General features: G+C 40.0%; 1 protein-coding gene across 1 annotated transcript; it reads left to right on the forward strand.

Annotated features, from left to right (window-relative positions):
• The first annotated feature begins 784 nt into the window (after positions 1 to 784).
• On the forward strand, positions 785 to 48,886 carry LOC134603260 (tropomodulin-3-like). Its single transcript, XM_063449055.1, has 10 exons — positions 785 to 872; positions 24,144 to 24,346; positions 27,068 to 27,224; positions 39,975 to 40,097; positions 40,518 to 40,589; positions 42,264 to 42,394; positions 45,102 to 45,209; positions 46,811 to 46,954; positions 47,071 to 47,215; positions 48,661 to 48,886. Exons 2-10 carry the CDS (start codon positions 24,221 to 24,223, stop codon positions 48,687 to 48,689), a joined length of 1,035 nt encoding a protein of 344 aa, XP_063305125.1. The 5' UTR covers positions 785 to 872; positions 24,144 to 24,220; the 3' UTR covers positions 48,690 to 48,886.
• The last annotated feature ends 21,317 nt before the right edge of the window (positions 48,887 to 70,203 follow it).

Here is a 70,203-nt window from a genome sequence, read left to right on the forward strand (position 1 = left end):
TGTAGACAGTGGTTCCCAAACCAGTCCTCACGCCCCCAAGTTGTGTCCAAGGTATTTTTTTTCGTTTTGAACACTTTAGATACAACTGGGTAATCCCTAAATCCTGGGTTGGAAGGGGGATGGGAGTGTTAGGACTGGTTTTTGGAACCACTGATGTAGTCCTTACAGGTCCATGCTTTCACATAATAGCATTTGCAATACAGCACGGGACGTTCATGGTCCTATATATGATATAAACCAAAACAATAAAAAATCAAACAAAAACTTTTCATTTTATTTTCGAGCCAACTATAATTTTTGCTACTGTGAAACATCCCATAAAATTACAAATTCTCTTTAAAATACTTTGGCATTATTCTGTTTTTTGTGTGCAAATAATGCTGTTTTTTTTTTTTTTTTATACTGCAAAAATAAATCTTTATTTTATACTATCTTTTATACAATCATAACATTTCTGCAAAGCAGCAAAGTACACAAATTATGCTTTTACACAAGTAAATAGATTAAATTACATTCCAATTGTTATTTTTTTTTTATATATACAGTGCATAATTTTATTTTTATTTTCAAACTTTGCTGTGAGGTGACACACATAGGTTTGGCGAACAGGGCTGTTCCAAATGATGACTCAGTCATGTAAAGTGCTGATATGACCTCAGCCCACACCTATTCTGCCCCTATCTTACTGTGTCCTATAGAGTGCCTTGCAGTGTAAACACTACATCTACCGGAATCCTTTGCGCGCTGATCTCAGGGAGTGGCTGTGCATGCGTGTTGTAGACAGGCGCTGGGTGCTCAGTGGCTGTGTCTGTCGGCTGAGCTGGGTGCTGGCGGCTTCCTGCCAGCTTTCTCTGGGATAGTTACAGAGAGAGGTAAGTGGTGGCTTTATTCTCTGTGTGAGCTGGGGGTCCTGCAACTTACCTATTAGCCTGCCACCTGCACTCAGTCACTCTGCACATTGCACTTGGTGGGACTTTAAAAACTAGTAACTTGTTACAGACTGCATGACTTTCCAGGAAGTGTGCAGGGAAGGAGGCAGAGGGCAGCTGGTACACGCCTAGCCAGGCTCTATCCTGTGTACCTGGGGGGAATATAGAGCCTGCAGGCTGGGGTGTATCGGGCTGGTCTTTTGGTAAGGTATGATGAGCATACTGCCCCTTTACAGTCACTTATAGTGACCATCATACTGCCCCTTTACAGTCACTTATAGTGACCATCATATTGCCCCTTTACAGTCACTTATAGTGACCATCATACTGCCCCTTTACAGTCACTTATAGTGACCATCATACTGCCCCTTTACAGTCACTTATAGTGACCATCATACTGCCCCTTTACAGTCACTTATAGTGACCATCATACTGCCCCTTTACAGTCACTTATAGTGACCATCATACTGCCCCTTTACAGTCACTTATAGTGACCATCATACTGCCCCTTTACAGTCACTTATAGTGATCGTCATACTGCCCCTTTACAGTCCCTTTATAGTGATCGTCATACTGCCCCTTTACAGTCCCTTTATAGTGATCGTCATACTGCCCCTTTACAGTCAATTATAGTGATCGTCACACTGCCCCTTTACAGTCAATTATAGTGATCATTATACTGCCCCTTTGGTCACTTATAGTCTATTTAAGTTACTTTTAACTCAGTGCAGCTAGCATACTGATCATCATACTGTACCTTTACAGTCACTTTTTTTGTGTAGTGATCATCATACTGCCCCTTCAGTCACTTTTAACCCATGCATTTAGCCTAGTAATCATCATACTGCCCCTTAGTCACTCTTAAATCTTTATTTGACTTGGTAATCATATTGCTCCTTTAATTGAAGTCACTTATAAACCATGCATCTGGCAAAGTTGTTATAATTCCTTCTGTATGTGTTACTACTAAGCATCTAATTTAGAAGGTTATGCATCAGCTTTTAGATTATAAGCACTTTTCAACAGGTTCCTCATCCACCAATGGTTCCTGTAACACTTTGTAATTGTTTAATTTTTTTCTTAAATGTCCCTTTGTAATATTGTAAAGCTCTGCGGAATATGTTGGTGCTACATAAAGGATAATAATTACTGTAGCTATGGTGCTGTAGTTTCCATTTAAAGAGCAGGGAGGTGTAGGCACTGCTCATTGAGGTGTGTGCACTGTGTTTACAGGGCAAGCTGAACTTTCAGACTACATGATTCACAACAAAGTGATGCATCCACTGATGTCTTTCAGTGCCTTAACCTGTGCTTCTAATTGTCCTGTCCCTGTAGTGACATATGTCACACAAAACTCCTATAGACTGTAAGCTTGTTTGAGCAGGGTCCTCTTCAACCTATCGTTCCTGTAAGTTTTCTTGTAATTGTCCTATTTATAGTTAACTCCCCCCTCTCATAATATTGTAAAGCGCTACGGAATCTGTTGGCGCTATATAAATGGCGATAATAAATAATAACACTGAAACATACTGTCTTTATTAACCTTATTTTATAGTAACGTAGCTACGTAATTAACTCCTAAGAGCAGAAAATTCAGCCTTGGTTCTTAACACTTATAAAAAAGTGGGGCAAAAGTAAAGCAGTCACCTTGGAAACCAAAGGAATGTTCCCTTTGGTTATTCACTAAACTGGAAATTGGGCAAGAATCGACAAGGGAGTTTCACGTTTTAGCACTAAACATGAGAGTCGCAAAACTAAGTTGTTTTTTTTTTTTTCTTGTTTGAATACCACGGCCTACAATTTGCAATTCCCTTGTAACTTCTCACAATAAAACCAATTTCTGTGAAATGCGTCACTTGCCTAACCGTTTAATGTGGGAAACATTCCTGCAGCTTTTATTCACTTTGCTCCTGGACCCAATTAATATTTTGCAATTGAGGCTCCAACACCATGGTGATGTTATTCCTTTAAGATCACTCCAGAGTTTTAATGTTTTGGTTTCCTGTCTGGTGTATTAGAATATATTTGAACTGGCCTAAACTGTAACTCCCTCTTGTATCTTGCAATGTTACATGTCTGTAGAACTATGATAGCAATAGTTTGCAAGCCAGAAGGGGGGTATTCATTTATTTATTTTTTTACATTTTTGTTTTTGACACTTGTGTGCAATATGCTGCAATAATAAATATAAATAAGTGCAGTGTTTGAACTAAACTATAGTTCCATGGCTCGATGGAAACCTTTCATCTCCAGTTATTAAAATAATATGCTGTTTTAGATAGTAAAAAAGTGAATCATAGATGGAACTACCTTTTAATGACAAATAGCTTATACTGTATTTTGCTTTGCAATAGCTGTTAAACAAGCAGTCAGGAACTGTACTTTTATAATTTACTACTTATTAGCCCAAGCTGTATTATTAGTGATTTAATAGAATTTTAGAGGGGGATACATACATTTATTATATTTACTGTCACAGGCATGAATGTGCAGTATGGTCATCCTTGGAACTTAACCAACTGCATTACTGAGCCTGCTTTATGACCTTGTGATTAAATGGGCACTCCAGGGGCCATAACAACTTCATCTAAATGACATTGTTATGGTGCCAGGAGGTCTCTGGGCGCACTCTTACCTCAAGGGGTTAAACCATTCTAGAACAGTTGAACGACAAAGTGAGCCTCAAGCGCTGACCTTAACTCCCCCCAGACAGTATCCGGATTTTGAAATATGTTTCAGGAAACACAGAGTGCCACCGCCAGGGGCGCTGCTAAAATTTACATTTTTCAAGCCAGTTTTATGAATGGGGAGTCACTGGCTGAAGTTAGTATGGTGCCGAAACTGCCCCTTTCATTAAAATTTGCAGTGAGTGCATCAGTTCATATCTCTGTTTTGCCTCATCCTTTTTATTCTACAGAGGTGCTGATAGTTTTATTCCAGTCAGTATAGTTCAGTATTAAGTTGATATGTTACCATATTAATGATAAATACCATGTACCCTGTACACAACTGATTATCACTGTTGCACATATCTGGTCATATTTTCACTGCATATTAACCTTCTTCACTTGTTACCATGACTCCAGTTGACTGAGTTTGCTTGGCAAGTACCTTGTAATTTGACTAGAGAGGCATTTATCCAATTGCTAATACTTATATAATATTGTACATAATGTGTCAAGTGTCTGGCCAATAAGCAAATTCCTGTTCTATTTATTTTCCTTTGAAGTACTCCTTTAACCAGTTGCATGCAACCAGATGTGTCTCTGTGTGTGTGTATATGTAATACAATTTGAAGCAGTGCTATTCTTGGTTAAGATTGAGCATAATTTACCGGTGCATTGATTGTGATTTTTTTTTATTTTTTTTTGTTTACATTTTTTATTTATATTCACTATTTAGTTAATAAACTCCAATGTTGTTAATCATGTTGCCTAAATCCTTTGGGGACTGTGGCAATTGTCCAAATTCTGAACTAAAGCAAAACCTAGAATATGCGCTATATGTTTGTCCATCCGTAACTTAAAGGACCACTCTAGGCACCCAGACCACTTCAGCTTAATGAAGTGGTCTGGGTGCCAGGTCCAGCTAGGGTTAACCCATTTTTTAAATAAACATAGCAGTTTCAGAGAAACTGCTATGTTTATAAATTGGTTAAGCCTTCCCCCTAATCCTCTAGTGGCTGTCTCATTGACAGTCGCTAGAGGCGCTTGAGGGATTCTCACTGTGAAAATCACAGTGAGAGCACGCAAGCGTCCATAGGAAAGCATTGTAAATGCTTTCCTATGCGACCGGCTGCGCGCGCAGCTCTTGCCGGGCGTGCGCATTCAGCCGACGGGGCGGAGAGGAGGAGGAGAGCTCCCCGCCCAGCGCTGGAAAAAGGTAAGTTTTACCCCTTTTCCCCTTTCCAGAGCCGGGCGGAAGGGGGACCCTGAGGGTGGGGGCACCCTCGGGGCACTATAGTGCAAGGAAAAAGAGTATGTTTTCCTGACACTATAGTGGTCCTTTAAGGGTTTCCCTTTAACCTCTTAAGGACGATGGGCATTCTATGCCGTTCTTGAGGGGATTGTCCTAAATGCCGGCTGGCAGCATAGAACATCCCTGTTTTATTACTTACTGGGTCCCTGCTGATCCTCCGCCGACGGTCGCGACTTGAAGTGAGAAGTGAGTAAATCTCTATAATGTACATTAAATACATCATGTATATGTGTGCTATATGGTGTATTCAGTGTATATGGGAGCAATTTAAGGTAAGTGAAATTTTTCATTACAGGTTCACTTTAATTGGCCCCCATACATATTAGCCCTAACCCTAAGAAAATCCTCTGCTAATATCCGTACTGGTAGCAGGTAGGTTTCCTAGTTAAAACAGTAGAGATTGGTATGTTTTCACCATCTACTGGCAGTTTTCCTCATTATAGTGATATCCCTGTAATGCTAAAAATTAGCAATGCCAATTACACTGTGATTGGTATTGGGCAGAGCTGGCAAAGTCCAGCAATGTTGATAAAGGGATAGATCGTATCTATGCACCAAAACCACTATGTTAATATGTAGTTGATTTTTTATTTTTTGCTTAGATTGTGTTAAGTGTTAACCGTGGCAACGAGATACATTTATACAGGCTACTGGCACCTACATATTGATTAATTGATTGAATCGCAAGTCAGAAAAAAGCTGATCAAACATGTTACCTCATATTCTTTCTTCCCCCCCCCCCCACATTTTCTTGGTTTTCATATATATATATATATATATATATATATATATATATATATATATATTTTTTTTTTTTTTATTATTTTTTTTTTAATTTTTTTTTCCAGCAGATTATATCCAGTTTAGCATCAGAATAGTATGACAAATACACAATTAAAAGGATTAAGGATTATGAGCAAAATTGCACCACTTAGAGCATTCTTAAAATAGGTGAGAATGTTGGATCTCTGGAATGCCAGCAGATAGCCACTCCTCACCAGAGATGACATTCCTTCAAGGTGATACGATCTGGAATGATGAGACTACATGTAACTCACCATTTACCATTTATCAGTTTGGAGAACAGGTTTGAGAGAATAGTGAATTCTCCTGTTTTTATGTTGCTAAAAAGGTGAGTATTGGGAGATTTAGTCCTGTTTAAATATAGTTCGTAAGGCAAATTATGTCCTGACAGAACAATGAGTTGTTGATTTCTTGTGAGATACGTTTCACAGGGTTCAGGTGACAAATGCTTCCACAGGCCAATGATACACTGTTAGGGTTATTCACTGATTGCCATATTTTAGTGATCTGAAATCTAAATTGACAAAAACTAGACAATTTATGACAATCTGATGACATGTATACTTTTTCATAGTAACTGCAAAATAATAATGATTTAACATTTGCCAAGGTACAGTTGGATATTTTATCAGATGAGCTATTATTTACTGTTTGGTGCGTTGATGACTAAATGATAAGGATCTCTAAAATACTTGCCCAGGATGTACGTTACCCTTTTTAGGTATTTTTTCCCCCGCCTCATGTCAAGTGGTCTCCTGTATGTAGTATGTACTTTGCCATTCTAGATCAATAGTTCCATAATCCGTCACTGAGCAATCAAATGATTCTAGATTTTGAGTTTGCCTGGCATAATGACATACTCTGCTTCATGATCCATTGGGGATGCTTCAGACCTGGCATGGTAATCACTGTTCTAGATGGTGATAGTAGGTGCAGCTAGATATTGGTTGTGTAGTGTCCAGCGTCTGGTATGTATCTGTACACAGATCAGTAAACGTACAACCCTGTTCTAGATCATTATCCTTATGTTAATTTTAGCATTGTGAGTGGGCTGTGACTAGGGGCAGAATTGTTTCCAAAAAATTATAGGTGACTTACTAATAACACTTTATGCAACTAGATTGTAATTTAGAACAAGAACAATGTATCTTATTTATACAGACTGATTTCTAAACACAGTTATTGCACATTTAAGACTCATTACTGTGAGTATTATTTCTGTGGAGCTCTGTTACACACTTTGATACACCAACAAAATGAAGCTCCAAGAAAAGAGTTACATTCAAGAGAAATGAAGGACCAATGGATTTGAGTTCAAAATTGGGACTTACCCTCCTGAATGTCTTTAATTTAGGAGGGGCAGTCTTGAGTTTTCCCAATGTTTTTGGCTCATGTTGCAGCAAAAATGATTCCTGGGACCCGGGGCAGAACTGTGTATGCGCTCCAGTTTGTGTCTCTAACTATATGTGTCTCTGTGTGTGCCTGTTTTATTGTGTGTGTTTTCTTTTTGAGTGTATCTGTGTTTCTATGTACATCTGTACGCGTACTTGCTAGGGTAGCTGTCATGCCTATTTTTTTTTTTATCTTATTCTCTTTTGTAATAGAAATTCTTATCTATACATCTTGCTAGCAGATTTGCTAAAACAAAATGTATAGCTTGGGAGTAAAACTATTTAAAAAGGTCTTTCTCCCAACTGTCTGTAAATTCTTCGGCACAGACTCTATGAGGAATAATTCACTGACAAGTGAGAGCAGTAAATACCTCCCACGGGCAGTGGGAGTCTTTCTGCACTGCACCTATACTTTGATAACTCCCTAGCTGACACTGCTAGTGCTGGCTCAGCAATATAGGAACAACGTGACGTGATTCAAACGTTGGCATACTGGCAAATGAACCCATAGCACACCAAGAAGTATTGCACCAACAGTTTTTATTCACACAATGCATTAATAGACACATATAAGTAGTAAAGTGCAAACATACAGAGTATTTACCTTAAAACTAATCACACATATCTTAGGCAAACAAAGTGCTCAATGCATAACCCAGTGTAGCAACAGGTATACTGACCCAAGCTGGAGACCACAACACTCCAACGTTTCGGCACTGTGCCTTCTTCAATGGAGATCCGTGAAACTGCAGAAATCGCCAACCTTTAGTGGCTGTTGGGCTGGCAACCACTAGAGGCAGTCTTAACCTTTGAAACTACAATGGTTTAGATTGCAGAGCCAAGGAGACAGGGACACTGCTCCCAGACCACTTCAATGAGATAACATGGTCTGGATGCCTGTAGTGTCCGTTGATCCAGAGTAACATTTAACCTGTGCATTCCCTAGATGTTTGGCTAGTGCAATGTATAGATGAAATGTTATCTCATACTTACTGGTGCTGCAGTGGGAAGCGTTTACAAATATGTCAAGTCTGTAAAAAAAAATATATAGACACATACTTCAGGGGGTTTCAGGGCCTATTGTACAGCGCTACAGAATTTGACACTATATAAATTATTATTAATAATTCAACAAAGTGCTGGTAAATGCCTTAATGATTCTGGTCCAAATTGATCGTGATATCACATTGTTCTTGCGGACTTTTCTGTGATCCTATATTTCAGATGAAAAATGGCAGTATATTTCCATAATAGAAATGTATTTCCTGTTGGTTGCTAGGTATGATATATCTTACACACAATACTATGTTAAACAAAATCTGCACACCAGTCAAGCTATAAGACCGGCTTTTCCCACAGAAATCACAAATTTTGCAGTGATGTTACTACTGCAAAGGATTCTGGGTGGGCATATGCAAATTAGTTAAACAAAGAATCACACATTTTTGCCACATTCCATATTAAACATGGATTTCTTTGAGTCTGTGTTTGCTGTATACAACAGCTTTGAAACACAACTTAGTAAAAAAAATGCAAAGCCAGTGAACCACTCATGGACAGCTATTTCATTGTTAATGCAAATCATCAGCATGAGGTTGGTTACTGGCTTGCAAAAGTAATAAAATAAATATATATATATATCACTGTACACTTGGATTAAATGAACTTTTACTTACATCATAAAATGTTTAATTATGCAACAACTTCATTTGTGCAGAAACGAATTAAACACAATAAAATTACTATTTTATTCTGTCCTCAGTCACATCGTAGTGAAGATATAACTGTTCACAATTTACTTTAGCTAAATTTGCTTAGAACTCTTGAAATTATCATGGCATGTAATAGGGCCCATTTCACTTGTAGGTCTGAACCTACTTGGTACATTTGAAGCTATGAAGATGGGAATCTCTGGAAAGAATTTCCCAGCATGTATTTACTACAGATCTTAATTTCCAAGTGACCTCATCCTGCAGTTCTGGAATGCTTTCGCTTCCCTTGTAAATCATATGTTGAGGCCTGATAAGGGTCGTCTTCCTTATGGTTTTCTGGTCATTGTGTACTGTTGATTAAAACGTGCGACAATGTGTCTGGCAACATTTGATTGGCTGCTTTTTATATTGGCCAGTGAATGCCAAGAGTTTTATGTCAGGGGTTCTCTGGAAGCAGAATACTAAGTTAATACAAATCTAAGGTAATCTTTTAATTATTATGTAGTAACAATATGCAAATTATGGTTATGAAACAAATTAGACAAGGGCAAAAGAGTGACAACTACCTTGCTCACTTGGGAATATAATTGCATGAAAGGTAAAAGTGTAAAATACTTCAAGGGAAGGTAGGCTAAATGAATTGTATATGGATGCATTAGACTAGGAAGATAACATAGACCAGGGGTTTTCAAGCCTTTTCGTAGCGCTGCGGCACTTTTTTATGTATGCCGGCTGTATGTGTTGTGTATGAGGTGTCTATGGTGTTATGTGAGTGTATATATGGGTTGTATGTAGTGTTTTGTTTGCATGGTTTGTGGCAGTGTGTGTGTTGAGGGGTTGGCTTGTAGGAGCTTGTGTGTAAATGTGGACTGTTTGTGATGCTGTGAGGCAGAGGCTGTTTATAGAGTTGTGTATGTGTGGTGTTATTTCTGTGTGTGTGCGTGCATATGTTCGCGCATGCTGACTGATGTGTGAAGTATAGTTTGTGTATGTGAGTTGCTAGCAGTATTGCTACCTTTAGCCAGAGAGTCCTCATTAGTCTCTGGTAGTCCAGGGCTGCAACTCGTAGTCTGCACCTTCCATTAGTACAGACCCCTTAGATCTGTTCTAACGCTTTAGAAGTGATTTGGAGCAATGCCATGGTAACCCACAACACTGCTCTAACTCCATGAAAAGTGCCTGGATATGATGTCTGGGGGTGAACACCGCAGGCTCCGTTGCACAACAGAGAATATCAAACTCTGACAATGTGCAAACGCTTAGAGAAATATCAATGATTTTGCCATTCGACTAGTCAGACTGACCAAACAAGGGCAATCAGGATCCGAAATGCTGGCAAGTACCCTTTGCACGAGAGATACAGCAACACCATTTAATCTTTTCGGCCTTCTTGCTCTTTTATTACCTCTTGCTTTTAAAAGCACAGGTGATGTCTGCTTTGATGTAAAAAAAAAAAAAAAAAGCCAAAAATGCCCAGATTTATAGTGTATATGTGTTTAGTTTGTCAATCTTTGCTGTAGCCGTGTTGTGAAGAGATTTGAGATTAATTGATGTAGGAAGTTGCCATATGGAGTGCTTCATTTATATAATGCATTAGGCAAAACACGTGTTTGCGTTTCTTCCAATGCAAATCAGCACCATGAGTCAGGCTTGCTTGGAATAGTTGCAGTGCTTTCTGAGAGAAAGTGATCCATCATGGATATGAAAATTCCCTTAATATATCTCCCAGAGCTGAACGTCTCACTGAGCATTATAGGAATTGAAGTTTACAGCAGGTTGGGGTGGTAGATGCTGCCTATTTCTGGAATGGCATGGTTTAACAAATAAGCAAGAAAGCTACAAAATCGATCATAATGTCTGTAAGGAACTTAAAGGAACAAAATAGGGTTAGGAAAACAAATGTGTCTTCCTTCGCTATAGTGCTCTGGTAGCCGTGTAGGTTATTGGGCCCCTACCTGTAGGTCCCAAAAAAAAGCCCTTCCTTACTTTACTTATTTACCATGTGCAGCGCCGGTCTCCAAGGCTGTCCTCACCTCCTTGTCTGAGATCATATAATTCGATAATTTCTGCCAAGCCAATGCTTTTTCTAAAGGAAAGCATTAGGAGGCTAGTGTTCATGCATGGCAAAACACCGCACTGCTCTAATTATTCTTAAAAGAAGTTAATAGCCCCTTCTGTCACTTACCTGGGTCCAGCGCCGATGTCCATCAGCCAGCAGGGGAGACGCCATGGGTGGCAATAGCCGCGCTTGCATTAGGATTTCCCCGTAGGAATGCATTATTGAATGCTTTCCTATGGGGATTCCGGTGACGCTTCAAGTCCTCATGCATAGCGTGAGGACGTCCAGCGTCATTTAGGCGACCAAAAGTCTCCTTCGAGCCCGGAAGTCCCTCTAGTGGGACTGTCTGGCAGACAGCCCCTAGAGAAGGAGTCAACCCTAGCAGGAAGTTATTGCAGATCATAAAAACTCAGGATTAAGGGTGATGGGACTTTGCACCCAGACCACTTCAGTGAGCTGAAGTAGTCTGGGTGCCTACAGTGTCTCTTCAAGGCACTTCATTGAGATCAAATGGTTTAGGTGCCTACAGTGTCCCATGAAATTCAACTTTTCTTGTACTGCTGCTTTTGGATATGAAGCAATAAATGGATGTTACACTCACAAAGTGATTTTTGTATGGTTACAACTAGACACATGCATGACCTCTTTTTTATTTTGTAACTAAAATGCTAACAGGAAACTGGTGGAACATCTGAAGTTCATCAGTGTATTTTTTTCAGTGTGTTCTGTTTGTTACATATTGCTTGTGTCTCCTGGTTGCAGTAACCATAGACTCCCTACCCCTCCTCTCACCTTGGGAAATGTTTCCACTTTTCTGTCATATACTACTATTTAAATGCATACATCCTATCATACAAAAAATGTAAAATGTTGCTTCTCTGTAAGTAACAAACTTGAATTGCTGGCTTGAAAACCTCAGCATTAAAGGGTTACTCCAACCACCATAACTACTTGAGTGATTTGAAGTGGTCATGGTGGTATGAGTATGTGTAGTGTTTCTGCTTGAATTTACTTAAAGAACAAAAACCTCTGCCTTCCAGTTAGGAATGCGCACATACTCTCTGAGCCAGCAAAATTATCCATTCATAGGCTGTGCGATGCCCCATTGATGTTGGAGGGGCTGCGGTCCGCACGTATCGCGGTCGCAGGGGACCGCGGAAGTCAGCGCTGGAATCTTCACCCAGGGCTTGATTCAAGATAAATAAAACAGTTTATTTTCATGTCCCCCCCTCTCAAAAGAGTTATAGTAACCCTGTAATACAAGTAATAGTGGTATAAACATCTGTGCTAAAGCAATAGAATTACTGTGTAAGCAAAAACATACTATATATCCCAGCAGTAAAAACAAATAAAAATAATAATTTAGGTGCTCTAAGAGAAAAAAAAATATGACATAAATAAAACTCTGGGAATATAGTTGGATCCAAACCATTTTTTTCCCATATATATATTTGTATCTATTTTTGTACCGACACAGTGGCATTGGCGGCAATGTGGTGCTCGTGGAATCTGTGGCCTCGTCCATTCATACTGTACTTATTCTAACAAGCCTCAGTGATTGCAAAAATAACAGGAAAAAAAAGTGCCTTTCTCTCTCTTTTTTTTTTTTTTTCTTGTTATTTTTGCAGTAGTGGTTTGGGATGACATCACTTTCCCATGAGATGGGGAGTTTGTGGCATGATAATATGTCTGACTGCTGCACATGCAGTTTAAAGGAACACTCCAGTGTATTTTAAAAATATGTTTATTTACCGAGTGGGAATGTCGGTGAATCTCCTGGGCGGGGACCCCCTTTTGCCTCTTACTATGTGTCCAAAATCCCCACCCAAAAAGTTAACTTTCTTTATACTCCGCATATCAATGCTGCTCAAGCAAATGTTTACTCATTTGCGAGCAGCTGAAGGGGAGGAAGCCGGACCGGCATTTGGCAGACTCCACTTAGTTGTTAAATGGTTTAACATTTAAAGGTAGGAAGGCACTGGTGAACTCCGGGCACCATAACTACTTTATTAGAATTAAGTGATTTATGGCCCCTAGTTTGCTCATTTAACCCCTGGAGACTGCAGGGAAGTGGCTTGCTTTTATGTGTTGCACTAGTGCAGACCCAGTTCTGTACAACAAGTTACTATTTTCTCTAAGATAAAGCACTATTAAATAGCTTTTTGATCGCTGCCACTTTGCACCATTATTACTACAATATAGGCAGATTTTGTAGGAGGACAGATGACTATCCATTATTAGTACAAAGACCTATTAAGGAAGTGCTAGCATTTGTGACTTTAATTATACTGCAACTGGTTTAAATGAATTGTTATTAACAGTTTAATAGCACACGAACAACAAACCCCTCTGAGCACCATAATCGCTACAACTTATTGCAGTGGTTCTGGTGCAAAATAAACTGTTTGCTTTGTGCTTATAGTATCCCTGTACATCTGTTTGGCAAATATGTTAAGTTTGTGTCATGTTGTGTTTTTATCTATTTTTTTTTTTTTTTATAATAAAAGTTGAATAAAGTAGTCTTATAAAGTATCTGGTCCAGAGCACGTCATATTTTCTAGTACCCTGAATGCTAATCATCTCAACTCTGTATAGATTCTAATTGGCTGCTGATGTCACATGCTCTCTGCAGCTTTTATCCACAGCGTTCACAGAGGGTTTGAAAATTGTCACACTATCCCTGGATAATCCAGCAGCAGTGAGAACATTTGATCTCCAAGTGGTGATTAAAACTAAATGTATGCCCTCACATCTAGGGTTACCTGCACAGTTGCATCTACACACCACTTCCTACTGCTGAAATTCCCCATCATCCTCTTGTTCCCAAATGATGGTGCTCACGCAGATGAATGCATTGATTTATAAATAGATGTGATCATTGTAATAAAAAGTATCATGATATCTAGATACTGTCTTATTCAGACTATTAATATTACTTTCATTGGCCTTGGAAAGGTTGTAAGGCAGTGTTCTGCTTGATGGGAAGATTCCGTGTTATGCTGGAGCTCTATCCACTGATCTCTCTCTCCACCTAGTTATAATAATAATAATTGCTGTGGGGTACTTCCTCATTCTCCTCGGCTATAGCCAACAGTCTAAATCCTTCTTTTCCTGGAATGACACAACTGCAGTTTCTGTTGAACAGCTGGAAATCTTTGATCTGAGTGATCCTGGAATGTGGATTAGATTTAGTACCCCTCCGAGAGCATGTTCCTCTACTGGCCTACTAGGCTATATAGATAGTTATAGGTTTATTTTGATACATGCAGTCCTATTGCATTTCCTTCGATGGTCCTACTAATCATGTTTTTGCCTCTTCCACATAATGCAGTAGTTATTTGTTGAGCTGGTGTTTACATTATTTAATTTCGTATCAGGTGACCTATAACGTGGGAGGAATAAGGAGGGGCTTATCCTTGTTTCGCTTATTTTAATGTCTTCTTAATCAGTAGAGCATTGCAGACTTTTCCATTTTAAATAATGAAAAAGATTTGCATTAGCAAAAAAAAAAAAAAAACACTCCATAGATACATTTATTTCATTTGAATGTTCCTTTTCTATTTTAGCTATAGGATTCCTCCATTGTGTCATAAATTTACTTCTGACACTGCGGCAAAACCATCTTTGTGTCCCAGCATTGGGACACAGGGCACAAGTGCAGCAATCATTGTGGTACAACATTCTTATAAACAAGCATTGTAACTAGTGCTTCTCTGTGAAAAGGCCTTATATCTGGTAGGCCTTACTTGAACAAGCTCACACATCTAGTTTATATTTTTTCTTAAAATTAGCACTTCATGTTATAAAGTAAAAAAGAAAAAGGGAGCATGCACTTAAAGGGACACTATAGTAACCAGGACTATAGCTTATTGTATTTTTTCTAGTGAGTAGAATCATTCCCTTCAGGCTTTTTGCAATAAACACTATCTTTTCAGAGACATTACAGTCTAGGGATACCTCCACTTGCCACCCCTCATATGGCTGCTAGAGGTGCTTCCTACGGCAGTGCTGCACAGTGTAACTGACATTCAGTGTCTCCACCCTCTGCATGGAGACACTGAGCTTTCCTCATAGAGATGTATTGATGCAATGCATCTCTATGAGGAGATACTGATTGGCCAGGCCTGTGTTTGGATTGTGTTGGCTCTGCACCTGATCTGCTTCCTTGACCCCTTGTCGGCCAATCCTAGGGAAAGCATTGTGATAGGCTCAGAGAATCACTAGTGATGTCAGCCAAGCAGGCAGATCAGGGGCAGAGCCAGCAGCTGCAGACTTGAACAAAAGTAAGATTTTACTATATTTAGGGGGAAGGCGAGGCCATTGGCGCTAGATGGTGCAATACATGTTTGTGTTCCTGACCCTATAGTTCATTTAACCCTTAAAGCACTTTAGGGGTTTTGCGTGTTAATTTAAAGTGCCCACAGTGTAATGTTGAGTGATACTATTGGTACTGATACTGTTGATACTGTTTGGTTAAAGGAATACTCCACACACCATAACCACTAGAGTCTGTTACAGTGGTACGGATTGCCCTGTACTATTTTAGAATAATTTGACTTCTTAGGTGGGGAGCTTCCAGTGGACCCAGGGTAAGAAGTTATATTGTGGGTTGTGTGCTAAACCCTGCAACTAGAATGAAACATTCTAAGAGTTGCTTTATTTTCACACTCGCCATGTGCTCCTTAGTGACCAGGTTCATCCACAGAGCATGTTTCTTTGAATGAGCCTGGTCAGTCAGTAGGTCAGATTGAATATACAAGAAAATGTATATGGAAAAAAAAAATAGTGGAGGATGTGCTGCTCCTTTTGAAGCAAATGTGGACTTGAGTTGTGTGTTTTTCTGGTTTCACTCTCCAGTCGTGATTAAAGGAGCAGTCAAGTCAAAACATTTTAAATAGGAACTGACAACCTGTCACTTCAGATGGCAATGTGAAGATAATGGCTAGAAACGAAATATTGTCCAGATTCCATCTTTTATTATTTAGTCATTTTTTGTTGTTTATAATCACATTCTGTATCTATTTCATTACTCGTACCTGTATCTGAATTATTGGAACTGTTTTAGGCTTTTAATAACAGAACACTCCCTGTTCGAACAATAACAATGTGCATGGCAGCCCAGCGTGTGTAGACAGGCAGCGTTGCTCAGTTTACCAGCCACTCCATTGTCAACATCCGGAGAGATTCATTCCGTGAGCAAGCATGTGCAGTGCCGCAACTGCTTTATTTAATAAATGTTGTAGAACACATTTTTTTTAGGGCAATATGGATTTATGGTATTTGTTTATTTCTGTGTACAGTCATAATGCAATATTACATAGAATGTGACGGCAGATAAAAACCATTCGGCCTATCTAGTCTGCCCAATTTTCTAAATACTTGCATTAGTACATGGCCTTATCTTATATCTAGGCTAGCCTTATGACTATCCCACACATGCTTAAACTCCTTTACTGTATTAACCTCTACCACTACTCTCTCAGTAAACTAATACTTCCTGATATTATTTTTAAACCTTTGTCCCTCTAATTTAAGACTATGTCCTCTTGTTGTGGTAGTTTTTCTTCTTTTAAATATAGTCTCCTCCTTTACTGTGTGGATTCCCTTTATGTATTGAAATGTTTCTATCATATCCCCCCTGTCTCGTCTTTCCTCCAAGCTATACATGTTAAGATCCTTTTACCTTTCCTGGTAAGTTTTATCCTGCAATCCATGAACCAGTTTAGTAGCCCTTCTCTGAACTCTCTCTAAAGTATCAATATCCTTCTGAAGATACAGTCTCCAGTACTGCGTACTCCAAGTGAGGTCTCACCAGTGTTCTGTACAATGGCATGAGCACTTCCCTCTTTCTACTGCTAATACCTCTCCCTGTACAACCAAGTATTCTGCTAGCATTTCCTGCTGCTCTATTACATTGTCTGCCTACCTTTAAGTCATCAGAAATAATCACCCCTAAATCCCTTTCCTCAGATGTTGAGGTCAGTACTGTATCAAATATCCTGTAATCTGCCCTTGGGTTTTTATGCCCAAGATGCATTATCTTGCACTTATCCACATTGAATTTCAGTTGCCACAGCTCTGACCATTTTCTAGTTTACCTAAATCATTTGCCATTTTGCTTATCCCTCCTGAAACATCAACCCTGTTGCAAATCTTAGTATCATCCACAAAAAGACATCTTACCACCAAGACCTTCTCCAATATCACTAATACAAATAATAAAGAGAATGTGTCCAAGTAAAGACCCCTGAGGTACCCCACTGATCACTAGACCTTGCTTCGAATGTACTCCATTGACTACAACAGTATGTTGCCATTCACTCATGCACTGCCTAAGCCATTCAACAATATTATAATCCAAACTTAAAGGAACACTATAGGGTCAGGAACACAAAAATGTATTCCTGACCCTATAGTGTTAAAACCACCATCTAGCCCCCCCTGGGCCTCTCATGCCTCCATAAATATAGCAAAACCTTACTTGTATTCAAGCCTGAAGCTGCATTCTGTTTGCCTCCGAAAAACAAGCTGTCTACCGACATTATTATTATTATTATTATTATTATTAATATTATTATGATATTTATATAGCGCCATCAAATTCCGCAGCGCTTTACAATGGGTGGACGAACAGACATGTAGTTGTAACCAGACAAGTTGGACACACAGGAACAGAGGGGTTGAGGGCCCTGCTCAATGAGCTTACATGCTAGAGGGAGTGGGGTAAAATTACACAAAAAGGTAAGGATAGTATTAGACTAGTGACAGTTGCAGAAGAGTAATCAGTCAGGAGCTATTAACAGTTTAATTGATACGCTTTTATGAAGAAGTGGGTTTTTAACAATTTTTTTGAAGGAGTGGAGACTTGGGTGAGCATCCAACGGAGGAGGGAAGCAAGTTCCACAGGAATGGTGCAGCCCTCGAGAAATCTTGAAGGTGAGCATCAGAGGTGGGGGTACGGACAGAAGATAGACGTAAGTCTACAGCAGATCGTAAGGACCTATGGAACATACTTGTGTATAAGGGAGGATAGATAGGTGGGAGCAGCATTTTGTAGAGATTTGAAAGCAAGAACCAGAATTTTAAATTGAGCTCTATATTTTATAGGAAGCCAATGTAGGGACTGACAGAAGGGTGAGGCGCGGGAGGTGCGGGCGGACAGGAAGATGAGCCTCGCTGCCGCATTTATTATGGACTGTAACGGCGCAAGTTGGGAGCAAGGAAGACCACTGAGAAGTAGTACAGTAGTCATGGCGAGAAAGGACAGTGGAATGGACTGACATAATCAGAAGTGGTGGCCTGATCCAATCACAATGCTTCCCCATAGGATTGGCTGAGACTGACAAAAAGGCAGATCAGGGGCAGAGCCAGCACAATTCAAACACAGCCCTGGCCAATCAGCATCTCCTCATATAGATGAATTGAATCAATGAATTTCTATGAGGAAAGTTCGGTGTCTGCATGCAGAGGGAGGAGACACTGAATGTTTGGATGCAGTTTAGGCAGCTATGACCCAGGAAGGATATCTAACAGCTATCTGAGGAGTGGCCAGTGAAGTTATCACTAGGCTGTAATGTAAACACTGCATTTTCTTTGAAAAGTCCGTGTTTACAGCAAAAAGCCTGAAGGTAATGATTCTACTCACCAGAACAAATTCAATAAGCTGTAGTTGTTCTGGTGACTATAGTGTCCCTTTAAAGATTGTAGAATGTAACTTTCTATGTTATATTATTTCCTTTCTCTAATTTTTCTGTTGGTCTCTTGCTGTATAATGCTTGAAACTTGTGTTGCATGTTTGAAATGCATGTAGCCTAATATTCTGATATAAACACAACAAGCACCATAACCTCTACAGACCCTCTTCCTCCTGTTCTTAGTAGTCAAAAAGATTTTAGAAACGTGTGACTTCTTACTTGGTGTCTGTTGGCTGTGCCTCCCTGCCTACACTACTTACATTTTTATGGGAGTTTATACCTCATCCATATTTAATATTGCAATGTATATAAATGAAAGAGCTCTAAATTTTGATCTGTGCTAAGTCACCTGCGAAAATATCTGTTTGGTGGAAAGAACCTGGAACGTATCGAGGGAACATGGACCTACAAATGTAAAAGCTGTCAGTTTGCAGTTCCCAAGAAACAACTGTGCCTGCGATGTTTGCAGCAACCTGGGGAAACGATTCCTAAATCAAGGCTGTTAATAATTTGTCCTAGAGGGCCATTATTCAGTGTGTGAGTTACAGGATTGCTCTTAACATTAACAGCCAGTTCTCTCTGGATATCTTAAAGTATTACCCTTAAACTCTGAAACCCTTGGCTTCTTGTTAAAGTCCTTTTTGGACTCCAAATAGAGCAGGAGCTCTGAAGCTTTTCCCCTTGGCTGGTGTACGCTCATTGGCTGCAAAAAAATGTTTTTTTTTACTAGATATTATTGTGAGGCTTGTAAATGTTTCCAGTGTTACAAAATCTAGGAAATACTCCCTATTTCAGAAAATCTAATTATCTTATAATAGGCATAACTGTTATGGTTTGTTGTACATTTAAAATTACAACAAAAGATTGCCTTAAAAAAAAAGTTAGTTAGTTTAGAATTAAAGGGACACTCCAGGCCCCCAGACCTAGCGTCGCTGGAATCCCCATAGGAAAGCATTGAATAATGCTTTCCTATGGGAATGTCTAATGCTCGTGTGGCCATTGCTGCGCATGTGCATTAGGTCTCCCCTGATGATGGGGGAGTAGCGTGGGCGGAGCCTGACCCAGCTCCAAGGGACATCGGCGCTGGATTCAGGTAAGTCACTGACAGGGTTTTAACCCCTTCAGCAACTTTGGATGGGGGGTGGGAGGGAGAGGGGCACTGAGAGGTCCTGCAATGCCAGGAAAACTGATATGTTTTCCTGGCACTGGAGAGTCCCTTTAAAGGTGTAGACTTGCTCAAAGTCAGGCTGGCAGATTTATTTTATTAGAAACCAAATTAAAGGGATACTACAGGCTTTCCCTCCCTCATTCCCTACCTTGGTAATGCATTGTGTAGTTGCTGATGCTTTAAAAAGCAAAACAAAAACCTGAACCTAAGCAGCAATGTAGTGTGAAGTATTAACGTGAAACTTGACTATTTATAACTTTTTGTTTCTCCAAGATGTTTGCTTTATGTAGTCCCTTGTCTGATTCTCAGAAACCGCAATAATTACCACTGTAGAGTTAAGGGACATGGGACATTGCACTCAGACCACTTCAATGAGCTGAAGTGGTCTGGGTGCTACAGTGTCCCTTTAAGGAACAATAGGCTTGAAGTGATCTTCATTTTTACTTTTGAATACTTCATTATAATAGGATAAATTATGCAAAATTAAAAAGTTAAACATTAACAAAAGAGTTGTCCTGCAGCTGCATACACCGGAAAGCTGTAAGCAAGCAGCAGACCTCACCTCCCAGACAGAGAAGAAGTTCCACTAGTCAGAAGCCTTTCTTTTGTCTGTGAAGTCAGATCTATTCACATAAAACTAGTCCAATGGTATTTTTGTAATACACACCCAAGCAGCAGTGCTGTTTACTCTATCATTTGAATGGAATTAATAAATAATGTGATAGATGTTACAACAACTGTATAACGGTTTAATGGACCCATTCTGACAGTTTAAAATGTCCCTGTCAGTTAATGGTTTTAGTGTATATTCGTAAGCAATTTGGCTTTCATGATATTTACACTGCATCGATTTCATTTGTTTGCTCTAATATCAAAGAAGAAACATTAAAGGGACACTACAGTCACAAGAACAACTACAGCCTAATGTATTTGTTCTGGTGAGTATAGTCAGTTCTTGCAGGCTTTTTAATGCAAACTTTGCCTTTTCCGAGAAAAGGCAGTGTTTACATTACTGCCTAGGAACGCCCAGAGTGGCCGTCAATCAGACAGCCACTAGTCTGTTCAAATACTGCTTCATACAGGCAGGAGGTTTGTAAATAATAAACAAAAGGTGGAACACCTGTATCAATACTTTGTATACATTTTCATGGCATAATTTACTTCCTTTGCAGCAAAACAGTATAAAATTATTAATTTATTACTAGACTAAACTGGGTCATGGATTGCAGGATAAAACTTAGAAGGAAAGATTTAAAGGATCACTAAAGTGTCAGGAAAACAAACTTGTTTTCCTGACACTAAATAATCCTTAGGCTCCCCCCCCCCCCCTCCCCCTCACCCTCAGGGCCCTCCTCCCGCTGGGCTAAAGGGGTTAAAACCCCTTCAGCCACTTACCTTTATCCAGAACCGGGCTCCCTCAGCGCTGGTGACCTCTCCTCCCCCTCCGACGTCAGCTCCCGAGTGTAGCTGAATGTGCATGCCCGGCCAGAGCCACGCACGCATTAAAAACGCCCATAGGAAAGCATTTCTCAATGGCAATGGGAGGGAACAATGGTAGGTGTAAGGATCTGTAAATATTACAGTAAGATATATTAAGTATAGAAAGTATTAAATAACCACAGAAGAGGAGAGCAGTACTCTGATTTGTGTCCTGTTGGAGCAGCATTTAGCTCTTACAGATTGGTTGATTGTTACTGTAGTTTTTTTTTCTTTACTGTTGTTTGGAGTCTGTAAGGGAAGACAAGCAAAATACACAGCCTCCTATCATTTTGTAAAATTCTAATGCCTGCCTATACAAATACACATCTCAGGACGGGGGAAATCACTTTGGCCTTACAAGTCAAAGTACGGTATATTCCTATATTAAGACACCATCCTGTATTTTGAAGGCAGTAAACTTAATTTAATCTGCAGGAGTACATGTTTACATGATCTCATATATGCAGTTTGGTTTAAGTACTTTGTTTGTAATAATCCATGCTTTGGTAAGGATATACTTTGTTTACCCTTGTAACACTATGAGAAAGAAGAAATGTTCTGTTTGAAGTATTTCACATGCTTGGCCAACAGTTAAGTTGCTTAGAGTCCTCAAATGGAACATCCTGGTTCTCAGCACTTGTTAGCTGTGCGGTATTTAACAAAGGATAGCTACAAGTTCTTCAAGTACATTACAGAGAGGCCCAGATATGCAGCACTTAAACCTGACTGCTACTGTAATGTTTCTCTTTATTACTCTTGGTATGCTATTGTGTGTTAGGTTGGAGATCACATTGTTCAGGTATTTTCGATGTCCCTTTCAGGTGTGAAGTGAGCAGTATTTGAATTGTATTGAAACAGCGGCGTGCATGTAACAATTATTCAGCTGCTCGAAAGCAAATGCTGATTAGTATCCAAGTACTAGACAGATGACAAACCGATAAAGTATTTATAAAGTAAATCCGGTATTGCTAAACTGCAACTCCCACGATCCTCACGTAGTTTGAACACAAGCAGATGATGGTTTAAGGGGACACTAAGGTCGCCCAGACCACTTCATCTCAGGCCGTGCTCCAATGTCCTAGTCTGTGTTGGATTGTTATTGTATATGTCCCTTGTATAGTTACATTTAAAGCAGCGTTGTTTAGTGTATCTCACTCTTTAAACGGTAAGATGGTCACTTGTTTATTAATGGTAAAATAAGTAATATACAGTAAATAGGTGTGTTGCAGACTGTCTATATACACCGGCATTATATTATTCTTTAAAAAATATCAAATAAACCTTTGAATAAAAAGGCACTGATTGAGTGTATACAAAAAATCTGCTATCACTATTTTTGGGTGCTTCTCAAAACACACCCAACCTTGTGAAAACAAAATGTGTGGCAAATAGTGATATTTCTGTATTTTGGTTAACTGGAAGCATAATGAAGAAAGGCTGTGCACTGCCAGTAAAGGTGCAGAAACATTTGTGTTAAGAGCTGACACTAATAGGCTCTATTTATGTGAGTGGAAATTAGTTGTTGTTTTTTTGTTATAACAAACGTCTCTTCATTGAGGAAGGGCGTATTGTACCCATTATATTCTACTTACTTATTAGCACTCAGTATTCCCTTGTAGTTTGTGGTATTTGACTATTTGCTACACATTTTGTATTCACTATATTATTCTTTGTTTTGTCTTCCTGCAGAGTCACGGTACACTAATTTGGTTGGTTTTAAACCACAAAGGGTGTTCCCCAGATATTGCATGTTACAAGATCTGTTCATCTCTAGTTTTATCTACTTCCTACTGATAATCTGCTTTATAGCTCTTGTAATTGTAATTGTAAAAATTCCTGCTCAGAATTTAAACACAGAAATGTATAGGGTGATAGGGAAGCTGTGATTAATTATATGTAATGACTTGTTCTGTCTCAACTGAAATTATTATATTGAAAAATGGAGTTTAAGTAAATAGCCTAAAATCATACTGCAAACTTTATTTTATTTTTTGAAAGTTATTTGCAACACTTATTTTAGTGCAACCGTTTAAAGGAGCACTCCACCATTAAAAATAATAACGCTAAGCGATCCCTACTGACAAAACCGACCAAAAATAAAAAATAACCAAATTTTCTCCCAAGCTCCATTCTGTCCCCAGGACATAATCAATATTGATGATCTCTGGCCCAACACAATGCTTTTCATAAACAAGCATTACAGAGCTACAGTACATGTAAAACGATGGTTGTAATAGAATGCATTGAATCCAATATTTCTCTATGAATTGTAGTTCAAAATAATAGTGATCACTTCTCAAAGCCTGTGGGCAGGAATCCCTTTCTGGCTGTCTGACTGCAGAGAGGGTGCAACTAAAGTCTTTTTTTATAAAAGTACTGTTTTCTCTTGAAATTGGCGTTTTCATAAGCTAAAGGGTTAATCTCTACTTGGGGTGTTTCATTGAGGTGTGGCTGTCATTTTGTTTTTCGGATTTTTTTGTGTTTTTTATTCTTGTGATTTTTATTCTCATTTTATTTTTAGGATTTTTTTGTGTGTTTTTTATTCTTGTGATTTTTATTCTTTCTTTTTAATACAGATAAATGAAGAAGCTTAGGGTTTTCCTTAATTATTTTCAGTACTTCTGCATGCTTCTTATTTTTATGTAAACATATAGTAGAATCATATAAAAGCACAATTTTTATTGTGATATTGGGATTTATTGATTAGACAATCTAACATATAAAAAAGTGAATTACCATAATTATAGGGAACTTCTACAAATCGGCCAAGTTTGAGATTTTTTTTCTAACTTTCCTTTGTTTTGAAATTCCGAGCGATAACTCTGTTTATTGATAAATCTGTCAGAAATTTGTACAACTGTAGGTTTTAAGTTTTTAAAGAAATATTGCTTCATGAAATCCCCTAAAAACATTGATTTGTTTTTCATAGGTGAATAGTTAAACAGAAGAAAGGAATCAGAACTGTGATTATCATTGGGGGGGGACCCTGCAAATCTGCTTGAAACCATGACAACGCCGCAGCGGAAGGATTTGGATAAATACAGAGATCTAGATGAGGATGAACTTCTTGGAAACCTTTCTGAAGCTGATCTAAAACAACTGGAAAATGTCCTCGATGAACTGGACCCAGACGTGAGTTAATGGAGTTTAGACGGCCACTTTTTCTTACTTGTAATTGTGTAATTACAGCATTAGGGAACCCAACTCTGCTCCTGCTGAAAAGTGTACTGTGGAAACATTTCCATGATGCAAGGCCTATTATTGCACATTTGTTGTTAATTTAAACACATTTGGAAACTGAAATACCCAGATTTCAAGTTCAACTTCTGACCTTGAACTTCACTCTTTTTAATAGTACTTACCGGTATATTTCTTGTCTTTTCACAAAGTTTTGTATGATATCCAGATACCGCATCCTATTTATATAGCCTGCAAGGACTGACATTATATATTAATGTATTTGTTCTGGTGAGTATAGTCAGTCCTTGCAGGCCTTTTGCTCTAAACACTGCATTTCCAGAGAAAAGGCAGTGTTTGCATAACTGTCTAGAAACACATCCAGATGTCCAGCATCTCCACGCTCTACATGGCAGCGCTGAACTTTCCACATAGAGATGTATTGATTTTATGCCTTACTATGAGGAGATGCTGATTGGCCAGCGCAATCTGCTTATTATCACCTTATTTTCAGCGCCGCAGTGTTCCGCTGGAGCTGGCCTCATCCCCAATTCGCCACCTTGACACCTTGAGATAATCAGAATTCACTAGCTTACCTAATCCAATGCTTTCCTGTGGGAAAGCATTGTGATTGGCTGAGATCATCAATTCTGATGATGTCAGCCAAGGAGGCAAATTGGGACAGGGCCAGCTCCAGCGGAACACCTCGGCGCTAAAACAAAAGGTGAGTTTTTACCCTATTTAAGGAGGGCAAGGGTACTAAATAGTATTTTTATCACTATTGGGTCAAGAATACATGTTTGTGTTCCTGACCATATAGTGTCCCTTTAAGGTTCCCTCCAGGTGCACTGTTTAGCTGTCAGGAGGAGACCTTCAGACAGAAGAATCTATTTCTGGTATATGGGGTCCCTTCTTATCCCAACAAATTCTGTCCAGCAGGAGTTTGAGAGATAAGTAGCTTGTCCCTCCTCAATTAACATGAATGGAACAGTCCTGTAAACTGATATCAGCCAGTCCACAGGTTCTATCTAAATACACATATCCTGGTTAAAAAAAGCCCTAGTCACTAAAGTGTAAAAGACAACTTTTGCCTTTCTTTAAATACGGCTATTTCAACTCTAAGCCTGTGTTATTAACAATGTGAGTGCTGCAGGCGCACAATGTTTCTTTTTTCTTTCTATTTAAAAGACATCCTGGAATCTGTTTGGCTTGTGTTCTACACTTCCTGTGCTGCATTTTTACACATCCCTAGGGCTCTTGTTTGAGGTTCTGTAATATGAGAAAGAAAAGTAAAATGAGGATACAATATCAGTTTGTAGCTACCACTGACATGCTGTGTAAAGTGAATTTTTGCACCAATCGTTAAATAATGTTATCTTACTGAGTTTCGAATACACCTTGTGCTGGAGTTGCATGTTTTTCAGCTCTTCGTAATTCCTTAACGAGTGGTGTTTTTGATACTTTTAAAATGTACCGTGGTGGCATCTCATTGATCTGCAAACTAAATACCAGGGAATAAAGTTTTGAAAATCAAACTGTATTTAACTTTGTCATGAAATTATTATTATTAAAAAAAAATTGCGAAAGTTCGCGATAAACACAACCTGACAGCTGTTTATTTTTAAGCCACCTTTCTAGCATTTAAATCCATAGGTATGAGCACTATTCTTACAAGGAAGGGAAGTGGTTTTCTTACAAAATCTGTACAAGGGATGTTTTTTCTCCCAACCTACAGATTTAATCTTGATATCTCCCTGCCATGACTATAAGGAAAAAAAAAACAACTTTTAACAGCAAACTGCATATTGTGCGTGGCTGGAGTGTTGTGTTTATTCTATCATTACATCTGGAGTCTTATCAGCTGCCCTAAGGGATGAATGGCATGCATATCAAGAGATATGAATTTGGTTTTGAAGGATGGAAAAATGCGTTTATTTCTTTTTGTTTGTCCTTGCAAGTATATTTACAGCATGTTGCTCTTCTATGATAAGTTAAAGGGATACAACAGTACAGAAAAAGTAAACAGAAAAACCTTGCCTCGATCCAGGAGCAGGGCCAGGTTCTCACAGTAGCCTGATCCTCATTTAAGAAATTTACCCCCCCCCCCCTTCCTTGTTGGAGGAAGGACATCATGGCCATTGGCTGTCTGTCCTCAGCATGGTGTGCGTACTGATAACAGACACCAGCTATGCATAGAATTAACATTGGCAAGCCCAGAATGCTTGTTCCAGGCTGGGTAATGATGTTCTAATTACAGTAATATAGGTGAAGTTACACCTCTGGCAAGAAAGCTTTTTTAAAATTTTTAAAAACATTGTTTTATATGTGATTAATTTTATACTGAAACGCTGCACATATAGAGTCGAAGCACCATGACTACTGCCAATAAGTGAAGTGGTCATGGTGATTGGAGTAACCCTTTAAAGAAATAGAATTAATACATTTAACTACACACTGTGACTTTTAATAGGGCTCAAAATTCCCACTCGCCCTTGACAAATGGAAATTTAACCTTGGTGAGCACACTGGGGCTTGCAGTGTCCAGTAACTTATAAAGCCTGGCTAGTAGCATAGTATGCAAGATTGTATGCTCTGCTATAAACATTACAGACTGCAACATTTATACAAACTATGTTAATAACACTATTATTTTTTTTTCCTCCTCCCTTTGTACAGAATGCATTGTTGCCAGCAGGATTTCGACAGAAAGATCAGACGGGAAAGAAAGAAACGGGTCCTTTTGACAGGGAACGCCTATTGGAATATTTAGAGAAAGATGCGCTGTCTCAGAAGGATAGAGACGATTATGTACCATTTACTGGAGAGAGAAAAGGTAGTTTTACCCATACTGTAAATATACATAAAACACACACACGTATACTATTTTATATTGTGTTACTATTCTACAAGGGATAATATCTTCAGGAGTTTTCTTGTCTTCAAATATTTCCTGGGGGCCATTGTTGAAAAGGTGTCGTGTAATTCAAGCATGCTATGTTCTCTATCTCTGCTTTCATCTATTTTTGTTCAGATTCAGTGTAAGATTACAAAATGTATAACCCGAGCGGTTAACTAAAGCTAGAATTGAAATTGTTTGTGGCAAGACAATGTAAGGTGGGGGTACTGAAAAAAAAAATCTGTGTTCCAGACAGGTGAAAAGTATTGTGTATCTTATTTGAATTCCTTGGTGGAATTTAAAAGTAAACCACGACTTCTCTGGATATTACACAGTTGAATAAAACAAATTACCTGTAACTTACGTTAAAGGATCACTTTAGGGTTAGGAACACAAACATGTATTCCTGACCTTATAGTGTTAACACCACCATCTAGCCCCCCTGGGCCCCTCGTGCCTCCATAAATATAGTAAAATTCTTACTGTATTCAAGCCTAAAGCTGTAACTGCATGCTGTTAGACTCAGAAAAACAAGCAGTCTGCTGACATCATCAGAAGTGGTAGCCTGATCCAATCACAGTGCTTCCCCATGGGATTGGCTGAGACTGACAAAGAGGCAGATCAGGGACAGAGCCAGCATGATTCAAACACAGCCCTGGCCAATCAGCATCTCCTCATAAAGATGAATTAAATCAATGAATCTCCATGAGGAAAGTTCAGTGTCTGCATACAGAGGGTGGAGACACTGAATGTTTGGATGCATTTTAGGCAGCCATGACCCAGGAAGGATCTCTAACAGCCATCTAAGGAGTGGCCAGTGAAGTTATCACTAGGCTGTAATGTAAACACTGCATTTTCTCTGAAAATACAATGTTTACAGCAAAAAGCCTGAAGGTAAGGATTCTACACACCAGAACAAATTCAATAAGCTGTAGTTGTTCTGGTGACTATAGTGTCCCTTTAACCTTTTCCATTTGATGCTCTGTATTTTTTTTAAATGCATATAAAAGATTTACCAAGTTACAAAAAACACATCATATTAGAAGAAGAGAAGTAGAAACATTGTTCCTGTTTCTTCTCTGGGCTCCGTGCTGACTCACCATGAACCTTAATGGAGGCTCCAGGTTAGAGGTATCTACAGCAGTGTGGTTTTCTACATTTCATTTATTTCTACCCCCCCCCCCTAATTTTTTTTAATTTATATTAGTTTAAGACCTTACAAAGATTTATTTGAAAAATATAGGTTATGATTGAACATAACATTAAAAATCCCTGGAAAGCGTTTGATCCCCTTACATAGGTTACATAGGTTGTGGTGGAAGGAAGTTGCCTGTCCCCTCCGTTCCTGCATATAAATACTTATACATTTGTAAATATCCCTGCAGCTGAAAGCCCCAACCCATGCCTGAGAAACATAAGTGAACTGCTCTCAGCTCTCAGCTAAAGAATAGTCTTGGCTCTCAACGGTATTGGGAACATCACGATTGTTTGAGCCATTTTCTAAGAGCTCATTTTAGAAGCTGTAAATCCCAGATCAAGCTTGGAGCTCTTGGCTAGGTCCCCAACAGTGGCCTGGTGTCTTCTAAAGCTGGGTAAACAACATCCAACTTCTGCAGGGCTTTAGAGGATGCTGATCCAATTGCCAATTGTAGACTCAGAGTCAGCTGATTGCTCTTAGCCAGTGAATGACATTCTGTGCATAGAAATAGGCACGGAATTGACATTAGCCTGCTCAGTTCCGGGCACTTAATGGCGCCCCAATGCCACTGCTAGAATTGGAGTTGCACCTCCAGCATCAGAAAGGTTAAACTCTGTGTGTGCAGTGTTTTATAGTAAAACTGTACACATACACAATCCAGGCACCATGACCACTTCAAAGCACTGATGTGGTCATGGTACTTGGAATGACCCTTTTATTTATAAAGTGCTAATTATTGTATATTGGTAAACAATGAGCACACATACAAGTGTTTCGGTGATAAACACATGTTTTATAGGGACAAATGTTAATTAAGAAGAACCTTGCTCGGATTAGTTTCATTTCCTTTAAACACTTTCCTCACATCTTCATCCTTTTTGGAAACTAGCAGGCCGTGTAACATAAGGAATGTAAGTTCTTGTAATTTTTTTTGTTCTTCTATATAGCTGTTTTCCTGCTGTGATCAAAGAAATCCTTAGAAGTTGATGACCGTTTTAAAACACGCATGCCGATATGAACTGAATAGATAGCATGCCTTATGTTTATGGTGATAGGCTTCTCTTTGAGTTTCAGAGTTTACTACAATAGGTATTCCTTTGATTCTAATATACCTTAAAAGGAAAGGTGTTTTGCACAGATAAGGCGTTTTCTTATCTCACCCTTGTCTGTGGATGTGAGGCTGACTCAGTGCTATGTGACATATGTTTTGGTTTTTTTCCTGCATGAAATTTCACACCAACACAATCTGGGATTCATGTTTGACTCTAGACTGATAAAGAGGGAAAGCTAGGTAAATATATGATCTAAGCTGCTTTTTGTAGTTGATCCCATAGTTGATGTAGGTGTGTACCTACAGTAACTATTTTATACACTAAACTAGAAATTGTTGGTAAGTGACCATGGAATTGCAGTTTTTTTTTTAAAATAACTTTTGTTGCCCAGCAATGATTAATTTTACACAAAATGCAATCTATTACATTTGTCAAAATGCTTGCTTAAAGGGACACACTGTAGTCACCTGGTATGCATCACACTATGCAGCACTGCCCCAGAAAGCACCTCTACTGGCCATTGGAGGTGTCCCTAAGTTCTAATGCAAACACTGCATATGAAAAGACTGCGTTTACATTAAAAAGCATGCAGGGACTGACTGCACTCACCAGAACAACTACTTTAAGCTGTAGTTGGTCTGGTGTGTATAGTGTCTCTTTAAGATAAATTTGCAGAAAATTGACCATCACATGGGAAAAAAAGGGTTAGCAGAAGTTATAATTGATTTTCAATATCTTATTCAATTATATTATTTTCAGAAAAGTGACCACTCCATTTTATTTATTTATTTATTTATTTTTTTTTATTATTTTTTTTAGACCACTCCATTTTAAACTCAGTATTTACCTTGCCTTACTAGCATAAATTAACTAAACTGAAAATTGTAGCAATTTTAAAATCAAATTGCAACAAAGCGAAGCAGCGAAGTTCACGATTTATTTATTTTAATTAGATTTTTCCTGAAATCAGCAATTTTGCTTGTTAAGTGAATAAACACAAGTGACTCCACATGTTGTGTCTTGTACTCGCAGGGAATGCCAAGGTTGAGTTAAACCCACAGCCTTTATACATTGAATAACCTTTGCACTGCCGTAATTTCCTGTCCTTCTCTCAGCTGGTTTTATCTTCTGCGTTGAAAGGACAACATATCTCTCTGTCAGACACACCAAACTTTATACAACCAGACGTTTCATATTACAAGAATATTGTTTATGGTGCTTTTGAATGCCGGTGATGACAGACTTTACAGCAAATGGCCGACCAATAAAGACAAACATAATAGTCTGTCTGATTGTTTAAGACAGTGATGGCAAAATGTAGAATTCAAGCCCATGGCTGAGTGGGCATTATGGGGAAACATAGTTCCCAACCATTATTGGGTCTGTTAATTATCTGATGGCAGTTAGAAAACTTTACTAAACCACAAACTGGATTCTGTGTAATAGTTTTTAGTGTCCGTGTAATAGTGGACATCTTCCCTTAGCACAGGGTTGAAGATGTTGTGGACACTACACTCCCTGTCCTTGTGTTCCATAGAGTCTAATGTTTCCTTTTATTTACATTCACGTTTTTAAAGTGGTTCCATTGATCCTGTGATTAGTGGCACTAAGATTGAGAGATTAACTATTTTCCCCATAAATGTTTGCTGGGCAGGGGTTTATAGAATAAAGAAACCAAAAGCTTGAATCGGGAAGAAAGGATTTTGATTGTTGGATCCTTTTCCTCAGAGCCTTAAGGTTGAAGTCCTAGGCTACCAGCCAGGTCTTAAAAGTTACTCGCCACTGCAAGGCATAGAACGCCCGCCAGGGGTGAATTTGTACTCACAGGGCCACATTTTCACTTCCCAATAGCTAGTGGAAATTGGAAATTGTGAGCCCTGCTCTGCCTGGTATGAAAATGATAAAGTAAGGAAAGAAGTTGGTAGATAATATATCAAAGAAAACTGTTTCCGTTGTTATTAATTATTAGCCATCATTGGGTTTATGGGATAAATGTCCGTTTCATATGGGATGCATCCACTACTTTGGGAATCACTGTTGTGGTTCTCAAGCAATGTTCATTGGATGTGGGAGGAAGGTAAAATGTGTTGGGTCATTTTCTTTCCTCTACAGACAGTCCAAAAAAAACACTGAGGTCCATTTGAATGGTTTATTTCAGGGTATACACTTGTGCCCTCCAAGGGAGAGTCAATACAGGCTCTGCCTCTGACCCCATGATACTTAATCCTTTCGCAAAGGGAAGGGGTGTGTGTTACAGCTGGTGTAACAACTTTAAAAATGAAAAAATAGAACTTCTCAGAACTGGGTAAGAGATAAGTATTTAATAGCTACTGATATAAGCATTACATATGGAAATGTTAACATGATTAATATGTTCTCATTTTGCATAATCAAATCCCCTCTTTAATTGAATGTATACATTTTATTTTCATTTCCTGCACCGGATACATGCAGAATCTAATCCACGTCAAGTAATATTCCTTTACTTTGTTAATATTTGCTGATTTCTCCACCATTCCAAATCTAAACTATCACCTCGGTCAGAGATTAGATTAGGAATACAAATTGCTAGGTGGGAAAACGTTCCATTACACATAGCAGATGGTGCAGCCCTCCCTAATACTCATTGGAAAATGTCCCATTGGTTCTTTGCCAAGAACATCTCACTGTGTTTATGGAAGTCACAGGCGTCCAGTTCTGTATTGTTCAGGAACCTTAGCTGGGGAGTGATTTTGTTCTTCAGATCTTGCCTTTTACATGGAAAAAAAACCTTATGGTTGGTAAAAGAAAATGTCTGTTCTCCTGTTCATGCTTGTACACCTGATGGCACTGATTTTCCAGAGAATGTCTTGCCCTTACTTGTGATGAGATGAATTATCTAAATATACAACATGCCACTATATGCCTCATTCTCTCGTGATACAGGTCATAGTTTTGATCTAAGCATACTTTGCTGGCAGCATTAAAAACTACCTATTTGTAAACTGAGTGTTTAGATTGCGTTTTACAAATGCCTGTAGGCACTTAGGATATTTGTATGCGTCAGAGGTAATATTTATTTTATTTTTATTTATTTTCTAGGGCACATTTAATTCAAAGTTTGCTCAGATCAGTTGTTTCCTAACTTCTGTGCTTAAAGTAACACTCCAATGGAAAAAAAAGTTTTCAGTTTTTAACAATTTAGTAGATATACCCCCAATGGCTTATAAATCAGCTTGCAAAAGTTGCAGATCTCTTGTCTGCAGCCTTTGCAAGCCCTCATAATTTAAACCCTGCGCAGACCTTCTATGGCTGTCCAATCACAGACATCCTAATGCAGCTCAATAAGAAGCCTGTGCCATGCAGGTGTTCTAAGCAGTTGCTGCCTCTTGAGTTTTGCTCCACTGATTGGAAGTCATTGTGGTTGGCTGAGATTTTCACTTTTGATGATGTCAGCCAAAGAGAGAGATCCGAGCCAGAGCCAGCAAACTGGAATAAAGGTAAGATTTTACTATATTTAGGGTGGACAGGGGGGCAGTCTGCTAGATAGTGTTTTTGAACACTATAGGGACAGGATTACATGTTTCTGTTCCTGACCCTATAAAATTATGATAAATTGGCAATCACTAAATAGATTTATATGGTTGCCTTGAAGTTCTAGATCACATGTGAGATGTTATCTTGCAGTTATCTTCTTAATGCCTCCACTGCAGCTTGTCTTTTTTTTTATTGGCATAGTTGAATCATAGGAACATTTGTTCCTGTGTATGTTTTGTGCACTGCTTGTCTTGCTCTCTAGGTGGCTTAATGCTATTGTTACACAGAGCCCATTCCCAGCTAGTTTGCATGAGGCTCATTCAGGATCCTTTCCAGCTATCCAAATTAACCAGTATTCAAATTTACACTGCTTTTCAAAGTCACTTCAGGTGATTTTTAAAACTATTCTCAGTGTAAATTTTGTTTTAATATTTCATAAAATATATGTGCAGGCTTCACTTCCACTCTGCAGTAAGAGGATGGTTAATCTCAACATAAATAAATATACATGTACTACTGTGCTTTTTTGATAGTCTGATAGCATTCTATTTATTAATGGACACAGCCAGTTTCTCCCAGAAAATCCTGTAGAGGACTATGTTTCATAAAGAATGTTGCATGGCTATGGACTACAAGCTTTTCATGTATTATAGAGTATATCCCTAATGAAATTGTCCCCGAACGGCAACTTTGATATTTTGGTCACACTTTGTGTCCTAGTCTGTGATAGCTTGCTTGTTTTAAAACATAAGTAGTTTTTGGGCTCTGGGCTGCTGGAAATGAGACTGGACCATTGTTTTGAATATGAGAAAGACTGATGGCACAGGGCACCAGAAACCCTGGTGGGAAATGCAGTTTTTGACATTTTAACTGTCTCAGTCAGAATAAAGCATGTTCACGTAGGATACCTCAAACAGTCTTCAAAAATCTTGGGAGTGACGCAAAGCTGTTATACCAAGACCTATGGTATGGTATGTTCAGTGAGATTTTATTTAGAAAGGATCACAATGATAATAATTCCAATTAGTGTTTATTTACTTTTATTTTCTTCTATTTTAGCAGTAATGTAAAATGTGCTGTGGACATGGCCCGTGCTGATACTTATAGTTCTATTTAGAAGTTTGTAGTGTGTTTTATTCCCTGTCAAATAATTATTCGACAGAGGGAAAGCACCAGACTTTCTTACACATAAAAAGAGATTAGCACAGTTCCAGAATGCAACACATCTGCTGAGGTTTAGTACATATCCTAATCTTGCTTTGTTGGGAAAGAAATGGTTGGGGATAAAATGGATGTTAAATCAGCGTTCATTTTTAAAAACTTGTTCCTCCAGAAGATCTCTAATTTTATTATAGTGTCTCCAGAAATGACAACCTTAGGCTCCTTCACGCAAGGTATGCTGTATTCTTCATTGTTTGGAGTCAAGTTCTCCATAGCTGTTCCCTGGACCCATAACTTGATATTTTAAACAGGTGGGTCTTGAACCAGTTTTATCTCCCAGAGTATAACTAGTTTAATCTGCTAGTGATTCGTTTTACAAGGAAACTGACATTTTATTTACATCTTGAAAGCTGGTTTGTAGGAAGCCGCACACTTTTCCAGTCATAACTAAGAAAAGCATGCAGTATGTTTTATTAAGTATTACCGGTATTTAAATTTAAAATTGCGTAAGCCTAGTGGGTCTGCATGAAGAATTTCCAGAAATAAGGTACATATCATATCTATCCCTTATCTTTCTTGTCTACAGAAATATACTTGTTTATTGTTACTCCACAACGCTGTGAGAAGCCTTGTAAGACCATATTACATAGTATTTTCTGTCCTGTGACTATTCTGCATGCAGTCAAAGTGAAAATTGCTCATCTGCATAAAGATAACAAAATTTATGGAAATTGAAAACACTGACACAAGTAAAAACAAATAAATAAGCTCATGATATATAGCATTAGAATCCTCCTGGGAGTACCACAACTCCATTACAATAAGGGGCACTAATAGAAAATAATTATTCCAAGGCTGTACTAAAAGCTCTATTAGCCTGATAAATACATTTTACGGAGTCATTCAATGACCGAGTAAGCCTGAAGCCTTTCTCTCCTTCCCCTTAAAAAAAATGGGCAATATAGACTAGAGATCATGGGTGTGCCACTTGTTTGGCAGCCATCACTTCAAATGTGATCTGATTTCCTCATTTTGTGGTCAGGCTTCAAAACATTGACTCACATCTTTCAGCCCAATAAAAAAAAGTTGCATTGGGCTGGGATGTGAAGCTTATTGCAAAACACATTAAATTATTAAGATATTTTAATAGCATATCACCAAGGTAAAAGCAAAGTTTCTTCCAAAAAGTATCTGAGATTGCCCTATCAATATATTATGAAGTACCCACTAATTGTTTAGTTTGGAACAGGGTTTTTAAATTCTGTCTGCTATGCAGTAATCATTGACTTGACAATGTATTCAGTAACATTTTAAATGATGCTCAGAAGTTTTAAGTTTGATCCACAACCCAGTCCTCAGACACGACCAACAGTCCAGGTTTGTTAGTATCTCCATTGGAATAAAACAGGGAAATCCATAAATCCTGGACTGTTCGTGGTTGCTGAGGACCAATAGGCCACTATAAATATTTCTGATTAATTACAATCCACCACTGCCATGTTCTGTTCTAGGGTGGATTTTGATGAAACGTCAGCTTGACATACATGTGATGAAAGAATCTTCGTAACCCCTGGATCATCAGAAAGCCATGTTTTATGGATGCCTCGTACACAAATGTAGATGAGTCTAATTTGCTCTTACAGTTGTTTTAACAGATTTCTTGGAAAATAAGGACATCCAAAACATGTAGTCTTTACATTGCTTTGGAAGAGCATGTTTCCACTCATCTGTTACTTTTAATGGGTTCTTTACCCTCCACACCCCCACTGTAGCATGGTCAAACGGCTAATAAGTTGATTTTCTGCATTTGTGATGCCAAGTTTTGTGAAAAGTTCCTCTCTCTCCTTTAGTAGTGTTGGTTCTGAGAATTGGTTTATATGTACAGTACAGCACTGGGAGAGTCTTCCACATTTTCATAAAATGGCCTGTAGTCAATCACCAAACACATCAAATTAAGTGTGTTTGTTGTTGTTGTTTTTTTTTTTTGCAGTGTGTTTTGGGTCCAAGAATCTTCTTTTGCTTTGTGTGTGTTTTATTTCATTATTTATTATTCATTGCTTTGCCAGAGAAGACAAATCTTCTTTCTGAGCGCTGTTCTATTGTCTATAGAAAATCCGAATCAGCGTATATTGGCTGTTTGTTTTTGTTTTTTGTCAATCATTTTTTTATTGTTACAACGTTATAACAAACATTTCTTCAATGACACAGTGACATTTACAGAGTTCTTCTGTTTTTTTGTTTTTGTATGCTGAAATAAGATATATTCTGTCTTTCACCAGCTTGGCGTCTTAGCGAGCTATGCCGTGGTGATGCTGTAAAAGTGGCAGACACAATAAATAAAGAAATCATAGCTGAAATGTGCCCATTATGTTTTCTAATGCAATATAATATGAAAAAAAATCCCAAAATAACACGGGTAAACATTATAATCACATTTAAACATATTGCGTTTGCAAAAAAATTCCATCAGTCTTTAAAGGAAGACTGAAGATTAGGTGCACCCAATTCGTCACATTCTCTATTGAAATCTGCACATTTTGTAGGACACACTTTTCACACATAAAGAATTTCAGCAAGCCAAAAGGGTCTGGAGTGTCCCTTTAATTCCTGTCTGGCAGCTACAACTTGCTTTGCTGATGTTTTTTATGGTTTAACTTTGTTTACTGCCTGTTACTTGAGCTGTGACATCACATATTACAGTAACCAACAACTGAGGGACGTAGAAAAGAAGAGGTAGGGGGTTAGGATACAACTATACAAATGTAAGCATGTAAAAATATGACTTCGTCCAAAATCTATACAATGCATACATTTTGTTTTGGTCACTTCAAGTTTTGGTAGTTTTTCCCACAGTTTAGAAGACCACTATAGTCACCCAGACCACTTCAGCTCAATAAAATAGTCTAGGTGCCAGGTCCCGCAGGTTTTAACCCTGCAGCTGTAATCATAGCCGTTTCAGAGAAACTGCTTTGTTTACATAGCAGGGTTAACCCAGCCTCTAGTGGCTGTCTTCCTGACAGCCGCTAGAGGCGCTTCCGCGACGCTCAACGCGATCGCATTGAGTAATGCTTTCCTATGGGCGGTTTGAATGCTAGCGTGGTTCTGACCACGCATGTGCATTCAGCTCCACTCGCATGCGCATTCAGCTCAGAGGGAGCCCGGCGCTGGATTAAGGTAAGTGGCTGAAGGGGTGGGGGGAGGGACCTAAGGACTATATAGTGCCAGGAAAAAAAGTTTGTTTTCCTGGCACTATAGTGATCCTTTAACATTTACTTCTCCTACTGCAGGGGTGTGGAATTCTTTTTTTCACTTAGTGGAATATAGTGTGGTAAAAAATTTTAGACAAGTGTCAGAAAGGACATTGTATATCCATATCTGGGACCACTGCCGGTAATGCAAGAAACAAGGATGGGGAAAAGTATACAAATTAACTTTATTACAGTTTGGGACAGTATATTACAACATAGTGATACCAAGTGACTTTGGTACCTGCGTATGGTTTTATTTTTTGCAGGTTGGCTTTCATTCAAACTTTTCTGATTATTGTTTTAAATGTGCTACTTATCTTACACACTGGTAATGAATCCAATATTTGGTGCCATAACATAATGAGTACAGGACATTTTTAAGCTGTATTTTGTATTATTGTCATAATGTATTATGCAAATCATCTTACTAAAGTTTTACAGAGATGGTATACAGGCCAAGTGAGTACTTTGCGTATTCTTCAATTCAGCAGGTAATGTTTTGCAGTTATGACATTTCCCAAGAGAGATGAGGAAGCTTTAATGTAGAGCTGGTTAGCCAATACCTGGATGGGGGTAATGGAAGTTGAAAACTATTACCTTCACAAATGAAGAATATCTAATGCAGATATATTAACTCCAATTACTGCATGTTCTGTCTAACTGGTCTTTCGAGATTGATGGATCACTCATCACCTGGGTACTGCAATGCCTTTCTTTTTGAAGGATGGACTTTTTTCTGGAGTGTATTTAAACAGGTTTTCTTTGTTTTAAGAACTGCTCATGTAGGTGGATTCGAGGTTAATGAAATTATATACTGCAGATATCTAAAATGTCTTTGTTTTTCCCAACATACATCCAATTACAGTTATTATATAAAGGATTTACTGTCCTATGTGTTATTTATTTGAGAGCTGAGTTTGCAAAGGGTTAATGCAGGGATGAGTATCTCGTGCTTATGGTGGAGCTGGATGGCTATCAGATTGACCCCTCTAATAATGAGATCATGGCCAAAAAAGACCTTAAACAGTAGATGCACATCTTGGCTAAATTGCACCCTACACTAAAATAACTACTTCTTTGGCTTTGTTTGAAAGAGGCCAATTCCTTGATATGTATTTTTAGGTGGTTCTCTAAAAAAGTCAATTTACCTTCCCTAACTCCTCTGGCTCTGGGGCTAATGAAAGGAGTGTGCTATAGGGCAAGTGTTTGCTGTAGTGTTTGCATACTGCATACACCTGGCCACGTGCAGAAAAATCAGGTTGATTGTTGAATGAAGCTCAGTCGCACACAGGAACTTGGAAGACTTAATTCTACGCTATTTTCATACACTGTAGTTGTGACTGAAATTAATTCTCAATTATATATATATATATATATATATTTTTTTTTTATTCGCGATGTTCATGGAAAATTTGCATAGTGACTCACGATTTTTTTTTTCTTCCATTGTTTATTGTTACACCTGTTTGACTAGTTCTTTCTAAACAGCGTTTTGGGTGGTTCACAGACATAAAACAATGGAACTAATGTACAGTACAGACCTTCAGCTAATTGATTATGGCCCATCTGACAAAAAAAATTCACACTTCTTCAATTAGACTTTTTTTTTTTTTTTTTTTTGACAAGGAGAGGTGCCAGTCAGATAATCAATATGTAGAAAGGAATCCAACAAAGTAAAGGCGCCATTTGATCATCTGTTTTGGGAGAATGGTTAGTGACTTTGCTATTTGTTTCTGAATGGTGATGATAATAAATTACTAGTCTAGTACCAAGAAGTGTTTTAAAGGGTAGGTTTAGACCACATTAAGCTAATGTCGATATTGTATTCAGCCATGTTACAAAGATTATGGAGCGTGATGGCATTCTGAAGTTACATAACCTCTGGATTACTAAACTGACAATTGCACTTTTCTCTTCAGTAGTTTAACATCATTATCATTAACAAACTGTGAAACGTCTGCATAATGCTGATTTTCCTCCAGCAGATTGCCAAGATCAGTATATAGCAAACCTCCGCAAACCTATCTTGAATATCTCAATGTGTTTTTAAAACTTTGCATATAAGTGGTATGTAGGCAGGATGAACCCAATCACTATAATTACTATATATGACTGTAGAAATCGGGTTCAGCCTTTCACAACATTTGTAATGCTCTATATCCTTAGAAACAAATATATTAATTAAAAATATAAAATGAATGTTTTCTGGTATCTCCTTATGTGTTTTGGTCAGGAGACATTGTGTCTAGTCACAAGATCTTGGGATGACTAAATCTATCTCCTGTATTATTTTCATATCTAACTCCTGTGTAAAGTAATGCAAGCTCTCTCTAGAATTTGTCTTGACCTCATGTGTTGAATATAGACTTGATTCATCGTTATTGCAATGCTGCCACCAACAGACCAAAATTGTGTAACACGGATTTGCATCATATGTTATTGCTGAAGGATAATAAGCCACATTATTTTTGGACGTTTGTGGTTGTGTGACTTTTTAATATCTTGTTTGCAGGCAAAGTATTTGTTCCCAAGCAAAAACCCATGGACTTCCGTACAGAAGACAAAATTGCTCTTGATCCAGAACTGGAAGAGGCATTGACCAGCGCCACTGATACTGAATTGTGTGACCTTGCAGGTTTGTATTGGTCCTGACAGCCTGTAACTTTACCTTCCAGCAAGACTGCATTGCGTGTTCCTTACATTAGAGGTAGACTAGTATAATGAGCCGTGACTGGATTCTTAAGCTGGGTAATATAAGTGTTAGAGACACTGATACCGTTACATTGCAGGGAGTGTGTAAACTAGAAAGTATTCCACATAGTTGTAAAATGTTAATCATTCTGTTTTAAAATAATTGTGTACATTATGTTTGAGAACCTAATGATTTGCATTTAGTCATGTCAGTGTTATAGTTTTTCATCAAACCTTCATTTATGAAAAGTTCTACCTCTTACTGGTATAAAGTGTATTTTGTAGATTAATCCATGCAGATTAAGTTTTCCTTGATGAAATGTTCACATTTAATGTTATTGTATTTCCTTGTTTTATTTTGTAGCTATCCTGGGAATGCCTAATCTGCTACCAAACAATGGCACCAGTAATGGGTATGATAGCCAAGGATTTCCAAGTGAGTATTGATTGATCGACACTTGTTAAAGATGCTTGGTAATGCACTAGAACTATAGTTAAGACCAAATAAAGCTCTATATTGTGTAAAGTGGTCTCTTGCTATCTTCCTCTTATCAGTTATTCTGCTAATGCTGGATTATCCAGTATCCTCTTTATTTGCACTTCTCATTTGTCAATGTGAAGTTGAATATATTCCTTTAAAAACAAATAAAACATGGGGTGCAACTGCATATATTGATTGGCCAGCATCTGTCTCTCTTTGTCCTACCCTTAAAACATATTTGTTTTTATGCTCAAGCACCTTCAGACTTTGGTTGAACGTTGCACTCCTGTGTTCAAAATGAATATATTGGTTGTTGGTTTATCTGTGACTATGACTAGATTGTAGCGGTGCATAGTTCCCAGCTTAAACACCTTAAAATACTTTGGGAGGCCATTTACCATGCCAAATGCTCCATTTGTAGGATTTTATTTTATTTTAGAGGTAAAGCACATTTTGACTGTATTTTGCCCTCTAGCATATCCATTACAGTAAAGACAGCTGCTTAGTAGAAAGCTGTCGATTGCCTAGATTAATGGACACTTTAGAACAGTGATCGCCAATAGCAAAAATGCATTCAACCACATGTTACGTCTAAGTTAGAGGGCTGCCTGTAGCTCTCCAGCTGTTAAACGAATATGATGCTCAGTTAACATAACATTAAGATGTAAGTAAAAGGTCTAGGTGCCTAATTTTTTTTAAACATTTTATTCAGCAACTTAAAAGTATTTAATACAATTCTGAAATGTAACCTCAAAATGTTTGCATCATAAAAAAAGAGAGCTTTTCTTTATTTTGTAGTGTTTCTAATCCGTCTATTCTAAATACAAAGGCAAGGTAGAATTTGAATAATTACAAGTACTCCTCACTTACCAACGGAGTTCCGTTCCTACGACCCGGTCGTAGAACAAATTGGTCGATAAGTTAGGAGTTAAGGGATTCCCTGCTTTGGTGCGCTTGTCGATGTTCAGGGAAATGTCAATCTATGTGGCACTTTTTGATGTGTACCCACCTGTGACATCACGGCCCTCTGTAACCAATCACAACCCAGTATAGAGTATATATACTTCCTGGTTGTTCTTTGTTACCTGAGTGTGTTTGAACGGTGTATTTGGTTTATTGTTTTCTGACCTCTGCTTATTTGACCATTCTTGCTTTGTTACCCTGATCTTGGCTTGACTGTCGACTGTGTTTCTCTGTTATCCTAGACCTAGACCTCGACCTGTCTCTTGTCTATTCTCTGCTAGCAGACATTTCATTTATCTGTATTAGGCACTAGCTCTACATAAGGTGTCCCTTTACTGTTTCCTTTAGGTTTGCGTTTTAGTATATTTCCATTCCTGACACACATGAGTAATACTTGAGTTTTCTGGACCAAAAATTCCCATTATCTATGGCCTGGAAATGCTACTGGTTGGCTTTGTATCTTACTGGTATTCTCAAAAAGAGTGAATTTGTAATAAATAACCTTCTATATTATTAAGAATTCACTGGGGTCAAAATAAATTAGATACATTCTCCACCTCCACAATGTTTAGTTTCTCTGTCTTAGAATCCCTGCTAAGTAAGATACAACTAAGATAAGATTTCTTCACAGACACATTTTAGTTCTAATCTTTCTCTTCTTTTTAGACGTGGTCAAAGCAGAACCAATGAGACCTGTTTTTGATGAACCTCCAAACCCAACCAATGTAGAAGAGACTTTGAAGAGAATCCGAAATAATGATCCCCGTCTGGTGGAAGTAAACCTGAATAATATTAAGGTAATGGGTTTTATAGTGCTACAAAATGTGGTTATTTCCCTTTAATTACTTGATGTAAATTGCTTAAAGCATGTGTATAATTATACAGCTCTCTTATGAGTACAGTTCCATTATAGTGTTGCTGTTAATATGCTCAACTTTTAAGTAAAAAATGTTTAATGGTGATACAAGGGAATGTATGACATCAGAAAAAAAGGGAAACTAGTGTCTCTTCCAAAAACACTTTAGAAACATAGAGTGTGACGGCAGATAACCATTCGGGCCATCTAGTATGCACAATTTTTAAAAATACTTTCATTAGTCCCTGGCCTTATCTTATAGTTAGGATAGCCTTATGCATATCCCACGCATGCTTAAACTCTCTTTCATTTGGAAGGGTCGTAGACCTCGGCTCCATGTGACACAACTTATGAGACCTAAGCAAGATGGAGGCCTGGGCGTGCCTTAATTTTTGGGTTATTACCATGTAGCCCATTTGGCGAGGATAGTGAAATGGCACAATGCAAACCCAAAAAATGTGGTCGACATTGAAACAGGAGATGTCGGCAAGAAGCATTCCAGCAGTGGTATGACTCCCTGATGGAGCTTCCAGGAGATTAATCATTGAACAGCCGTTCATAGGGGCGACCCTGCAAATTTGGAACCGAATTCGGCTAAAGTTCACTCTCACTACCGTTAACGGCCCTATATATCCAGTTTCGAGCAACCCGAAATTTCCAGCAGGACAAGACAAGCAGACTCTGGACTTCCTAGGTAGAGGTTCATATGTCCGACTTGCAGACATATGTCAAGGAGATAGATTACTTCCCTTACGACTGTTGGTGGGTGAGAGGACTCCCACAGTTCTGGAGGCTTTCGCTTACCACCAACTGCACCACTTTCACGCTTCAGTTGCCGGTCGGCTGCAATTCCGCAGGTCCTTGTACCCATGTGAAGAAATCTGTACGAAGAAGTTAGTCCTATACCGCAGCATATACGTGCTGTATCTTATGTTGTTATTGGAAGACAGAATGCCCCCCCACCCTAAGTATCAGACCTTGTGGGAAGAGTCCCTCCAAACATCATTCTCCACCTAAGAATGGTCTCAAATAACATAATTCACACAGCTCAGCTCCCGCTGCGCAAAATACCAAGAGATAAACTATAAGATACTGACCCATTGGTATGACACACCGCAGAAAATCCACAAATACTTCCTGGAGGCAGCCGAAGTCTGCTGGAGATGTGGGGTGGGTATGGGCTCCCTTATTCATATCTTTTGGGAATGTCCACTTCTAGTCCCCTATTGGAGACAGATCTTTGACACCATGTCACGGGGGAGGGACAAAGGAGTAACCTTCAACCCTGAGGATATGTTACCCAATAAATCGATTTTAGCAATCTCAAAATACAAGAAAACTCTCTCAAGACACTTGCTCACAGCAGCTCGGTCACTAATCCCCTTGCACTGGCGCCGTAAGGAACCCCCGACTTACCAGGATTGGCTAGGAAGGATCCAAATGATACACCGGGTTGAGGAGGAGGATGCAATGGTAGGTGGTCGGCTGGACAAATATGAAGGGATATAGAGAGCATGGATCTACTATCTATGGTACCCACATGACGCTGGTCTTTGGAGAGTTCCCCTGGCCTTTGGAGAGTTTCCCTGGCATGGATGGGGCATGCCGCGGCAGGTGAATGCTCAGCGATGACATGGGGCCCCTCCCAAACTGAGCACGTGCCCCTCTCTCTACGCCATACCACTTTATACCCCTTTCTTCCATACCCCCCCACTCCATTTCTCTATTCTCTATTTCTCTATTTTCATGACCCTGTCTTTTTCACTTTTCCGTTTCTCATTGTAAAGTTCCCACTGCTGTAAGTATCCTAAGAATATAACTCACTGTCCCTGGTTTGGGAATAATGCAGTGGTCGGGAGGAAACTCCTGGTCAGTTTAGCTCAGGAAGTGCGGACGCCTAGACAGCAGTTCAGTGGACACAGAGATTGGAGACGGCTGGGTCATACACCGGACGTAAGGGGTGAGATTGCTACACAACAAGCACACGGGGATCCCTGAACCTACGCTTTGATGGATAGGAATAACTTGTTAGCCCCACTACCTGCGCTACAAGACCAGCCTCCAATCATTTGACATACGCTCAACAAGATTGAACTGTCGATAACCATTTAATATTAAGCACACTCCCATATTTTAGTATATCAACGAGGCGACATGGAGGGCCGCTGATAGTAGTTTTACCTTGGCGGTGCAGGCCACAGCGATTGCCCGGTCTCGTGACGAAACCAGCAACGTTTTGTTTTAATGCTATGTTGATGTAAGATATAAGTCTGATTGAATTTCCTGAAGATATGGCCCAAAACCCTATGTTTTGATGTTTACAATGAGATGACTGTCACTCAACTACTTGTAAAATTATCTATGTATATCTATTTGGAAAAACTAATAAAAAGTGATTGACAAAAGAAAAACTGCAGTATAACAGAATTGGAATGTACAGGCAGAGTTAGTGTGCTAATTTTTCTCTTGAAGTCGAAGCTTCATTCTCAACCGATATATACTTGAATTCACAATTATTTAGTCCTTTTTAAATTCGCTGCAAGATAGTAAACTTTACCTTTCCAGGATAAATACTTTATTAGAATTATTATAATAAAATGGGCATCCATATATCTTTTATTTTTATTTATTTTTTTACTTTATTGCAGAATATCCCAATTCCAACTTTGAAAGAATTTGCAAAAGCCTTGGAATCAAATACCCATGTTAAAAGTTTCAGTGTTGCAGCGACAAGAAGTAATGATCCTGTAGCCGCAGTAAGTGTCTAAACTTTGTAGCAATGGCAAGTATTTTTCCCACGTTTTTAGCATTGCTTAGCAATGAGGCTTCGAAGAGTGAAACAAATACTATTAGTGCACATCGATGCAGTATTCTATGTAAAACAGAAGTGTCCAAAAGACAAATGTATGCTTTAAAGGGACACTATTGTCACCAGAACCACTAATGTAGTGGTTCTGGTGTCGATAGCATGTCCCTGCAGTGTTGGCACTGTAAACACTGCCTTATTAGAGAATTGCTGCCTAGTAACACCTCTAGTGGCAGTCATTCAGACAGCCACTAGAGGTGCTACCTAGTCCAGTGCTTCACTGGCGTAGACATGTTCTGCGTAGAAATAGATTGATTCACGCATGTCTATGAGGAGAAGCTGAATGGTGCAGTGCTGTGTTTTGCTGCGCACGCGCAATAGTCTCCCAATGCTTTTCTATGATCTCTGCCATGAAGGCTGGGCAAGCTGTGTAGGTTTTTTACTGCACAGGCAGGAGGCTGGTCACATAAAGAGCCACTTCAGCACTATAGTTAAAAAAAAAAAAAAAAAAAAAAAAAAATGAAATTAGGAGCACACCTGGAATATTTCTCAGCAGTCGTGCTGCCATAGAGACCAAAATTTAGAAGAAAAAAAAATACAGATGAAGGAAAAGCTTGTGCACAAACGTGTATTTAATTATTCTGTTGTAATATATACATTATATGTCATGCAAAATTAATGTGATAAAAACCACAAGTGAGATCCCGTGGTCACCTCCAAAGGGGCATCTGGTGGGGGCAGGGCAGAGTGCTCCGTCTGAAAGATGTCTGGACTCTAAACATGCATAGAAAAAGAGATGCAGAGGCGTCTTGGTGACCACAGAAATGTGTACATTTGAGGAGGTTTTGTTTGGATAGCAATGCGACTTTAGTGATAATATTTTTTATTTAGATATAGAGCAGATATAGGATACACATTGTGAGTATACACATTAAATCACGATCACTTTAATTGTTTAGTTTTTATACTGCTATCTTTAAATTGTGTTTATCACATTCGTTTGCATTTATATATATATTCACAATGCTCTTACAACAGATTATTAAATGCACTTTAGTTCATTTAGCACTAGCACTATTTGATTTGTCTCCCACGTTAAAATTAGTGTAGGACTCTCAAACATTGGGGTACTGTGCCAGAGTGGTGTGCTTAACATGATATGGCAATATGGTGGAACGGAATCACCATATTTTTTTGCTGAGAGAGTTGATTTTATGTAGCCTTGTAAAATTTAAAATATATGTTTTTGTGTGCACATGTTTGTATTCCTGACACTAAGTCCCTACATTTTGGCCAGACTTAATTGAAAAGGAAACGGTTTAGCAAATTTCCATTTTACTAATTAAAAAAAAAAAAAAAATCTATCCATCATACTTGATGGGCAAGGAGGGCAACCTTTGATGCTGATGTGGACCTGTTACTTAATTAGAATACTTTCTTTAACAATACTTTCATATCACTAAACTGGTTTGCACCTATGGATAGAGCATTTATAGTGATCTTACAACACAATACTTTTATTTATTTTATTTGTTTTTTTCCTCCTTTCAGGCGTTTGCTGACATGTTAAAAGTAAACAGAACTTTGAAAAGTCTGAACATCGAATCAAACTTTGTAACTGGGGTTGGCATTTTGACTTTGGTAGAAGCACTAAGAGATAATGAAACTCTACAAGAAATCAAAATTGATAATCAGGTAATCGTGATTCTTTTCTTTGTGCGTGTGTTATTTTTTTTTATGTATTTGGAAATATGCATATGTGTGTGTGTATATATTTACTTGCATTATTTTTGTTTTTCTTTACAACACAGAGACAACAGCTAGGGACTGCTGCAGAAATGGAAATGGCACAACTACTTGAAGAAAATACATCAATCCTCAAGTTTGGCTACCAATTTACACAGCAAGGACCACGGGCAAGAGCAGGAAACGCGATAACGAAGAATAATGATCTTGGTAGGATGGGGTGCTGGGTTGTACTCTGGGTGTAAAATAAAAATATACTTGGGGGACTCCCAGACACAGGCAGGACTGAGAGGAATATTCAGTATTGTTAAATCTCCTTTACAATGTTTCTTCCTCATTTACCAAGTCAAGAATTCAACTCATCTGTATTAAAGCGGTCTGGCTCAGAAAAGCCATACCTAGCCCTGGTTTAATACATTTTTCCATTGTGGGATTATTAAAATAGAATTGTTGAAAACAAAAAAAAAACATTATTTTTGTTTCATTACTATGTGTTGTTGGTGGGAAGGCACCTTCTAGATGAGACTAGCCCATGTCCACAGTCTGAACAATTTTAGTTGGGTGGAAATGACAACATAACCTTTGGGTAACTTTAAGATAATAATGGCCCATTCTGAGTCTACCAGCTCAATGCCAGAGCATCATCTGTGGCTGTGCATGAGTCAAGTATCTTTGTATTCTTGTATTTCTGCCTTGTGTTTTCATGTCAAGGAGAGAGACCTAGGATGATGATCATAACAGCCAATCCTTTCTTTCAGTTACAGCGTTCACACCTCTTGGACTAGACTTCTGTGCAACTTCTTTGCTGCTTTTCTTTTTGCTGTCTTCCATTTCTCACTGTGGAGTTTGCCAGTAAATGTTTCTTCAAGCCCATTGGCCAGTTTGCCAAATTGACTCTACAGGGACACACAGGTTTATAGCTTATGCCAAATCCTTGGGCAGTGTGTCTTTGTATTGTGCTGTGCTCTGTTTTTTCAATTCTCAGCTAATCCCTTTTTACTAACCATTTGTCCTTGATGCAGTGAGCATCACTGTAAACCTACAGTCGGCAAGCATTCTAAAAGATCGGTGGCTTTCATATGTCAAACGATACACCATTACACATGGTAGTTGACTTTCACGGTCTGTGCTACTAGCCAGGCCTTAAAATGAACTCACCACTATAAGCATGTTCTTTGGATTGATTATAGTCGCTTGCTGCAGGAAGCAGTTTCTAGGAATTTGAGATCTTTGAAGTGTGGCCAAGTCATTTTTTTAATGGTTAAATGTACTCTAAAAGAATGCTTACTAAAGATTCCAACAACTGTCCAAGATTTGTTTAACTACACTATTTCCAAGTATTTCAATAAGCATTTAGAAAGAACCCGGCACAATTGGATTATTGCAGCAGTTATGCAACATTTAGCTTGTTTGCTTAATTGACATATTCCATTCCTTGATGTGCAGTAACAGGTTTTATTGTACTTCACTGCATGCTATTCTAACTCTACGTGTAATGCTGTAACATTGACTACACTTGTGGGGTTTTTTTGGGGGGGGGAGGGGGGTTGTTAGTTTTTTTTTTTGTGTGTGTGTTTGCAGTTTGCATGTTTAACTTCGGCTTTTCTTTCACAATTTCTAATTCGTGATTTCCTTTACTTGTGTTCTCTTTCTAGTTCGCAAAAGAAGAGTTGAGCAAGATTAACTGTGCCACTTAACGAGGGAAAACTGTTTAGAGATCTCAAGAACATACATGATTTATCTGCCCTTTGGGCATCATGATCTCAGACTACATTGGCTGGGAAGAAGGGAAGATACTGGAAAAATCGCAGGCTCATCATTCTTTTCATTCACCTGTTATTGTCATATACCCAACTTCTTTTTTTTTTTTTTTTTTTTTTTTTTTTTTTTTATAAATCTAATTTAAAATATAAAAAAAAAAACAATATTGTATATGTGCGAATTGCAGGTTAAACCCATTTTTGGAATGATTGAATCAATACTAAATCAGTGGTTTTTAGCCCCAAATATGTACATGTTATTGACTTAATGACAAGATCCTCATTCGTACAGTTAGCTCAGTGACCCAGAATTGAAAAGTGATATGATAAATTATGTATCACTTAATTAGGGAGGTCAAGATAATACTGCTGGAGTTAACCAGTTACAGGCACTTGCCTGGGGTCTGATGAATATGATGCATCTGTGCCAACCAGTAAGAACCAACCTAAAATAGCATCCAGTTTTAGGTCCTAACCTAGGGGTTAAAAACCACTGTGCAGTATCAAAGCAAATCAGACCATCAGTTAAGCAGATGATGGGAAAAATGGCCATTCGTGAACAGATTTGAGTACAATGGGAATGAATGTTGGTCCCCGCTGATGCACAAAGGGTTAAGAAAGCATTTGTTGTGTAACAGATGTTTTTTTTCTATTGGAAGCTAAAAGGGATTATTAGAATTGAAAAAGGGTCTTTATATTCCCTTCCTTCTAAAATACAATGATCTAGTCATTGTAGAATGGAATTTAAAAAGAAAAAGGATATCATGGAAATGTAAAAAAGTGAGTTGTAGGAAGGAAGGACTGTATGTTTAAAAAGAGTGCTTTATTGATTTAATTTGTATACCCAGAAAATAAGCAGTTATTAAAAAGAAATGTCTTTTAAAAGAGTGGATAGGAGCTGACTGCAGAACCTGACATTCTTTGCCAGTGTAAACACTCCTTTTAAATAATAATTAACCGCTATAAATTCGAGTGTGAGACTGAATTTATTTCTACTGTATTTTTGTAAAAGCTAGGATAGAGAAAGACAGTGTAGTTTAAAGGGGAAATGCACTGCTGTTCACACAATCACATTGTCATTTTAATTTCATTTAAGATGAGATGCTGCACACTCTAGCACGTTGATTGCCAAATGGTGGTTTAAAAATAGCTGGGGATCTACAACGCCACGGATGCTTTACCTGTCTTAACATTTCTCCGAACTCTAGTTCTTCAATTCCTGGAAAACTAGTGTTTCACCGCCCTTCTGTAGCATAGCCCTCCACATGACATACAAGGGATTAGATTTACAAGTACATGAAATGCTGGAAGCGGGAATGTCAATATTTTGTAGAGTTGTGATGACTAACCTTCCCAGATCTTTGTGACCACATTTCCCTTCATTTTCTGTCCTGCTTTTTTTTTTTTTTGCAAAGGTTCTTCAGAAACCTCTGGCATGACCATTACAGCTATAAATATGATTAATATATACTGCATTCGAACAGAGTGTTTCCACTATAGAAGATCTACACAACATTTTACAAAAACAGTCATGATGTTAATATTAGATTGTGTTCAGCTTATACAAGAGAATTAATCTCGTGTGATGAAAAGTGTTCAACATTCCAAAACTCAGGATTCTTAAACAAAACCCTGACGCTTTTTATTTCAGGGTAATTGTATACAACCAAATATTTTTATTTTTTTTTGTAACCGGGTATCAATGCCTACTGTATCTCCGTGCATTGAAAACAATTAACCATTTTCCTTAGAATGTTGCACTAATACAGAGAGCTGGAATGGAAGCAGGGACATATGGATTTAATACTTCTACAAATACATATCTTGGTGGACACATTTACATTTGATCTTTATTTTACCATCTTGGAATAAAATACACTTTTACTGTCCATATCATTCCTGATTCGAAATGCTGAAATTGTGTACATTGGGTATAACTTTTACTGTGCTGTTTATTATTATTGTTATTATTATAGTGTAAACATAATTTTTGTGCCAAACCTTGTTCCGGCAATATAATATGAAACCTTATATAAGATACTTGCTATACATTTGTCCTTCAAAAGAAGTGCCCTGTTTGTTTTCAGCATTTATAAATAAATAAAAAAAAATGCATATATATATATTTTATTTTTCTCAAAAAAAAATTGTACATTTTATTGGATATTGCAAAAATGACATCTGCTGAAACCAGTTCAGTAATAACTTTTTCTTTAAAGATTGCAACTCCTCACGGGTTTTTCTTTTGATGAATAAAGATGAATATGTTTTTACACTTAATTCGCAGGGATTCTCACCCATTGTTTTAAAGTAATATTAAAAAGTTAGGAAAACAACCGTGTTTTCATCAAGGGCGACTTTAGTGGTTCTTTAATTTCCTAGATCGGTGAATGATCTCCACAAGGTAAATTTAGTTTAGTCTAACAAGTGAGAATTCAAAGTGAATTTTAAATTTAAGGCCAAAGTAGCCAAGCTGGAAGCACAGTAGATTGCAAGAATTCATCCAGTTAAGCTATGTTGATCTTAAATATGAAATTCATTTTAGTGTCTCACTATTGTAATTCAAGAAAATGTTAAAACAAATCTGCATCAATTCCAATTTTGTCTAGTTTTTGATTGTGAAGGGCTTTTTACACTTTTATTAAAGGGACACTATAGTCACCAGAACAACTACAGCTTAATATAGTTGTTTTAGTGAGTGTAATCATTCCCTGCAGCATTTTAATACAAACACTGCATTTTCAGAGACTCCTCAGATGGCTGCTTGAGGTGCTTCCTGGGGCAGTGCTGCACACACTACCGTTCAGCGTCTCCACCCTCTGCATTGAGCCACTGAACTTGTCTCATAGAGATGCATTGATTCAATGCATCCCTTTGAGGAGATGCTGACTGGCTCAGCCGTTATTTGGCCCTGCTCCACCTCCTTGACAATTTCAGCCAATCCAATGCTTTCCCTATGGAAATTCTGATGTCAGCAAGGAGGCACATCGGTGCAGGGGCAGCACCAGTGGACCCGTGCAGAGCTGCAAATAAGCTACGTTTTTCTACAGGTGGAAGGGGGCAAGTAAACTTAATGGTGGTTTTAACACTATATGGTCAGGAATACAGGTTTGTCTTCCAGAGCCTATAGTGCTCCTTTAATGTCCTGTAGTAAAATTAACTCCCTCACTAACATCATGTATCCACAACTTCAAAAGCATGCATTGTTAACCCAGAATTGTCTATATGATATTCTGCAATTCCAAACTAAATTTGTTTATTGCAAAGGCTATTGGTGTCTTTACAGGGTCTAGATGGACCTAGGCAGCAGAGCCAGTACCATCATTACAGCACTGTGTCACTGCATTGACTGAGGGGTATTTTACCTGCTAGCAATAGAAAGGAAGCAGGTGGACTGCACGTAAGACAGGCGTAGATCATTGATGGCATTCCTTGCTGGGCCTGGAGCAGTTACAATGATATGTGTTTATTGGATGTGCAGACCTCAAGCTTGGCTTGCTAGACCAATTACACATTACTTTCAAGAACACAAAACAAAATGGTTTTTGGTGGCCATGTTTTGGCAAATCTCTTGCTAGTGAATGAGTTAATATATTTCTAAATCTTTCAAGTGAATGCCAACATATCTGTGATTAGATTTGTAGAATGGATAAGCCTAATTTTTTACCCTATTATTTATGCGTACATGTGTACATTTGAGGATTTGCAGTCGTTAGGCAGATAATTTATAAATAATGTGAATAGCAGGGGGCCGAGTATAGAGCCTTGGAGAACACCACACGACACGTGACTGGAAGAGGTAGGGAGAAACTATCAGAAATGGCCACATATTGCAATCGGTCTGAAACATATGATCGAAACCAGGTTAGCGGACGATCACCTATGCCTGAGGTTTTTTTTTTTTTTAAGTTTTTGCAAAAGAATGCTGTGGTCTACTGTGTCAAAGGCCTTGGCAAAATCAAGTAAAATAGCGCCAGTTAAGTCTCCTTGTTCCATGCCAATTTGAATGTCATTGCAAACTTTTAAGAGGGCAGTCAAAGTTGAGTGGTTTGGACGAAAGCCTGCTTGGTCAGAGGTCAGATAATTTGATTGTTGATAATATTCACATAGTTGTGTGTGGATGTATTTTTCCAAGATTTTTGACAATACACGGAGCAATGATATCGGGCGATAGTTAAATACCAAAGGGGACCCATGCCAGGCTGAATTTCATAGTATTTTAGAGGAACTGTTCCAGTATTTTTATGTTTTGTTTATTCCTGTATTTAACAAATGTGTTTAAATATAGGAAACTGACCAACTAGTCAGAAGGACTACCATGGGATTCTTCAACCAGTGATTGAGAAATTGCCTTAGTCACAGTTTCTGCAAAAGTATTTTGCATAGAGTTCATGGCTGCTAAAATGGCATTAGAAACTTTCTTATTTACAATATTATCCAAAATAGATTTGGAAATGTTCCTTGGAAATAGACATTGTCTGCAGAAGTTGCAGCGACAGAAATGCCAATAGCAGGTGTCTTGGGTTCTATTGAACTCATAACCACAGTATGTAAATAAAAGAATTTGAAACAAATTAGACAATTGACGATTATACTAGCTTTAGTGTACTAATAATCTTAATTTTAGTAATGACAGGAGGCGAATATTTGCATATCTTTCTTTACTGAAAACTCCAGCAGCATAGAAACAGTAACAACCAATCAGAGAAAAGATATGGTGCCCATAAAAGGCCCTGTCTATGACATCACTTCCTCTTTCTTTGAAGCGAAACAATAAATAGCAACAATAAACATAATCATATTACGTCAACAGTTCCACAACATATTAGAATAATCAACTCCAGTAGTTCCATGATGTAGAGTTATGGGAGGTGAGTCTTTGTCTTGAGGAGAAGACGTTCACGCTGTAAGAAAAAGAAAAAGGTGAAAGGACTCTGGCGTGATAACTTGTCCGCATACAATAAACATTAAGAATCTGATATACCAATGGATACTAGAATGAGTAACATGTCAATATATATTAATTCTAAAGCAATGATAATTAAGAATCTGTAAACACAACGTAATTCAAGGTACATGTCTAATTATCCAACCTATACAAGTCTCTCAAGCCACATATCTAAGTAGCAAACATACAACCATAACGTACTTACCTTCCTGAACATAGAGGGCATATTCAGTTCAACACGAGAAAAAACATGGGAGGGATCCTATAGGGTGGGAAATATTCGCCTCCTGTCATTACTAAAATTAAGATTATTAGTACACTAAAGCTAGTATAATCTTCAATTTTACCACATGACAGGAGGCTTCATATTTGCATTTTTAAAGCTTAGAATTGACCAGTGTGAAGGAAGTACGAGATGTTTGCCGAAATAGAGCGTTCTAAACGTACCCTCTCGCGCTCAAATTGCGCATCGTGTAGTGTCGGTTAGGGAGGCGACGTCCGAAAAAGACTTGTGGGGCCAGCGCTCCCTCGACCGAGTGGGCTCCGAAACAAGGTTAGACGCCCGCCAGATGCAATAGCTATCGGCTCCATCTGGCCAGTGTAGCGGTAGGCACCTCTCCACGAGGTTCCACGTAAGAAGTCAGGAGTAGACCCGTCGCATGAATACGAAGGGGGAATGATTTCGGTATACTCCATTAGCGTTCCGACCACACCTAGTTTGGTGTCTGACACAAAGTATGGGTATGACACCGAAGATGAACTGGACTTAGTTCGTCTCGATATGGAAAAGGTAATCCCATCTGGCGTAATAGAGAAAACCATTCATATCGAAAGCCCTAACGTCCATCACCCGTCTAAATAAGACGAGGCATAACAAGAGGGCTAGTTTGGCTGAAAGTTGTTTCCGTGACAAACAAGGATTGTCCTGCTATTCCCTCAAGGAATCACAGCACCACATCCACCTGCCAGAGGTGTGAATACTTGGGTGCAGAGTCTCGATAATTCGGCACCCCGTAGTAGTCGACAACCCCGTGGATCTTGACCTACTGGTCCGCCCTGTACCGGAACGTGCGCCACCGATATGGCGGATCCGATCACGTTGAGGGATCGATATGACCGCCCCACGAGACCAGGAGTGACAGATAGTAAGGATCAGCGTGACAGGTGCGGTAAAGGGGTCGGAATCCCTTTCCACCCACCAATCACTCCAGGCCGACCAGGCAGAAATATAGCATTTCCTGGAGTCGGGAGCCTACGAGCCCCATAGGATTCAGTTGATGCAATAGGTCGTGGACTGACCAGGAGCCCCTGAAACCGTCCAGGCCATTAGTGCCAGTTGTCCTTCCCTGACAAGGGAGTGAGCTTCCCCTTGCGGTCCCGTCGGAAGAAGAGGAAAGTCAGGGAGTAGTAGATGGTCTTCGCGAGACATCCCCAGGCGATCCGGGAACCGCGGTTGATCTGCCCGAGGGGTGTCATGAGCAGGAACGATATCTTGTGGGTACGTGTGTATCGAAGCACCCTTGCTATTGTGGAGAACGGCTGGGACACGTTTGTAGGGTACATCCACCGCTTCGCATCCGGAGGAAGAGTCAAGGACCGTTCAGCCAATTCAAGTTTGTATGTGAAATAATCACCATCGAAATTCCATCCTCATTTCTGCTGACAGTGAGATCCAGTGGTCGTAAGAGTGGCCGGTGCGTACGTATCTCGCCATCAGCTGTTGCATGGCCTGTAGTGTAGTGGGCCAGGGAATATCGCTTGTATGAGGGAGGAGAGGAATCCCTCAATCCGGCGAGTATCCCGAGAGGAATCGTATCCAACCTTGGAGTGAGTCTGACCTCTATCATTATAGAGGCGATCTTTGCCCTAGACCGACGCGGAACGTGGTTCTCCAAGCCGATGTCGAAACCGAGGAATTGGCCCAACTCAGATGGAGAAGCGATCTATGTTTGTGTACTACCCAATGTGTAAACCAGTAGTTATCGCATAGGAGGTCTTGTAGAAGATGAATATCCCCCATCTTGAAGTGTTTGTATACCACGTAGGAGTTCCATTGATGTAGCCTCCTGGCTTCTGCTTGACCAGGAAAACATTAGCTGAGGAAGCCTTCCCCTCCGGTGCATATTGGAGTGCGTCCTTCTTGAAAAAAGGTCGTGGATTTCTTGGTCCACGAGGCGTTCCAGTTCCGCCAGCATGTGTGATGGGGGCGAAAGGGCGACCTGAACGGCTGTGATAAACAAATTCTATGACATAGCCTTGTAGTGTCTGGAGAACCCCGGTGACTTTGGTGATCGTCTCCCAATTCCGTAAAACAGAGAGAGGCTGCCGGTCGTAAAATTGGAAACAGTTAGCTATGTAGGTCGACTCACTAGTAGAGAAGCGAGTAAGAAACTATATGAGGACTGTGTATACGATCTGGAAACTATCGCCCAGAAGTGGCTGGCGGCTCGTTCCGCTACCGATCAGTCCTCCCAAATACATCTTTCCCCGAAGGGGAGACATGAATAGATTGACGTGCACCTTGAGTTCTGCCATGAACACTACGTCAAATAGTAGGCCTTGTGCTTTTGGGCCGAATTCTTGTCGCTCCTAAGTCCCATAATGTGTTGTTGACAGGATTGTGTCTGTCGGCGCATAGTACGTCATCTATTGAGCTCGGGCGCAACTACCACTTTGTCTGGTAGCAGTGGTCTGGGGTATTTGGTCTTGAGGCGTGCGCATACTTTCATCCCCAGAGGGTTGCGCAGCCAATAGTGTTCATCCAGGAACGGTCCGTCTTCGGTCACTCTGGTTTAGTGCCGTTATTGCTATCCCTGCCTCGGCCGCTGTCACAGAGTCAGGTGTCCCTAACGTACTTCGAGGAAGTGTCCTCCATCAAGCGGTGTGGGGCAGAGCCCATAACAGAAACTTCTCTACTGAGGCCGCTACAGCGGCGTTTGTCCTCGCCTAGAAATCTTGGGAAGGTTGAGAGTGTCCACCATGACTCATTCCCGTCCTGTTTGGAGACAGTGGTAGTCAGTGGGAGTAATGTTTGAGGGTCAACATGTAGGGGTGTTAGACTCCAGGTAGAACTGTGGATCACCCGGGTAAAATGGTTTGAATTGCCTGTTTAGTTTGTTTGAGAGTATGAATACCTGTGCCAAGTGTAGAAGGGTCACCTCTATTAGTTAAATCTGGCTACTGAGAGCCGCGGTGCAGGCGCGACCGACTGGTAGTGGTGTTTGGTCAGGTTAGCCGGGTCCACCACAAATGTACACCAGAGCTGTATGTACGGTATTAAATTATACAGGCTGATTATAGAGGCGCGTGGGGCCTGTCTCCATAAGGTCTGCAACCGCAGGACCCACGACTGTTAGGTTGGGTACATCCCAGGTGGCGTGCCATGGAAACCCAGAGGACACCCACATCAAAGGTAATGGTCTGTCAGTGACCTCGCATGCATATCTGGGGGGTCACCCCAGGTGGTGTGCCATGAAAAAAGTACCCAGAGGACACCCACATTATAATTATTGGTACCTTGCGAGTATTGCATGCATATCTGGGGGTCATCCCAGGTGGTGTGCCATGTAAAAATAACCCAGAGGACACCCACGTTCAATATGTACACTAGGCACCATAAATATATATATATATATATATATGTATCCCTGTGAAGGGTACTACGCAGTACACTCAGTTCCCTTAGTGGTCCTGCCGTCCACCGTATCCAGCATGGTACTGTTGCTTTAAAGTAAACTGACAGGCATTGAGAGGGCTGTATATGCACGTAGTCAGTGAAATCAGGGCTGTATTCGTTTATCTCTTGACAATACAGGCCCTTGTGCATATCATCGGGGTTCACCCCGGGTGGTGTGCCGTTGTGATGTAATTCCAGTAAAATACAAGTTTAGCAGGCTAAGATTGCCACAAGGCATATGTATGTATATGTGTTTGTAGTATCAGTTACTTAATTATACGTAGCTAAGATACTGTCATCACTGTACTGACCAGGTGCAGGAATGTAAGAACTGGAATTACGCGTCCCTCTCCTTTGTATCAGATGAGCCACGTGGTTAGACCGGATGGATGAGTTTAGACTCTATTCATTAAATAGGTTAAGGGTATGTGTGGGTGTAGTTAATTGTGGGAGGAGCTACAGTGCTATATAAGGAATGTACTCTATGTATTCAGTACTCAGACTTTGCTGTATTTTGGTGACGCTAGTCCCTCTGAGTCCCGATCGGTGATCCAATAAAGAATCTCTTCCTTCCTGAAGAAACCTGTGTCCATCTCTCTGTGCTTGGCTTCCGTCAGTTTCTCCGGTATCATTTGGTGCATTGGCCGGGAAGCTCATCGTTCAACGGTAGCTGAGAGGCAGAGGCGTGAGACGGTCTATCTTTGCCCACGTTCTCTACGGCTGCACCCCTGAACTTCTGCGTGGACCTCCCTTCGTCTCGGCGCCACTGGTCTGTTGTCCAGGAGATCATCGGCCTCTACGTAAGAAGTGCTGGGGTGTCCCCGTCGATGAGTGTGAACTCAGGTTCAGGAACGAGGAGGTAAGACAACTGCTGTTTTAGACGGCAGGACCCGCTAGGGGTATACCGATTGTGCGGTAGGCCCAAAGGGGTTTTTGAATCTGTATCTGCCCCCTCTGTCGGAGGGAAGGAGCGAAGGCGCACCGCTCGATCGAACGCTCTTTAGTCAGACCGTTTGATTTGGTTAGTCAGGCGGGGTCCTGGTGTAAGATAGCCCTAGCCGGACACCGGTGTCTTGTCTAGACTAGCGTTCTAGGGTGTATATTACGTTCGCTAGGTCGGAGGGACCGGGAGACTAAGCGGCGCCTGTGTAAATTCGGTTCGCTAGTTCTCATCCTATCTGGGCTAAGTGGGAAGGCGTGTAAATTTGGAACCCACTAGACTTTTGATAGTACGACTAAGAGGCGCCTGTGTAAATTCGGTTCTCTAGCTCGTTGTATAGTGCGACTAAGAGGCGTCTGTGTAAATTCGGTTCTCTAGCTCGCTATATATGTGGTGATTGGGCAGTGTGGCTAACCAAAACGGGTGTATATAGTTTTAGGTAGTCCATTCAAGGTACTGGCCAATAGTTTAGTTGGGAATTGTAAATGTGTTAACGATTGTTTTAGTAAAGTGTATATCTTGTTAGATAGCGCGAGCTCAGCCGTCTAGCGAGAGTGTTAATAGTGTGTTGCTGTATTATAGTGCACGGTACCATAACCCTGTATATTTACTGACATTATATAATAAGTACTAATCATTGTCGTCCATTGCATGTTTAACACCATAACCACTAATAATTGTATTGTGACCTTAACTTGTGCTTTGACCTATGCTAACCGTACTGTAACCGCTATTTGTAAAAGACGATGTTACTGGGTGTGTTATAGACGGGTAATTCGTATATAGAGAATTATAGCGTGGGTGACTGTGTAGTTACGCCAAAGGGCATAATATTGATTATATAGTGACTGGTGTAGCAGCTGTGTGTGTATGGGAATTCCCTGAGTGTTTATTGTTATTGTGTACGTTTCACTTGGTAACCGTACCACGTGGTGCTGTTGCCAGAGGAAACGGGTGTGACTGTTGAATAGTACGCATGTATAGTAATCGTTGTCGACGACGTTCCACTGTTAAATATGGGTGCGTCGCAGTCAACGATTCTGGATCCCTTAGGATGTATGGTTAAGAATTTTAAAAAGGGATTCAAAGTTTGTGATTTTGGGGTTAAGATGTCCCCTGTACGTTTGGTCACTTTGTGCACTAGGGAGTGGCCTACTTTGGTTGCGGCATGGCCGCCACGTGGCAGTTTGGATCCAACTCTGGTACAGCGCTTACACGTGGCTGTATCAGGTAGGCCTGAACTTTACGGCCAGTTTCCTTATATTGATTGTTGGAGACAGGCCGTAAATGACTCGCCAAAATGGCTCCAGACATGCCACGAGGAGCAGTGTCGCCTCATGGTAGCTAGGACTTGTTCGTCCACTAGGACTGGTGTTAGGCCCATTTTGGACACGCCCCCTGAGTCCGAGATCCCTTTGCCGCCCCCTTACTTTCCGGTAAGAGGAAGTGACGCAAATACAGGAAGTCCTGTAACCCTTCCCTCATTACCCTCATCCACTTCCGCTTCCTCCTCCAGTACAGGATCCACCCCCCCTCGTACTAAATCTCCCCTTCCGGAACCAGAACCCACCCCCATTAGAAACGAATATCCTGATTTGGCGCCACTTCAGACTTCCGGTCAAGCTTCATCTAGCTCGGCCCGAAGTGTTCTATTCACTACCTTTTCCCAAAACCAACCTCCCACATCCCCATGCCCTATATCTCCCCGACCGGAACCCATGACTGACGCTTCCCTACGTAGCCCCATCCAAACCCGACAGTTGACTGGTGCCCAACAATTAAAGCACTATCAGATGCCTCTTCGCTTAAATCCCGGGTCAGCTTATATCGATGCCGCAGGTCAAATGGCACACGCTGACCCTGTCTTCGTATATGTCCCTTTCACCACTACCGACCTTTTAAACTGGAAGACCCATAATTCCTCGTATACTGAGAAACCACAAGCCATGACTGATCTGTTCACCTCAATAGTACAGACACATAATCCGACATGGGCTGATTGCCAGCAGTTATTAATGACTTTATTTAACAATGAGGAAAGGACAAGAATAAATCAAGCAGCCATTAAAGCATTAGAGGATAGAGCCCGTGCTTTGAACCAAGCCAATCCAGCAGCATGGGCCGCGACACACTATCCCAACACCGATCCCGATTGGAACGTAAATGGTGCTGATATGGTTCAACTCAGAGCCTATAGAGACGCTATAATTGCTGGCATGAAAGCCGGAGGAAAGAAAGCCATTAACATGTCGAAGACAGTTGAGGTGATCCAGAAAAGCGATGAAGCGCCCAGTGTCTTTTATGACCGATTATTGGAGGCGTACCGCTTGTACACCCCCTTTAATCCGGAAGACGCAGACAATTCCCGAATGGTTAACTCCGCCTTTGTCAGCCAAGCTTACGGAGATATTAAGCGCAAGCTACAAAAGTTAGAAGGGTTTGCAGGTATGTCAATCTCCCAACTAATGGAGGTAGCTAATAAGGTCTATATGAATAGGGAAACAGAAAGCAAGAAAGAGGAGGAGCGCAAGATGCGTAAAAAGGCTGATATGCTAGCGGTAGCGATCGCAGGCGTAGATAAACGGGGCCCAGATAGAGGCAATAGTAGATGGAGTAGGGAGCCTTTGAGTAGGGATCAGTGCGCGTATTGCAAGGAAGAAGGGCATTGGAGGAACGAATGTCCGCAAAGAGAGCAGTACGAGAGAGACCTACCCAGGGCAGGCTACGGAAACTTTAGAGGCAGAGCGAGAGGTAGAGGGAGTAATGGTTATAGAGGGAGTAATGGGAACAGAGGAAGTGTTAGGGAAGACAGGTATATTCCAGCAGCGCAAAGGTCTCGCGATAGAGAAGGTAGGGACTTTGTAGGATTGGCTGACACGGTCATGGAGGACTATTGATACCGACCGGGCTCCATCCCCCTTGGTCGAGCGGAGCCTATGGTCGATGTATCAATAGGGGGGAAAAGGAGTGCGTTCATGATCGACACTGGTGCTGAACATTCAGTGGTGACTAATCTAGTTGCTCCTCCATCCGGAAGGACTATTACTGTGATAGGAGCAACTGGAAGAAGTGCTGAAAAACCGGTTCTTAAAAGTCGACTCTGTACATTGGGAGGCCACGTAGTAAAACACCAATTCCTTTATATGCCTGAATGTCCAGTCCAATTGCTGGGACGTGATATGCTATCCAAATTACAAGCGCAGATTACGTTCCTACCAGATGGAACAACATCTTTAAAGTTTAATGGACCTTCAGGTATTATGACTTTATCCGTACCAAAGGAAGAAGAGTGGCGACTTTATACAGTGTTGACTAGCCAAAACCCTAGGAGTGATGAGACATTGTTTAACATACCAGGAGTTTGGGCAGAGAACAACCCACCAGGACTGGCCCGCAATATTCCACCAATAAAAATTGAACTTAAACATGGGGTTTATCCAGTGAGCCTGAGACAATATCACATCCCGCAGAAGGCTAAGAAGAACATCCAATCCTATCTGGATAAGTTCATACGGTATGGTATCCTAAAATTCTGTACTTCCCCCTGGAACACCCCATTGCTGCCTGTTCAAAAGCCCGGCACAGATGAGTATCGACCTGTGCAGGACTTAAGAGCAGTCAATGATGCGGTTGTTAGCATACATCCAGTTGTACCCAATCCATATAACCTGCTTGCTTTAATTCCGGGCGGGGCTACTTACTTCACAGTTTTAGACCTCAAAGATGCCTTCTTTTGCCTCCGAATTGCCGCAGAAAGGCAATGTATTTTTGCTTTCCAATGGGAGAACGCTGTAACGGGCTCAAAACGCCAAATGACTTGGACAAGACTGCCCCAAGGGTTTAAAAATTCACCTACCCTATTTGGTTCAGCCCTAAGTCAAGATCTATTGGATTTCGAGTCCATCCCAGGAGAGTGTGTATTGTTACAATATGTAGATGACTTGTTGATAGCAGCAGTTACAAAAGAAATCTGTCAGCAAGCAACGCACGATCTACTACACATTCTCTGGAAGGCAGGATACAAGGTGTCTAGAAAGAAGGCTCAGTTGTGTTTGCCAACTGTCAAGTATCTAGGATTCCATATCTCTGAAGGTCAAAGAATTATGGGGCCAGAGAGAAAAGAAGCTGTCTGCCAAATACCAATACCCAATAATAGAAGACAAGTGCGAGAATTCTTGGGGGCAGCAGGCTTCTGTAGGATATGGATTCCCAGTTATGCGATACTAGCAAAACCTCTGTACGCAGCTATCAAAGGTACAGAGCACGACCCCTTCTTATGGACCCAAGAACAGCAAACGGCATTTGAAGATGTGAAGAAGGCTTTGATGAGTGCCCCAGCATTAGGTCTACCTGATCACACACGACCATTCTACTTATATGTACACGAGCAAAGAAGAATGGCTGTGGGAGTATTGACACAGTACTTGGGATCATGGCAAAGACCTGTTGCCTACATGTCTAAACAATTGGATGCAGTGGCCAGCGGATTTCCACCTTGTCTAAGAGCCGTAGCTGCAGCCGCCCTGCTAGTAGCTGAAGCCGATAAACTCACTCTGGGTCAAGAACTTTATGTACGAGTCCCACATGCAGTACAGACGTTGTTGGATTACAAAGGAAATCATTGGTTTAGTAACAGCCGTATGACCAAGTATCAAGCAATGTTGTGTGAAAACCCAAGAGTGCATTTAGAGACTGTAAACACCTTAAATCCAGCTACCCTTTTGCCACAACCTACTGAAAGTCAACATGATTGTTTGGAAGTAATGGATGAAGTATTCTCAAGTAGACCAGATCTTCGTGATTTTCCCATCCAGAACCCCGATGTTCAATATTACACCGACGGCAGTAGTTATGTGAAAGAAGGGATCCGCTATGCAGGATATGCAGTGACAACAATAGACAAGGTGATAGAAGCTCGGCCACTGGCGAAAGGAACATCAGCACAAAAGGCAGAATTAATAGCACTAACACGAGCGTTACAATTGGCTGAAGGTTTAAGAGTAAATATCTATACGGACTCTAAGTATGCGTTTTTAACCACTCATGCCCACGGAGCTTTGTATAAAGAAAGAGGACTACTGAATTCAGAAGGCAAAGAAATCAAGTACGCAGCTGAAATCCTACAACTATTGGAAGCAGTGTGGGAGCCGAAAGAAGTCGGTATCATACATTGTCGAGCGCATCTGAGAGGAGATGGTGATGTAACCAAGGGAAATCGGATGGCAGATAGTGCAGCTAAGCGTGCTGCTGAATCAGGAAGACAGGAGTATGTAGGGCATATAGCTGCTCTTATACCAACTCCACTGTCCCAATGGACTCCAGTTTATACAGCTCAAGAAGAGGAGTGGTTAAAGACTGAACCGGGAAAGTATCTGGAGAACAAGTGGTATCAGCTAGAAGATGGAAGAATAGTTATACCAGCATCGCTAGCGGTAGAAATTGTCCAAAATTATCACAACGGGACACATTCTGGGAGAGACAGTACTGAAGAATCTCTTAGAAAACATTTCTACATACCAAGATTGTCCAACTTGACTCAGGCCATTGTACGTAGATGTGTAACGTGTGCTAAAAATAATGCAAGACAAGGACCAGTAAAGCCACCAGGAGTTCAGTTTATGGGGGGACTCCCCATGTCCGATCTACAAATAGACTTTACAGTGATGCCTAAATCGGGTGGACATCGTTACCTGCTGGTAATTGTGTGCACCTATTCAGGCTGGGTAGAAGCATGTCCTACTCGTACAGAGAAAGCAGGAGAAGTTGTGAGATTCCTGCTACGAGAAATAATACCCCGATATGGACTACCCTGTTCTATAGGATCGGACAATGGTCCAGCTTTTGTTCACCAGTGCCTACAACAACTGACTCATATGCTTGGTATAAAGTGGAGGCTTCATACTGCATATAGACCCCAGAGTTCTGGTAAGGTAGAGAGAATGAATAGAACTATAAAGAACCAGTTGGCTAAAATGTGTCAGGAAACCCAACTTAAGTGGAACGTTCTCTTACCCATAGCTTTATTGCGAATCCGCAGTACCCCTACCAGAAGGATGGGCCTCTCTCCTTTTGAAATCATGTATGGGCGACCACCTCCCGTACTTGGTAACTTAAGGGGGGACTTGAGTCAGTTGGGAGAAGGAATTACCCGGCAGCAGGTTGTAGAGTTGGGTAAAACTATGGAGGAGGTACAGAAATGGGTACAAGATAGATTACCTGTGAATATTTATCCCCCTGTTCATAGTTACCATCCAGGAGACCAAGTGTGGATTAAAGAGTGGAATACTGTACCGTTAGGGCCCAAGTGGAGAGGTCCTTATGTTGTTCTTTTGTCTACCCCTACAGCAATAAAAGTAGCAGAAGTGACTCCGTGGATACATCACTCCAGGGTTAAACCAGCAGCAGTCGATTCTTGGCAAGTTACAGCAGATCCAGAGAATCCCTGCAAGATCCGGTTAAAACGCACTACTCAGTCGGAGTAACGAGGAATTATTGTGGATTACAAATTTTATTGTTACAGGTGTGAGTGAGAAGGCCATAATAAAGCCTGTCCGCTTACCATCACATAGTGTATAAGCCAGGAAAGTCTCGAAGGGACACCTGTGAAGATGAGCAGAACTCCATTCCCTGCAGCCCCTCACATCCTGGAAGCTGAGGCGCCATCGCACGGACGAAGACTGAGGATGACGGCGAAAGATGTGCTTTTGATAGTGTTTATTTATATGTGTTTTTATATTCAGGAAGGTAGAGGTACCGACACTCCTAGCTGTGAGGTATGCATTAAGACTACGAGAACAGGTAACCATATTTCCCAAACCCTAATTTGGCATTCACAATACGAGTGTAAAGGAGATGTATCGAGATGTAGATACTTAAATATAGATTATAGTGTGTGCCATTTAGGAGTAGGAGAACCTAAGTGCTTCAGTCCGGAGTATCAACCTCGTACAATTTGGTTGACTCTCAGGAATGGAGATCCTCAGGGGACCCTAATTAATAAAACGGTGTTAGAATCCGTACATTCTTCGGGTGTTCTGCTATTTGATGCGTGTAAAGCGATATCGAGTGGTAGAAAGCCGTGGAATGTATGTGGGGATCTTAGATGGGAGAGGACGTATGGGTCTAACGATAAATATATTTGTCCCAGTAGCAAAAATAAATATGTAAGTCCTAGATGCCCAAATAAAGACTATAACTTTTGTCCATATTGGTCTTGTGTGGGGTGGGCAACTTGGGGACAGACAGTAGACAAAGACATGATAGTGACTAAGTTGCCGACTAGCCCTTATTGTAAGTCTATGGAATGCAACCCAGTCCATATACTCATTAATAACCCCGACAAGTTCTTAGATAAGTATGGTAATTTATTTGTGTTTCAAATATACGGGACGGGTTTAGATCCTGGGACATTATTGTTTATAGGAATAGAGACTGATACGGTATCCTCCCAGACTCATCAAGTATACCATTCCTTTTACGAAGAGATGAGTATAGATAATAAGATCCCCCATAATGCTAAAAACCTGTTCATCGATTTAGCTGAAAGTATTGCCGGTAGTCTTAATGTTACCAACTGCTATGTGTGTGGAGGTACTAACATGGGAGACCAATGGCCTTGGGAAGCAAAGGAGGTAATGTCCGGTTCTGAGGCAGTTGACCAACTAATATCTACACAAGCCGATTATCATATGAGTGTTAGAGGTAAATCTGAGTGGAGATTAAAGACCTCCATCATAGGTTATGTTTGCATAGCAAGGAAAGGAATAATGTATAATACTTCTGTAGGAGAATTAACTTGTCTAGGGCAAAAAGCTTATGATGATGATACAAAGAATACAACTTGGTGGTCGGCTTCAAATGTCTCAGAACCATCTAACCCGTTTGCTAGATATGCCAATTTAAAGGATGTGTGGTTTGATCTATCCATCACATCTACTTGGAGAGCCCCAGCAAATTTGTACTGGATCTGTGGTAAGAAAGCCTATTCGGAGCTGCCACAGGACTGGGAAGGGGCATGTGTGTTGGGTATGCTCAAACCATCCTTCTTCTTGTTACCGATTGAAACAGGTGAGACTTTAGGTGTTAAAGTGTATGATGTGAATCATAGGAAGAAAAGGGGACCCATAGAGATAGGCGCCTGGGAAGATGATGAATGGCCTCCCCAGCGTATCATAGATTATTATGGGCCAGCCACGTGGGCTGAGGATGGTACCTTTGGTTATAGAACCCCTATTTATATGCTCAACCGTATTATAAGATTACAGGCGGTGGTTGAGATTATCACAAATGAGACATCACAAGCGCTCAATCTTCTAGCGAAGCATAACACCAGGATGAGGACAGCAGTCTACCAAAATAGATTAGCCTTGGATTACCTTTTGGCAGTAGAGGGAGGTGTATGTGGGAAGTTTAACCTGAGCAATTGCTGTCTTCAAATAGATGACGAAGGGCAAGCAATAGCTGAGCTTACTAGCCATATGGTTAAACTAGCGCATGTGCCTACTCAGGTATGGAAAGGGTATAATCCAAGTAGTTGGTTTGGTAGCTGGTATGAGTGGTTTGGAGGGCTTAAGGCAGTGGTAGGTGGAGTCCTACTAATTTTAATGTTGTGTCTACTCCTGCCGTGTCTTATACCCTTAGTAGTTAGGTCTGTGCAAAGCCTGATAGGAAGTATAGCAGAGAGGAAGGCTGCTGCACAGATAATGGCGATATATAAGTATAAGGCTCTAGATCAGGGAGAACCAATGCAAGAAGATGAATGTTGAAGATTCACATCATAAGATAAGTCTGGTCTGGTTCATGGTAACCTGAGGTATATGCAAACCAAGGTTAAGTGATGCCTCAAGTAATTGTGAAATATCAGAGGCATCAAAGGGGGGAATGTGATGTAATTCCAGTAAAATACAAGTTTAGCAGGCTAAGATTGCCACAAGGCATATGTATGTATATGTGTTTGTAGTATCAGTTACTTAATTATACGTAGCTAAGATACTGTCATCACTGTACTGACCAGGTGCAGGAATGTAAGAACTGGAATTACGCGTCCCTCTCCTTTGTATCAGATGAGCCACGTGGTTAGACCGGATGGATGAGTTTAGACTCTATTCATTAAATAGGTTAAGGGTATGTGTGGGTGTAGTTAATTGTGGGAGGATCTACAGTGCTATATAAGGAATGTACTCTATGTATTCAGTACTCAGACTTTGCTGTATTTTGGTGACGCTAGTCCCTCTGAGTCCCGATCGGTGATCCAATAAAGAATCTCTTCCTTCCTGAAGAAACCTGTGTCCATCTCTCTGTGCTTGGCTTCCGTCAGTTTCTCCGGTATCACCGTGGCAATCAGAGGACACCCACATCAATTGAAATGGGCCGTCAGCGCCCTTGCATGCATATTTGGGGGTCACCCCAGGTGGTGTGCCATGAAAAAATACCCAGAGGACACCCACATAAATGTTGCACCCTTGGGTACAGTAATGTAATATAACCCTGTGCCGGGTAATCAGTATAATATTCCCTTTGAAGGGTATAGCAGAATTTGATCCCCTGAGGGGAAATAATGTTGCATCTGTCCCTGCAGGGACCAGCGAGGCAGTATGTCGGTTAAGGTATGTATATCGTATATAGTACAGCCTTCATACCAAAGAGAACTCAATTGTGCCTGCATTGACTATCTTGTACCGAACAATAAAAAACAGGACCGCCATCAGAATGTGATCATACCTACTGACCTTGCACAGGATGGAGAGTAAAGCCTACCACAAACTTCAATTTGTACCCTATAAACTGGTACATAGGTAAAATAGGACACTTATTAACCTCTTAAGGACCAAACTTCTGGAATAAAAGGGAATCATGACATGTCACACATGTCATGTGTCCTTAAGGGGTTAAACTAATTGATAACATTTAACATAGATAAAGAGTGTTATCTACCAATATTTGATAAATGGTCATTATATATTGTTGGTTTTGGGAACAGGAAAATTCAAGTTACCATGGGTACCCATGCTGGGGTTCAAACTTGTGTTTTGTTGGACTGACTGTCTGCTTGCTTATACAGGCAGACAGCTTATCTCCTGAGCCACCATTCCTGCTAGGTATATATATATAGAAGAAAAGTTTCACTAATCCCATGTAAACAGTCTAAATAGAACCATTGCGTTTTCAAGTTATATACACTATGAGTTTCATAACTATAAGTTTCATATAGTTGGAATAGCTGTCTGTTTGCTTTGCAGGAAAACAGCAAGTCACCTAAGCCATCCCAGCTGTCCGGTTTCCTGAGACTGAGAAGAGGTGGGGGGGGGTCCCCCAACTCCGTTGCGGCGATCGGGTGATTCCCCGACCGCCGAGTGTGAGGAGAGGCAGCCGTCGCGGGTCTCGCGATTTTGCCGCGAGAACCAAGATGGCCGCCAGCCGCGTGAGTAAGAGAGAGCTACCCGCTCGCGGCTGCGAGCGGGAAGGGAACAAAAGGGCGGCAAACTGAAAATTTTTTAACCCCAGCTACCCTCCACCCGTCCCCACCCAGCCCCCTGTGTCAGTAAGGGCAGGTCCGCGCGGCGAACGCAGCACGGACAGCCGTGACGCCCGCGGACCGGCAGTCCGAAAAAAACAAAGTAACAGAGGCACCAGAAACCAACAGGGCGACTGAGAAGTGAAAAACAGGAGGGGGACAGGTATAGGTAGATAGGGGTGAATAAGGAAAAACAGTAATAATACAATAGTAAATATAAGAAAAAAAAAACAGTAATAATAATACAATAATAAATATAATAAAAAACAGGAATAATACAATAAAAAGACAATATAAGTACATAAACCAGAGAGGTAAAATTACTCTGACCTGTTGATGGCTGGAGCAGCAAAGAAAGAGGAAGTGATGTCATAGACAGGGCCTTTTATGGGCACCATATCTTTTCTCTGATTGGTTGTTACTGTTTCTATGCTGCTGGAGTTTTCAGTAAAGAAAGATATGCAAATATGAAGCCTCCTGTCATGTGGTAAAATTCCCAAAATGAAATAAGCTTACGAACAGATTTTCGGAAACAAACTGTGGTAAACTATGTTGCAAAATACAAATAGAAACAATAGTGTACTTTTCTGAGATAAATTGAGGAGAAAATGGTTGGAAATAACTAGCTGAGAACCAACAAGGGCCGTGTGACCTAACTCTGGATTTCAGTCTGAAAGAGAAGAGAATTGGCCCCCAAACGTGATTGCTAACGGAATTTGCGTACACCAAAATCACAAGGCAAAAAGCAGGGTAATTCCATAGTAGCCACCACACTGCCTCAATCTGCATATCGCAATAAAGTCTGAAATTCGAGCAAAAAGAATGTAAGAATGTGCAAATTGTCTCGAATTCACACAGTAAATAATAGAGAAAATCTCCACACTATAATAAAGTTAAAATATGCATCAAAGTCAGAAAATACACATATCTGTTCCTGAAGGAGCAGCAAAGAAAGAGGAAGATCAGTTGAGGGTCATCTCCTTTATAGACTGTGCTTCATGTTAATTGGTTACTGTATGTTCTATATGTATGTTGCATATAGGATTGCCACCTTTCTTGCAAAAAAATACCGGCAATGCTAATTTACATAATTATATATGCGTGACATCACAGGAAGTGGTATATGTTAGGAAGAGATATGTTATGTTTGCAGAGGGAAATATTTCCTATATCACAAAATAATTCTTAGAAACAAATTGCATAATCAAAGGGGAAGTTTGTGTTTGCAGCTAAACAGTGCCTTCACAAACATGCACATGTCAGAGACGTTGAATCCCTTTGGCTGAGGATGCAATCTGTGGTCTGGTACTATCCTATACAATGCTGAATTCCACAAGGATAGAAGGTGGGACACCACCCTG

Source organism: Pelobates fuscus, chromosome 3 (genome assembly GCF_036172605.1).
Source record: "Pelobates fuscus isolate aPelFus1 chromosome 3, aPelFus1.pri, whole genome shotgun sequence".
Taxonomy (NCBI): Eukaryota; Metazoa; Chordata; class Amphibia; order Anura; family Pelobatidae; genus Pelobates; species Pelobates fuscus.

Coding starts and splice junctions, on each gene's coding strand:
- LOC134603260 (XM_063449055.1), top strand. CDS start 24,221: ATGACAACGCCGCAGCGGAAGGATTTGGATAAATACAGAGATCTAGAT. Junction 40,098..40,517: donor TGAATTGTGTGACCTTGCAG/GTTTGTATTGGT, acceptor TTTATTTTGTAG/CTATCCTGGGAATGCCTAAT. Junction 46,955..47,070: donor AAATCAAAATTGATAATCAG/GTAATCGTGATT, acceptor TTTACAACACAG/AGACAACAGCTAGGGACTGC.